This window comes from Squalius cephalus (assembly GCF_949319135.1).
Source record: "Squalius cephalus genome assembly, chromosome: 24".
NCBI lineage: Eukaryota > Metazoa > Chordata > Actinopteri > Cypriniformes > Leuciscidae > Squalius > Squalius cephalus.
In genome coordinates, this window is record NC_137145.1 from 2,696,563 (window position 1) to 2,768,651 (window position 72,089).

Consider the following 72,089-nt stretch of genomic DNA (forward strand, 5'->3'; position numbering starts at 1 on the left):
AAAAATAACTATATTGTGATTTATATCATTATCATGATGTAAGATTTTGGTCATATCACCCACCCCTAAAATCTATAGACATTAATCTAAGGCATCAAATAAATTAATAAAAAATAACAAATTACTTAAAAAACAATTGTTTATTGTACTTAATTCTAATTTGTCCGTTTAATATTATTTATATACTATTCTAGATTTGATTCATATTTTTCATTTTTTTTTTTTTTTTTTAAGTTTTAGTAATTTTGTTGTCATTTTAAAAATTCTCTTTAGCTTTAATTTACTTTTATTTAAGTTTTAGTACTTCAACTTATTTTATAATAAGGCAACATTTTTGTTTAACAAGTTTTTCAACTAATATTTTTATTTCAGCTTTATTTCAATTAACTGTGCAATAATCTACAGAGTGACGAAGTGACCAGCCTTAGTCTGTTTTTCAAAGCCTTCATGAATTTGAACCCTTTAAGTTCAGATCTATGCTGTGAGAGTTCGCAGGTTAAACTGAAAATACTTTACTAAGGCTACGTCCACATTAATCCGGATACATTTGAAAACGGTGTTTTCATTTAAAAACGCTCTCCGTCCACACTGGCATTTTCAAACGTTTTCCACAATTTTCTCATCCACACTGAAACGTTGTAAAACGCTAAATTCACCTTATTACGCATGCGTAAACCCTCTCAAAAGCTCACTGAGATGATACAGACCGAAAAAATAAAAATAAAGTTATCGCGCAAATCTTCTGGCAGGATGCGTCCAGGTCGCACTCACTCACCATGATATGTTTGGTCTAAAACGCTAAAACTGCTTTTATGTATTTCCGCAGGACAGCAAATGCGAGTTTATTTTCTGTCATATTTGCAGCACTGTGATATGAAGAGTGTGCAAAGTAACATCTTTTATAACACATTTGATTAGTGTTATCAATATAAGCAACTGTGTAAAAAACAGGCACAATACCGGTATAAACATGAATATCTATGGGTTCAATATGCGTCACATGACTAAACTTGCATCATCGTTTTTAAATACCTCCGTTTTCACAGTCCACACTACAACATGAAAACAGCGTTTTCACATTTATCCACTTTGGAGAGCGTTTTCATTTTCATTAATAAAAACACAAATCTCTGTGTGGACGAAAGGCCAAACCGGAGAGAAAAAGATGCGTTTTCAAACCAAAACGTATTAGTGTGGACAAGGCCTAGATTTAGCAACTATTACTGTAGAAATGAAAGTTAAATTGACCGTTGATTTGTTGCACCTGTCTCCAGGTGGGCTTCATCGACTACATCGTGCACCCGCTGTGGGAGACGTGGGCCGACCTCGTGCACCCCGACGCTCAGGACATCCTGGACACGCTAGAGGACAACCGAGAGTGGTACCAGAGCACCATTCCCCAAAGCCCATCGCCCGCTCCCGACCAGCCCGAGGACAGCAGCCGATCCGGGACGGAGAAGTTCCAGTTCGAGCTGACGCTGGAGGAGGACGGAGAGTCCGACACGGAGAAGGACAGCGGGAGCCAGGCCGAGGAAGAGGAGGAGGAGGAGGAGGAAGAGGAGGACGACAGCTGTAGTGACTCCAAAACTCTCATCACACAGGACTCAGAATCCACAGAGATTCAAGAGGCGGAGGAGGGGATTTCGGAGGAGGTTTCCACTGAACCCAGTATGGTGGAGGAAGAGGAGGACGAGGAAGATGAGGAGGAGGAGCCGACAGACACGTAGCTAATATTTAATAATTGACAATGAAATTGAGTTCCAAAGCGCACGTTGCACTCCGAGACCTCGACTCCTCTCCACGAGCTGCCTGGAGACCAGAGGACACTAAGACTTCGGTAGGTTGTCGTTTTATTTGCACTCAGGAATAACATTTTAGTCCTCTGTCTTTTTCGAGCTTGGTTTTGTTTACTTCGCCCCCTCCTCCTCCTCCTCCTCCTCCTCCTCCTCCTCCTCCTCCTCCGGGATTCGACACAAAGCAATCGGAGGAGACGCCAGCGGGGATCCACGCGGGAACACGTTTCCTTGGATTTCAAAGAGACCTTATTTTCTACGTTTTAAGTCTTCCTAAACTTTGACTGAGACAAAATTTCACAAACGACAAAAAAGAAAAAAAAAAGAAAAGAAAAAGCAGCTCAGCGCTGTCACGGCCTCTTCGATGATTTTGTACGGTATACATACAGATTTTTACATGGTTACTTTTAATATCAAAGCAGCAGCTGTTGCGTTTTCACTGAAACTTGACGCGAAGGGTAACTTGCAAGTACGCAACGTGGGTCGTGCGTTCGCCACCATACACACTCATATCACTGCTGTCACACACACTCCTCTCAGAAGCTCAAACACTTTACCTCCTGTCAATCACCTGCAGATGCTTCATGCTCATGAACTCTTTCTGATCGATTGCCGTCTTGTTCCCGAGTTCTTTCAGCACTTGAAGCCTGGATTATAAACATATTAACGCATTTATAATATTTATCTAAATTCACTGAAACACATCAGTATGTGTATATATAATATATATATATTAGTGTTATCAAATCGATTAATCACATCTAACATAAGTTTGTGTTTATATAATATGTGTGTGTGTGTATATATATATATACAGTATACTGTATATATATGTGTGTCTGTGTGTGTATGTATATATATATATATATATATATATGCTTACATATGTGCTTTATGTATGCATAAAGCATTTACACACATATACACACAACCACACCCACATATATATATGTGTGTGTGTGTGTGTGTGTTAATATTTCAATTTAAATCTATTTTTATGGATTATATATATATATATATAAATGTGTATAATACAGGCACACATTAACATATTTTTTTAAATTGTGCCTTTAAGTTTAATTACATATACACACACACACACACACACACACACACACACACACACATACATATATATATATATATATATATATATATATATATATATATATATATATATATATAAAATATTCATATACATCACAGGCACCGAGTAAAGTGTTACGAACCTTCGTTTAGGAACTTTATCGTTGTCTTCAGTCTTTAATCACCAAGCGAAGGCTTTTCTGGCTTTAATGCAGTTCGGTCTCATAACTCCAGCTCAAGATAAATGACAACATCCTGTATCAGACGTCAAACCTGAAACCTCTCAAGGCATTTATTTGAGGCACTTCTGCTGTAAGGACATCTGTGGTGTGTGTGTGTGTGTGTGTGTGTGTGTGTGTGTGTGTGTGACATTTCTTTTGCCTTTTCTTGCTTTTATTTGCAGGATCTCACATGCGTGAAGCTCAAACACCACGTCATGTACGTCACACGTGAATACTCCATCAGAGTATCTGTTGATGTTCGATGCCTTTCGCCGGGACTCGCCTCTCCACATCCTCTCATTAGATCGGAGATCTTCTCTTAGGGCTAGATGCAGTTTAGCGTCAAAATCCGCGTTTTCATTTCATGCCAAAACTTCCCTCTCCCGCACATGCGGACATGCACTATATATGCGGCACGTGGCTTTTAACAACGACTTATTTATATCAGTTTATGGTTTTTATTTATTGTTTGGCTTCTGTTTGAAAGCAGTACTGTAGACCATCAACTGTAGCAGAGAGCGTGTGGACTTGCAAGTTACAGGTCTTTGGTCGTGTACATAGAACAAGCCTTTTTAAAGTCTGTATGAAATATAATACGCTCACAGAAACTTGAAACCTGGCTCGAGTAGTACTGATTTTGTTATAAATATTTTTATTTAAGTTTTGTGCCATGATATTCTTTCCTCACCAGATGACCTTACCTGATTATGGATTTTTTTTGTGTTTTGTTATATTTTTTTCGCTGTTTACAACTATGTATTTATTTTGCTGTATATATTGTAATGTTTGTTGTAAATGATGACAGATTCTAAACTTCATCCCTGGATGGAGTTGCTGTATTTGGTAAACTCTTGTTGAGAGAATGTTTATTATTATAGATATTATCCAATGTAAAAAAAAAAAAAAACACAACAAAACAAAAAAACAAAAAAACATAATAATATTCTGTATAAAAATGAGCTGGTTTCTGGAGATCTGGGGAAAACCAAACCGTACGAGACGCGTCGCCACTGGCGTTTGGCCCCAGGGCTGTGCCTTAACTTAAAACATCTCTCTGTGTGTGTGTGTGTGTGTGTGTGTGTGTGTGTGCGTTTGGTCTCTTCACGTGTTTTAGAGTATCAGGGCATCTTATGTGCTGCATTTAGGACGCCTTGGGTTTCTTCTCTTCATTTGTAGGTCCGAAACAGTGGCACACAGCGAATGCAATAGACCCAGGACAGTTTGCTTTGCCCTTGTGATCTTCTACTTTCATGCTGTTCTTTAACTTCGTTCGGGTACCGTCTGCTACCATCATCTCATCCAGCCTTGTAGATGTGCTTGTGCACGAACTGAAAGAGTTTCAGATGTTAAATAAGCATACTTTCTGACACGCATACTGTAGATTTTAGCAGCCCTGGACCAAAGCCAATCGTGGCTATTATTATTATTATTATTACTATTATTGGTATTTTTTTTCAATGTCATTAAAGGGATACTTTAAGATTTGATTCCTAAGTTCTGCTGATTAAAAACCGAAACACTTTTGTCTCTTACAGTCTTTTGCCGGTACTGTAGATCCATCTCCACAAACGGTTTTAACTAAAAAAAAAAAAAAAAAGACAGAAAAAAACTCATTTTATATGCAACGAATGAAATAAAAGCATGGGTTGATTCCACACTTGTGTGTGTGTCGCATGTTTGTGTGTGTGTTGCGGATGTGAAGCTCTTTGGTTAGCTGAAGAACATGATTTGGTTTGGTTGCTCCTCCTAATGAGTCGAACTGAGAGTCTTCTGATGTGGTTCGTCATGTGGCGCGTCCTCTTCCTGCTGCCATCTAGTGGACGCTCTGCAAATGACAACCTCGTGCACCACTGTGATCTTGGCCATTTTAATTAAAGTCCCACTGAATGCGCTTTATTCAATTGTTGACGTCATTTCTACTGAAACAGGAAGAAAGGGGCGGGGCATTTTGAACAGCTCCTCCCCTTTTTTAAATGGCCAATAGCGTTTAGTTGATCGTTTAGAGTTCAGTAAAGCTGCAGTTTCCTCCTAATCTCCTCCATATCGCTTTAAAATATCATTCTGTGCAGAATTCAAATGAGTCCGATTCGAATATGATCTGCTCTGTGTATTGTGTCTCTGGACGATGCGGGTCACGTGACACTAACGTGAAACCCCAGACTTCGCAAACTACACTGTCTGAATCGTTCCCTATCCCCTATATAGTGCACTGTGTGCCGTTCACCATGTGGAAAATAGTAAATGTGCGGACAAGTGATTTCAGCTGGATAGTGTAGGGGGCGGAGCTTCAGATTCTAGCGAGCATTTGATTGGACAGGAAATCTGATGAGAAGCGTGCAGAGTGATGTCATCAAAATCACTGATCCATATTGGCAAAGTAATTTTTGAATGCTCATACCTTATAAATATGAATTTTGCCATTGTTTTGGAGCACACTAGCTTATAGATAACAGGCTCACTTATTCATACCATTTTGATTTCATGGGGACTTGAAAGGTTTCCTCTAATTTTATTGCCAAAAAAAGCTCTTGCATTAAATATACTAGGCATGTGCTATTTTATATAGTAGACGCATATATAATATATATATAAACATTTTAGAATAATAATTATCCTGATGGTAGGGCCAGTGCAGCGAATGCAGATAAATGCATAATATTAGCATATTAAATATCAATAAATAAAACTGACATCATAAGGTATTTTAGAATATTTAATATACATTGTTTTTAATGGTTCTGAAGTATTAAGTAAATAGAGTCTAAAGAAGGCACATTTATGTGTAAAAGAACAACAGCGCCCTGTCGAATATAACTGGAGACTGAGCTCCACCTAGTGGACACACAGAGTAACAGCTGCATATTAACAGCTGTTCATATTACACACTTTTCTAAGCCACTGATAAAAAGCAATGGAGAATATAATTGTGGGGGGATTTAGCTTCTTATGTTCCAGGTTATACCAACTTTTTGAATTTATCTAATAATCAACCCTAATAGGCTTTTAAATGTAGAATAACACGTCTGTACACGTGTCAAGGGGAATATAAAACTATGCCTTCCATTGTTCATGTTCATAACTTCAAAACCTAATACTTAAATATTTACCATTGTAATGGTTCTGCCAGAACACCACAGACGGGGTTAGTGTTACAAATAAAATGATAAAGAACAAGAGTCATCGAAGATATCTTTGTAGCGTATGCCACAACAAATGTGCGTTGAACATTTTCTTTGTAGCCTAAACCACATGTGTAAAAGCAGAAGTGAACATGTCCGTTTACCACGAATTAACTTCCGTCCGAGAACGCTGAAAACAACGATTGCCAAAGATTATGAGCGATTGCAGAGCTGACTGACAACTCGCGCGACTGACACTTTTCACACGCTCTCACGACACATCCATTTTCTCACGTACAGAAAAATCGACACTAGGTTACTTCATAAGGTTACTTATGATTTAAAAAAAAAATCTCAGCTCTCAGATTCTGTCAATTTTATTACGAAATTCAAACAATAAATATCGTTTTGGCGCTTGTAAATGTCACGTGACAGATCCCTAGCGGCACGTGAACCGATCATCTCTACTAATAGCTAATAGTAAATAAACACGAACAAACGCTGTTGAAAGATACAGTACAACTTACCGAAATGTATATCCTCATACATAATATCGACCAATCAATCAAACAAAGGGGTCAATAAAACTGGTGGAGACAATTATGTTACATAACATTTACCTCAGGAAAGCCAATTAATGAGCATAATAGGCGGCCAGAAAAAAGAGCTATAGAGTATTTTGCTAAATATGTGTACTTTATTACATATTTATTATATTTTTTACTTATATAATTAAATAAAGTTGTTGTTATTATAATAAAACCACATTTAATTTGAGTTATTTTTAATCATATTTTAAAATAATACTAACCAGCTGATAGGGCTCTCTGTATGTTTACAGCATTAGGTGAGATTTTTATTTATTTTTTCTTGAGAAAAATTAACGCCTATCTTGTGTACCAAATATTTATCCAATTGAGTCAATATTAAATCAAATCACAATTGAATTGAAATCGTGAAATTTGTGTCAAGCAATAAAAATTAAAAACCGTAGCTTACCAGACATTGTACCATGTAAACATTGCATTTTATTAGGTTTAGAGACAACATGTTAGTTTAGTTACTAAAATGTTTTGACAATCACAATACACTTATTGTGATGCAAGATTTATTTATTTATTTATTTTACACCCCCCCCCCCCCAACCCCACTCAAAAGTTGGCAGCTATGCTACAGACTGAAATGATGCTGTTGATGAAGTATTGTGATTAAACGTAAAACTCTTACCAAACAGATAAGAAAGATGGTGTTATTGGAGATAGGCCTACACAATCAACCAACCACCGTGTCGTCATTGAATTTCGCTCAGAGTTGTGCAACAGCATCATACCTATCCGTGACTTCTCGTATATATATATAAAACGGTGTAAACTCTAAAAATATATCAATCCAAAACGAATGTTTAAAAGCAAACATGTTGAAGATTAGCCGTTTCCCACAAAGGCAGTTTATTCAGCGGAGTGAAGCGTCTCCTCCATTGACATCCATTAAAACCGGTCTCTGGTCTACTTCTGCATACGGGGTTTTTGTTTGTCTTGTTTCTTTTTTTAACACTGCGTGCTTGCCTGTAAGTGACTTTGGATAAGATATTAGGAGATCAAAATTGATAAAATAAATGTGCTTTGTCATGCTTGTCGTAACCTCGTACTGCCGACAGGGGGCAGTGAAACCAAGTCAGCGACACTAACATTACTGACCTCTAGAGCGCTGATGAATCATTCATGACCATAGACTAAAAATAATAATAATACTTACGAATCAAATATTCCTTGATCTTCTGAGATGTGATAATTGTACAGTACAACCTGTACTCTTTGAAAACGCACATCATCGTTAATCTCATCAAACTTGACAGTCGTGAAGCATTTTGTGCAAGAAAACCTACACAAACGTACGTACAAACGTTAAGTTGAAGGGGAATATAGGATCAAATATATATTTACAATGTAATTTAAATCATTGTCCAGATCACTGCTCAAGCACAGATGCCGTTTCTCACATGGTACCTGTTACTTTTCTCAGCGATGATCCAGGTGAGCCAATCATATGCGTGATACATGTCAGCGATGATCCAGGTGAGCCAATCATATGCGTGATGCATGTCAGCGATGATCCAGGTGAGCCAATCATATGCGTGATGCATGTCAGCGATGATCCAGGTGAGCCAATCATATGCGTGATGCATGTCAGCGATGATCCAGATGAGCCAATCATATGCGTGATGCATGTCAGCGATGATCCAGATGAGCCAATCATATGCGTGATGCATGTCAGCGATGATCCAGGTGAGCCAATCATATGCGTGATGCATGTCAGCGATGATCCAGGTGAGCCAATCATATGCGTGATGCATGTCAGCGATGATCCAGGTGAGCCAATCATATGCGTGATGCATGTCAGCGATGATCCAGATGAGCCAATCATATGCGTGATGCATGTCAGCGATGATCCAGGTGAGCCAATCATATGCGTTTGCCCATATTAGAGCCTCTTAGGAAACAATTAATAGTCCTCTATATAACAATATAATAGTGTTGCCCAAAGAAACAATCAAAAGTTGTACTAATACAACAAAAGAGCACCGGAGTATCAACACAATAGGAATATTTATTGATATTTTCAACAGTAATGATGACACACGTTTGTCATACACACTCCACACACACAGAATAACCAGCTCTAGAGTGATTCAGTCATCTAAAATATAAGAAATCACTGCGGATATATCACAAGTTAGGTCCAACAGTTGTTTTTTTCACACAAACCAGCTTTAAAAACAAAAAATGTAACAACTGCATTTTGGGGACAGTACAGTACTAATATAAAATCTTTATATTAGTATTTACACATGTAGCTTACCGCCAAATAAACATTATTATGTTCCTACATGAGTTACTCTAGGAGGTGAATGCAAATATGTAGTGTTAATATGACAATAAATGATTTAAATGCAAACAAAGAGGTTTGCTTTTCTAAAGATTAAGTACCCATGTTTTTTTTTTGTGTGTTTTTTTGGACATGGTAGAAGAACAGGTATCGTTAGCATCTGAAACTGAACTGAACTATAGTACAAGTACTGTTTTTTATAGCCTGTTTAGATGTTTTTCACTCCTTTTTTTGAGCTTGTATTTAAAAAGCAGTTTTTAAGCATGCTGTACACCTGAAACGCAGCGATTATAAAACTACTGAATGCTCTTTTGCAGAAGAGTGCTTCCAGATATATAGCCCTATGCATGCTCTAACTGAATGAGATTCACACACAAACACAAAGAAAAACCACAGAGATGACTTGCAACAAGATACACGTTTACTTTTCTCCATACTAGTATATACACCGACACACACACACACACACACACACTCACACACCTATATGTAACTCCACAGTATTTTTGTGTTAATGTCAGCACAAAGATAGTTTAACACAGAAGGTGAGGCAGAGCGATCATCCGCACGAGGGATAAGATAGTGTGCAAAATCAGCATGGCACATCGAGACGCTCCACACACACACTCTCACACACACACACACACACACACACACACACACACACGCACAGTCATTCAACTATATACAAGAGATAGGGATTCGAAATATTGCACTTGCTGGCCCACTGCGCCCCACATACTGAGGGACGCATAAATGAACAAATAAATAAGATTATAGAGATACATGTATCTAAATAGAGATGTTGTACAGTTTCATGCAGGGACGATGCTAAACGTGGCTTGTGGTGGGGAGACGAAGTACTGATTTTCTATATTCTGAGGACACATCAATGAACTATTAGTAATATACGTACCGGCATATTCAGCCTACAGTACAGCTGTGACCATGATATATTTTTAATAACGCCGGATATGGTCGGCCTAATGTTTTATATGTACTACACTCACAAGACCACACATATAAACAGACCACACCATGTAGTTTTAGCATTTAAGGGCTATGTGTTTTCAGTTTTACCTTAATTCTACCTAGATTATTATTATTATTATTATTATTATTATACATCACAATGGAAGTTGGACAATCTCTAGGGATGAGAAACGAATAAAACCGTCTAGAAGTTGAATCGCATGAAACCCCTCAGGAACACGTCCAGGTCATATTTCAGCTCAAAATGAAATAAAATGGAGTGAGTGATTAGAATTATATTTTATATAAAGAGAATGATGCCTATTTTTAGGACAATTTTTTTTTTTTGATGGATAGATAGATAGAAATGGATGGATGGATGGATGGATGGATCGGGATGGATGGATGGATGGATGGATGGATAGATAGAAATGGATGGATGGATAGATAGATAGATAGATAGAAATGGATGGATGGATGGATGGATGGATAGATAGAAATGGATGGATGGATGGATGGATGGATCGGGATGGATGGATGGATGGATAGATAGATAGATAGAAATGGATGGATGGATGGATGGACAGATGGACAGACAGACAGACAGATAGATAGATAGATAGATAGATAGATAGATAGATAGATAGATAGATAGATAGATAGATAGATAGATAGATAGAAGAAATAGATAGATAGATAGATAGATAGATAGATAGATAGATAGATAGATAGATAGATAGATAGATAGAAATGGATGGATGGATGGATGGATAGACTGATAGTACTGTAAAAAATGTGACAATGTTTCTTTATGCAAAGAATACATTTAATTTTGAGATGAAATATGATCTGGGTATTGTCAGATTTGGAGACGTTCCCCCTAGATCCGCTCTTCCTCAGAAACACAGTAGGCTTGTTATATTTCTGAAATTTAAAAATAAGCGTCCACGGCCAAAGTCATGTAAGGTTCATCGGATGAAATATTGATGCACTTCTGAAAATAGCTGCACATTTCCTTGGCTATCACTGCATCATTTCACAAGACGAGCTCAGATTCCTTATAACGTCTAACATCAGTGAATCCACGAGCAGAAAACGAGATAACAGCCAATCACGTCGCTCTACAGCCAGCAGAGAAAAACACCCGACGACAGCGATAAAACACAAAAGAGGAATGTTGAAAAAAGGGCTTGGGGGGGGGGGACAAACTCCACTTCATCTAGAAGAACGTTTCGTTCTCAGACACACGCAGCTCATGAAGCACAGTTACTTTTCTGTTTCTCACTGTAAAGTCTCTGAATAAATAGATAAATAAATATCTCATTTCATCAAGTCAGAGTGAATTCATTTACAATGATCCAATTAAATGCGTAGAAACATTTAATGCACATCTCTCTCCCTGTAGTGAAAAGCTACTTGAATCCACAACATTATATTGATCTGACTGAGGTATATACAAACCTATGTACACTAGATATATCATCATAGAGGTGACTTTAATATTCTTTAATAATCTATAGCGTACACACACACACACACAGCTGATATCACAGCCGCTGCTAGATGGGAAATTCCAATTTCAACTCGATTAATATGGCATGAATTCCTGATCTACAAAAACAAGGAGTCGAGTGTGTGTGTGTGTGTGTGTGTGTAATGCAGCGCCTGACCATCTGCTAAGCCCCGCCTTTAAAAAGAATTCTGACCAATCCCACCTTAGCAAGGAAGTCCTGTGTGATGATGATGTAATTATATTTACATTTTTGAACATTTAAAATGTGTAAATTTAGTATCAACTCTTCACATTTATTTGTATAGCGCTTTTCACAATACACACTGTTTCAAAGCAGCTTTACAAAAAATCATGATGTTAATAATTACAATTAGGGATGCACGATATATCAGCCACCATATCGGTAACAGACGATATATGTTAATATATGTTAATTTGTAATGTTATTGTTATCGGCCCGATAAAAAATTCGACCGATATTTTAAAGCCAATAAATAATGTATTATTTCCTTCAGCTGAGACTCTTCAGATCAACATGACGGTTTTGAATTGCTTGAAATATGATTGAAATCACTTGGAAAATACAGTGTGTGAATTTTGGCGCAGGTATTGCGCATAATTTTACTCATTCTTGCAGGGTTCGCACTTATAAAGCGTGAAATTACCGCAAATGTTTATTAGCAAAACGAATCGACACAGATTATCAATCAAATCTGTCATTTGAAAAGTAATTTCAGTGAAACTGTGTCTCTCCTCTTAATCTTCTGGATTTAAAAGACGTCGCGCCTGCACTATAAGCGCTCTGCGCGACGGAAGTCGTCGTTTTAAATCTTGCGATTTGAACATTGCAAGCGATGTTAGATCATTCAGTAGTTCTGACCTCTTTGAGACTGATTTCTTTGTTCATACTAGCAACGCATGTAAAGAACTCGCGTCTTGGTGAGTACTCGCATAAAGACTTACGTGAAAATAAATTTTTCTAAATGTCGACAAAAAACAATTGCGAAATGACACCGTTTCCATTAACCGATGTTATGCGACTAAAACTTCATTTTTTCCTCTCGCGATAAGTCATTCCAAAAATCATGGCGACGGATGTTGGTAGGTTACGTATATCCCAGCCACTGCACTGGCCATTATTATTAATCAAAGGAGACGTATATGTGTTGTCCAAGCATTAATGGTAAGGAACGACCGTTATACTGTGAGTGGCACATATGAGGTGTTTCTGGGTGTTTCTCCCTCATTTCTGCTTCAAGGTCTTGATTGTGGCATTTATTTGAGGTTCAGAATCTATTTCTGTCATTATTTTGTCTTATATGAATATATAAATATCTAAATATCTAAGTCAGGTGACTGTAAATGCGCAAAAACTGTTTCCATTGCAGGTTTGCGAAATATTCCTTTTTCGAGTTGCCTGAAAAACCTCCTCATGCGAGCGGAAAAACTTTTTGGCGATAAATGGGAGTTTTTGCGAAAGTAGGCGCGTTTCCATTAAAGATTCGCGCAAAACTTTTGCGATTTTTTCTAAATATCGATAAAAAAAACTATTGCGAAATGACGGCGTTTCCATTAACCGATGTTATGCGACTAAAAGTCATTTTTTCCTCTCGCGATAAATCATTCCAAAAATCATGGCAACGGACGTTGGTACGTTTATATATATCACAGCCACGTACCGCACTAGACATTATTATTATTAATGGAAGGATATTTATGTGTGTTATCCAAGCATTAATGGCAAGGAAAGACCCTTATACTGTGAGCGGCACATATGAGGTGTTTCTGGGTGTTTCTCCCTCAGATCTGCTTCGAGGTCTTGATTGTGGCATTTCTTTGAGGTTTAGAATCCATTATTCCTGTCATTCTTCTGTCTTATATGAATTTAATAAAGAGCTCAGTCTCGTATTCTGTCCAAACACACCGCGTCGTCAACATCAGGTGACTGTAAATGCGCAAAAACTGTTTCCATTGCAGTTTTGTGAAATATTCCTTTTTCGAATTGCCTGAAAAAAACCCTCATGCGAGCGGAAAAATTTTTTTTGCGATAAATGGGAGTTTTTGCGAAATTGACGTGTTTCCATTGGGCGTATTTTCAATTCGCAATTTCAATTTGCGCAATTTGAAGGGTAATGGAAACGCGGCTAGTGAAGACTATCCAGTGTTAATTTACATTTGATTACTTTTTTTAATACTACCTCCCTAAACTTAAGCGCAAATATTATCAAAAGATCATTGATTCTAACGTGTCAAATGCACGCCTGAGCTTTTGTGTTATTTAAACTGTATGATCTTATGTGCGTCGATTAGTGTTAAAAGAAAAGAAATGTCTAAATTAGATCGTTTGAGTGATGCACTCACCTGTCGATCTCGTAATGTCGGCAAGTGACCGATGCTTGGCAAGGTTTGATGGTTCTTCATCAGCAAAGTAATTCTGAATTTCACTTCTACTGTCCTCTTTATTAATCCGTTTTGAGTGTTGAGTGAGATTCGACTGCTTTATCTATTTTGTATGTTGTCATATTTGCTGGTTTCGCATGAGTTTGGGTAGCACACTGCCACCTAGCGGTGAACTTCAGAACTGCAAACGGCGTATCAAGTACTGAAATGAGCAAAATCATGATATCGTACCGTTTGAAATCAAATATATACCTGTGTTTTCCCAGTACCGATATACAGCGCAACCCTAGTCTGTCAGTTGTAATGAGAATGGCTTTTAAATGGTGAGACTTTTGTTTTTGTAATCAGGCTTTAAAAAATTTCTATAAAAATTTGGATTCATTTTTATCGGCCAATATCGGTTTTCGATATGGGCCAAAATGTTCATCCCTAATTATAATGTCTTCATAATTGTCTAAATATCTGACAAAAAAATAAATAATAAATTCACACTGTTCGATTCACAGAAATCTCCAGTTTATTCCGTTCCGTTCGCGTTAAAAAGAGGGGCGGAGCTTAGAGTAAAGTCATCAACAGCCGATTCATGCTTGAAGGATGTTAAGACTTTGATTGACAGTTAAGAAAGCAGTGTGTCAGAATGAACTAGGCACCTTAAAGATAGACGTGACTCTAGTGCAAAGGTGCTGGAACATACACAAGCGTTCATACACAGCGTTCACATGCATCAGACAGACTGCATCGTATCATTTTAAAAAGAACGCCCTCTAGTGGCGCAACAGACCGTGACAAGAACTTACACTGTTACCCCACAAGCCACGTATACTGAAAAACCGATGACCAAAGAAATCATATTAATTTTTTTTTTTAATCTATCCTCCTTTCTAAAACACTGAAAAGCAGTTCGCCATTGTTTGAGACAGCTCTGTTCCCATTGGGTGTAGTTGTAAAGGGTCACATGACTCCTGACATGCACCAATCAGATTCAGCTGGCTGTTCCAGCACCTGCATTCTGTGACATTAAAGGATATATGCATCCATCTAAAGGTGTCTCTCACACACACACACACACACACACACACACACACACACACTTCTGCTACCATGTACACTGAGCACTAACAGGCACAGTTAGGCTGCTGTAGTGGAGGAGGGTTATCCGTTAGCCGGGCCGTTCCCTGGGCTCCTGAGGTAACGGCGGGGTCAGTCTCTGTACTCTCTGACATCTTGTCGCAGATTATGTCCACCAGACGCTCAAAGGTCTGCTTCACGTTGATGTTGTCCTTGGCGCTCGTCTCGAAAAACTCAAAACCTGGCGGACAGAAATGACACCAAACCACAGTAAAATATTAATAAATATATTTAATTAATAGAAATGTATTTTATAAATATATTAATAATTTAATTAGTAATTAAATATATTTATTAATCATAATTCATGATAATAGTTAATTATATTTAATAGTAAATAGTACAATTTTGCTTATTAATAATATATTACATATTTTTTTGTAATCTATTATATTAATAAATATATTTAATAAATAGCAATGTATTCTATATATATATATATATATATATATTAATTATATATTAATAATTTATAGCTTATTAATAATATATTGCATTATTTTTTATAATTTGAATATATGAATACATATTTTTAATAAATATAAATGTATTTTATAAATATATTAAACATTTAATTAGTAATTAAATATATTTATTCATCATAATTCATAACATCAGTTCATTATATTTAATAGTAAATAGAACAATATTGTTTAATAATATATTAAATTATTTTGTATAATTTTAATATATTAATACATATTGTTAATAAATATAAATGTATTTTATAAATATATAAAAAATTTAATTAGTAATTAAATATATTTATTAATCATAATTCATGATAATAGTTCATTATATTTAATAGTAAATAGTACAATATTGCCTATTAATAATATATTACATCGTTTTTTGTAATCTATTATATTAATAAATATATTTAATAAATAGCAATGTATTTTATAAATATATAAAAAAATTAATTAGTAATTAAATATATTTATTAATCATAATTCATGATAATAGTTAATTATATTTAATAGTAAATAGTACAATATTGCTTATTAATAATATATTACATCGTTTTTGTAATCTATTATATTAATAAATATATTTAATAAATAGCAATGTATTTTATAAATATATTAAAAAAATAATTAGTAATTAAATATATTTATTAATCATAATTCATGATAATAGTTAATTATATTTAATAGTAAATAGTACAATATTTCTTATTAATAATACATTTCATAGTTTTTTGTAATTTATTATATTAATAAATATATTTAATAAATAGCAATGTATTTAATAAATATATTAATAATTTAATTAGTAATTAAATATATGTATTCATCATAATAATAGTTAACTATATTTAATTATATTATATTTAAACTAAATATTTTTTAGAGCATTGCATTGTTATTAGCATGTAACCATCAAACTCTGTTCAATTGTATGTCGAATCTCGTGTGCAACTTCACTCTATTTTTGCACAAAGTTGCTGACTATGTAGTGTCTCAATTCTGCGACTCAAAGAGGTTCTGTATGGATGATGCCTATGTAGGCAGAATGTGCTCTTTTACACATCGTGACAATCCTGAGATGTAATTGCTTTGACAGTGTGTAAGCGGAGAGGGAATGTCCTCTCTCACAACACACATGCAGTAAGAGTGTCTATCTTCACCGCTCAGCGTTACTCTGAGATGTTTGCACATTCTGGTGTCATCCAATTATATGCGTTTAATTATCGCCTGAGTTCAAAAGCTGCAATTCACTCCATATGCTCTAATTTATGCACCGTGAACATATGCTAATACGTGAGCCATCTAAGGTATATATTATATTACAGTGCTTATGTAGGGGCAAAAGTGGGGCATGTTATGAATGGTGAGATTAATTTCCAGTCTGGTACATATTGGAGTTTTGTAGCATTTTGTAGTAGTTCTTAAGCAGTGGGTTGATAGCAAAGGGTACAAATAGCAAAGGAAAATAAAAGTCTAAATGTGAAAAGTTGAAATGCAATCAACCACATAATGGTGCATAGTTTAGAAAAGCACAATAAATAGACTTTCAACTTTCAAAAAATGGAGAACACACTTCTCATCCTTTGTTGCTGACGTCAAAGGTTGTATCCGATCAAAATCAATATTTTGGTGCAGATTTATTGTCAAGCTGGTAAGCAGCACAACATGCTCTCATCCTCATGTTGTTCCAACCCCGTAAGACATCTTCAGAACACAAATTAAAATATTTTTGATGAAATCTGAGAGCTGTCTCGCTCCTTCATAGGCTTGCTAGGTAATTGAATCCCAGAAAAGTTAGTAAAGACATTGTTAAAATAGTCCAAGTGACTACAGTGACTCAACCTTAAGTTTATCAAGCGACGAGAATACTTTTTGTGTGCAAACCCCCCCCCCAAAAATAACAACTTTATTCACCTATTCATGTTCTTCTGAGTGAGTTCACGTGGTGTAACAGCGCAGCGCTTCTGGGTTGTACGTCAGAATGGAGGCTCACTATTGGCCAGCATCACACACATGACCAGCGTCGGCCAATAGTGAGCCTCCGTTCTGACGTACAACCCAGAAGCGCTGCGCTGTTACACCACGTGAACTCACTCAGAGAATCACACAGAAGAACATGAATAGGTGAATAAAGTTGTTATTTTTTGGGGGGGGTTTGCACACAAAAAGTATTCTCGTCGCTTGATAAACTTAAGGTTGAGTCACTGTAGTCACTTGGACTATTTTAACGATGTCTTTACTAACTTTCTGGGCCGGCAAGTTTCAATAACATAGAAGCCTATGGAGGAGTGAGACAGCTCTCAGATTTAATCAAAAATATCTTAATTTGTGTTTTGAAGATGAACGAAAGTCTTACGGGGTTGGAACAACATGAGGGAGAGTAATTACTGACAGAATTTTCACTTTTGGGTGAACTAACCCTTTAAGAAGTAAGTTATGCTGACCCACCTGACTGGCTCCACCGGTCCAGAAGTTTCCCTGGAGGAATCAAACTTTTATAGTTTTGGGATGAGGTTAGGAAGAGTGAACTCACCCAACTGCTCTGCCAGCATCCTGCCGTTCTCCACAGACACCACTCTCTCCTCATCCATGTCACACTTATTTCCCGCCAGGATGACCTGCGCGTTGTCCCAGGAGTACGTCTTTATCTGGGTCGACCTAGATAAGAAAGACCAAGGATGTTACGTTTCACTCTCACAATGCAATTATGCTCCACATACAGTATAAACAACATTTCTGCATCGCACATGCATTATTTCAACACTGCGTGATGATGCATTTCTGTACTGTATATGCAGGGCTCCGTCTGCAAACATACACTGTTAAAAGTTATACAGTATATTCCAGGTGCATTACTTTCACAGTAGGACTTATACATGCTTCATTTCTTGTCAAATCTACAGTACTTCACTGGCAATTTTAGTCAAGGTTTTACAGTTGTACTGTGAAAAAGCTTGCTTTTACTCTGACTTTACAGTATTGGAAAAATTACTGTAAACAAACTAAATCTGTACTGTACTGCTATAATGCATATGTACAGCAAACAGTCTTTTCAACCACACACTATCATTATTTCTGTCTTACAATAATTCAAATGATCACAGAAGTACTGGGATAAAAGTTTATAACAGAAGCATCAAAATAGAGCAAATCACATTTTGAAAGTAACTTGACGCTTAAAATAAGGATTGTATCAATTACATCGTTACACCAGTAGGTGGCGACAAGTGACTGTTAAAAAATGCATTTGCCATTGAATCATTCATTCAAGAGATTCGTTCAAAAACGCTGAATCATCAAGTAATGAAACGAAGATTTAATGGGCCCTATCTCACACCCAGCGCAATTGACTTTGTACACCGACGCATGTTTCATTCCTATTTTGCATCCGCGCACAGCGGACTCTTCCCTCCACAGACGCACGTCGGTAAATTAGGGAATGAACTTGCGCTCCCGGGGGCGGTTCAGCGCAAAGAGGCGTGTTCTGGCGCAAACGTTCCCTGGTGCTATTTTGCAGTTTCAGAAAACAATTCCTCCACTGACCAGGAAAAACCTCGTCTAAAGTCAGTGGCGCGTTATTCATATGCTATTTTGAGGGCGCATGCTTGGTCATAATGTAGCTTGTGCACAACGCATATGCACTTTAATTCTCTCATCTACACAGAAGCAGCAGTTTTCATTTTTAGAAAACCATACATTATTACAAGGAAAAATATTAACACACGAGGGAAATCATTGTGGTGTCCATGAAGATGTGAAAAAATAGGCATAAATCTAGCTTACACATTTACCCAAATTATTATACGCCTGTTTAACCGAAGCTAATCTGGGTGTGTTTCTCCATCCCCAATGTCACTTCTCTGTGTTTTACGGCCCTGACGAGAACGTCGGTCTCCTCGGCTGTGAACCGCTCCTGCAAATCCACTGTTACTGTATAATAGCAATCCGCCATGGAACAAGCGCGCCTGCTCTTAAAGGGAATGTGAGATGTCGCTCTGATTGGTTTATTTCACGTTACGCCCAAACCACACCTATGAGTAATGAAGCTACTTCAGACCAACACATTTTAGATTTGCGTTGAGATCTGCCCACATGTTACTTCCGTTTTGCGTTTGATACTTGCGTTTCAGATCGTTCAAATAGGGCCCAATGAGTGAGTCATTGAATCATTCACTCAGTTTTTTAAATTTAAATAATTTATTCAGATTAAACTATTTAAATAAACTCCAGCAATTGACATTTTCTCAGAACCTCTAGTAAATTACATCTTACTTTGTTTAGTTGTCTGTTCAGAATTGTGGGAGAATCATGATCTGTTTGAAACTACAAAAATGCGATTCTCCATTTATCCATAATCGTGCAGCTCTACTTGATGTGCTGTATTAGATTACTTTTCATATTTTGTTATTTAATTTAATTTTTTTATTAGGTGTGATATTGTTTGATTATGTAAGGCTGTATTTTATGTGTGAAAGGTGCTATATAAATATATTTAAATTCCTTGCAATTTTTTCCAGTGTGCCGCCCAATTAAAGCTAATGTTTTATAGCCGTCTCAGTTTTTAAAGGCTTGTTTCGGTGCCATGGCAACAGCAGACAGCTGGAGCAGATTCACTAAAGCCCACGACACATCACAGCGTCTGCTCATGTATGTCGCAGCGATAATGCCGAGACTCTAGTAAGTTGCTTTTGTGTTTCCCCAGCGCTTTCACATCCGTCTGGTTTAATTAGGTGTCAGTTCACTGACCGCAGCTGGAGTCTCTTGAGTTTCACCAGACATCATTTCAAGGAGTTAAACTATAGTCAAGCTACCCTTCTGAAAAACCACATGACAAATTACTAAGAAAAAGCAGCTTTTTAAAGAGGTAAAATCTTTGCGGTTTTTACAATTACACTGTAAAAGTGGCAACCTGCAATTGTTAGCTTAAAGAGCTATTTCTACCTGATTTAACCTATAAAAATGTATTTTGTTGGCATTATTAAAATATATATGTATTTAGCTTGATTCAGTGATGTTAAATAATATTTTTGACTTGAATAAAACTAGTTAATTTAGATGTAACCATTTTTAAGTTCATGAAATACATTTACATTCATGCATTTAGCAGATGCTTTTATATTATGTATATTTATATTATGTATCGAGAGCCAACAATATACAATATTCATAATATACAATGCCAGGTTTATTAGACAACTAGATTAGGAAACAAGCAAGCTAAATACAACAAAAACTGAAAAATACAAACAAATAATTGAAACTAAAACACTCAAATTTATAGTACATAATAAAAAAATATATATAGTGATAAACCGTAGTATTTCACTAAATATTTATTTACAAAATATTTAAATAATTAATATATATTTTAAAAATGACTGGAAACCTAATTACTCAAATGGGTAAGAATTTTAATTTTATTTCTATTATTAAATTATTATTATTATTATTATTAACATTATATTATAATTAAATGATTAGTATTCATTTTTTGTTTTTATTTTTACCAGTTCACTGAATTGAAGCAACTTGACAGGAGATTCTCTACAACATTTATTCATATCTGACTCTATAATTATTTAATTTTTTTGTCATTTACTTTTATTTTAGCATCAACTTCAGCATCAACATGGTGAAAGAATTACATTTCTGAGTGAACTAATACTTCAGGAAGATAACATCTGCTGATGAAGCAGTATAATTGCAAATTCCTCTCCAGCTCTGTCCTTTCAGTAAATTCAGGTCTCATTTCTGCCTAATAAAGTAATAAAGCTCGGACATCAAGCCGTTTTGCGGTTGTAATGACTCAGCATCTGACCCGAGTCGCCTTTCCCTCCGCTCTACTCTTTCTGTTCCAGTTCCTCAGCCTCTTATCCGGATGTTCATTAGTCTCTCGTCTCACGCTAATTACATCAACCACTGACCACAGCCAGCGGAGCGGATCGATAGGGCGGCATCCGTAAAGCCCTGAACGAGCCCTACTGCCCTTTAACACTGAGAGAAATTTAAATGACTCTTGTTAAATATTAACCGGATGGATTCCTGAAGACTCAGTGATGCTACTTTTCCTCTAAGGCCTCTTTAACTGCTCACAGAGGACTGTTCAGGTTACATAATTCAAAACAGACCCTGTTTACTCTCTTAACCTCTTAAGTGTCACCGGCTCACCGGTGGGCCCAAAATCATTACATATTTAAAACAGTAATATCCTATAATAAACATAAACTAATCTTGACAAACTATATATCATTTGAAAGCTTACAAACTCTAGTTTTCATATTTGGTTTGATTTTGGTTCATATTTGATTTCCAAAATAAATTAGAGAGGAGCTGTAATTTATCAATTTGCAACAAGAATATTTTCATATTTATAAGGCGTGTTCAGACCTTTATTTTGAAATAGCAATGAACATGAAAAATCATGAAAGAATGGATGAAACCTCAGTTTGTTTTCATGCCAAGAGTTCAAAAGATATCATCCATTCAATTATTTTAGAAAAAAATATATTAATATGTTTTTAATAACACATATGGAAATGAAGGCGCCCTTATATGGGCAGTAATGGAGTCTGGTTGTCACCTAGTGAAAATGTTTGGTACTGCGCCCAAACAAAATCTCACTGAAAGCTCATTTTTTGAGATATCAACCTAAAATTTGAAACACAACTTATTCAGATTTTTGGCTTTGATTTTCTAGCAGTTTTAGAGTCGGCCAGGTTTTAAAAATATATATTTTATATAAAATATGAATAATTAAATTTTTTAAATTGTACATTTTCATAAACACAAACTTATATAACTTTTTTTTTGTTTCACTTTCTTAATTTATTTCACTTCAACAAAAATCTGCCAAATGTCTTCTTTAAAACAAGACCAATTTTACGTCTATACTCCAAAGCATTCTTTAATTACAACCATTTAAAGTCGAAATGTGCATTTTCATGTATATTTAAAAAAAGGGGGGTGACACTTAAAGGGTTAATAAACATCTTATCATCAATGGATCAGTGTAAGCTTGCATTCATAATATCCCATTAAAATATAATAACTTTCTCCACCACATAATACTATTGCTAATTTTGTGTTGCATTAATGTTGCATTCTTTATCATTAAAACATTAAAAAAATATAAAGGATCCATTTGCGATCCATTCCATTCTGAATAAACAAACAACGCAGTTCACATGGTTCGTCGTTGTTGCATTATTCATTAAGATAATAATTAATAAATGCATGCACAATTATCCGTGAACTTGATAAATGTTGATAAATGTTTTACTATGAACAAACAAATGCCTTTCAACTTATGTGTGCAAAATTCTGAATTAAATGAATGTGCAGCAATTTGTACAAATAGAGAGTCTGTAGGCCTACTACACGTGTTGTAGCCATTAAATAAGCGTATTTAGTTTCATATTTGTTAAAATATTATAATGTTATTTTTTTCCATCTATGTTGATTATGAAAAGTGAACAGCACGAGTAAGATAGGATGCGCAATATATCGAGAGACATGGAGCGGGTCAGACATGATTTTGACCACTTCATTAAGTTTTGTTTTGTAGAAAGCCTTTCTTTAAAGTGAATTTCGTTTTGTATAAATTGTATCTTAATTTTTATCATTTTTTATCAACCAATTGCCTGGATTTAATAAATAAATATAGCAGACAATATAATCATGGAGTCGCCGGTGCGGTCACTTGCATTGCTCGTGAACTGGAGCGCATCTCATCATAAATTAACCTGAAACTCAGTGTATGCCTCACAGACATGAAAAATATATCTAAAGAAAGCTTGAAATGTCTTTAAATGAAACAATTCAAAACAAAAAGAAATAGGCTACTCTCTGATTATGTAATCCATGATGTGCATTTCTCTCTATAGCCGCGTTCACGGAGATGGCGATCGTCAACTTCATCTTTGCAGCCGACACTGACACAGAAAACACAAGTTTATTAATAAAAAATGCACATCTTGCTTGTTGCACGCACACATATTATGTCGAAATAACGAGACATTATGTTGAAATAACATTATTAATAATAATAAATCTTTAAGAATATTTGATTGAATGCTGAATGTTGCACTTGTTCAATTTAATACAATTAATACTTTAATTGTGACAATTAAAATAATTGAATATTAAATATTAAGTGGCCAATTTTTTTAATAGTATTTATATAGGCTATAATATATCCAGCACCCCCTCAGCACCTGCGTTAAAAAATTCCCTGGCGCCACCCCTGGTTATAACGGCCCACGTATTATAAAATGGTCAGGTTTAAATCGGGCTCGGGCTCATAATTACAGTTAATGTGTCGGGCCGGGCCGGGCTCGGACACAACGTGCACGGGCTCGGGTAGGGTCGGGCTTGATTTTTTGGGCCCGATCTAAGCTCTAACTCAAAGTACCGGTAGGTTCAAAGTCTCTGTGCATGTGTATGTGCGTGCGTGCATGTCTGTCTCATGGCAATGCATATCCCATGTTGACTGCTTTACAATGCAATGTTTGAGAAATGCTTCTGGTGTTACATCTAATATGTTGTATAGTCAAGTGTTTTATGGATATTCATAACATTGCTTCTATGTAATGTGGAAGCAATAGGCTATAGGCTCCCTGGTCATATTGCTGTTGGTTATGTTTACGTTTATGATGATTACGTGCTGCGCGAATAGAGTATATGATTATTATAAATACCGGTATACGTACTGTAGGCTAATAATAATTGTGCCCTCCCATGCATTTCATATGCCACCCTTAAGACTGAGGTCTGGCGACGGCACTGCATACCCATACCCCAAATTTTGCAATATAAATTAATCTAAATAATAAATATGAATAAAATATTTTTTTTTAAATTAACTAATATTATCATGACCTACTTTTCATGATTTACTCACTTAATTAATACCAGGTGTAAACAGGGCCTTGATGAAAATCCCTGTTTACACATTCCCGTTTACACCTGGTGTTTTAATCCGTCTTGTTTGTCCACTTTCAGCCACTTCTGTCCTGATTTCTTCGAGCGGAGGGTCTATGGACGGGTAAATGTATGGGCTTTTTCAGATCTTTTGATCTAATGGATAAAACAAGCTCACGCAATTTACATATGAACGCGACCGGAGACGACGGAAAAACAGCCAAACGAAATCAGGAATGGTGAGAGAACATTGTGCTTGATACGTTTTCATCTTCAAATCAAGCTTGTGTCTTCAACTGATAAAGTTTAAATGCCGTCTGGCTAGAGCGTTTCCCATAATGTTCACTCATTAGGTCAGTAGACGGAGAGAAGACGGTCTTTTGTGGCGGTTTGAACACATTCGAGCTCATCAGAGTTTACACTACGAAAACAATCCGATCGAATGCGTTTTCCACTACCTCTGGAAGTGGAGGAAAGTGGACAAGCTCAAAACGTTTTACACCTGTATTTCACCTGTATTGTCCACTTGTGATCCGATTGAATAAAACGCGTCTTTATACCAGGTGTAAACAGGGCCTTAGATATTAAAACCTCTGGCCTCGTCACTACTGTTTTTACACCGAACAATGAATCAGTAAAGACCCTGTGATGATGATGTGTAAACTAGAAATATTCATGCTTCCTTCAGAGCCGTCTCACTCACGGCATTTGTGTTGATGGAACAATAACTTGCTTATAGTTCTCTTAAACACTGCAGATTTTTTCTGCAAATACACACACACACACACACACACACACACACACACACACACACACACACACACACACACAACACAAGTTATGCTGAAATACTGCCTTCTGCTTCAAATACTGCAAAAGTGTCTCTGCAAACCTGTATGCACTGAATGACTGTGATATTAACGATGTAAACTGTGAGTGAATGAGTGATAGATTCCTGAAGTGGAGAGTGTTTTTATGATGTGAGTGAAGTAATGCTTCCATGTATTATTCTGTATATATTTTATGAACTTTTGTAAGTAAAACATCAACCTGTCCAGGGACTGCGGGTGGAAATTTGCATTTTTTGCAATAACCTGGCACATGACATCTCTTCTTTTTTAGACTAATGTTTTTTGTGCATTGTCCCTGATCAAATAAAAATAAATTCAAATTCAAATTCAAATGCATGATCAGTGCAAACGCAGGCGTCACGTCCGGTGATGTTGTCTCCGATCGCATCTACACTGCTCGTGGGGTCAGAGGTCACTCACCAGTCCTGGACGGCTCCGAACGACTCCTCGTTGGTGATGTCGTACATGAGGATGAACCCCATGGCTCCACGATAATACGCCGTAGTGATGGTGCGGTACCTCTCCTGTCCCGCAGTATCCTTAAAAACACAAACCAAACAGCTTCGTTAGTTCAGACACTCATTTCAATTCTTAAACACTTATTCAATTCAATTCACGTTTATTTGTATAGCGCTTTTAACAATACACATCATTTAAAAGCAGCTTTACAGAAAGTGCATGAGTCCACATTACAATTTAGAGTGATCTGTTATTAGAGGTAACGGTCTAAGTTATGTATTTCAGAAATGTACATATACAAAATCACAGTTAGCTAAAAATTAATTAATTCAAACAATGTAGTAATTTAATGCAGATACAATGAGTAATGAATACTTGTTTGTTAACAAATAATTATGACATTTAGAAAATATAGCATTGGTGCATGTTTTTTTTTTCCACAGTTTAAACCCAAAATACTATAGTAACTAGAGACGCACTGATGTATCGACCAATATTCGGTATCGGCCGATGATCGGTGCCGATTATATCCTGTCAATCAAAAGGGTGCAGAAAAACATGTCAGACTGCAACTCATACTCTGTGTCAAATAGTGATGTAGAATAAAGCTGAAGTTGTAAATAGGGGTGTGACGGTTAGCATATAACCGTGAGACCGACGGTTATAGTTGAACACCGTCATTATAACTGCCATTATAATATATAACCGTGTTATTAAAATATTTTTTACAAACATTTTTTATCATAGAGAATGTTTAAATACTAATTAAAAACAATTGTTAACAGTCTGTGTTATTAATGGTCTACGTCGTTTCCAACTGTATTTGATTCTTTGCCAAGCGACCGCCAATCATTTGAGATAGAAATAAAAGCTATGATATAGTGATGTGCCATCATTATGAGATTTATTAAACAAATGAAAAACATTTGCAATAATAAACATTAGCAATGAACATTTGCAATCGGGAGACATGGTTTTTACCACTTAATGAAGTTTTGTTTTGTAAATCGTCAGACATGATTTTTACCACTTCATTAAGTTTTGCTTTGTAGAAAGCATTTCTTTAAAGCGAATTTCGTTTTGTATAAATTGTATCTTAATTTTAATAAATGTTTCATCAACCAATTGCATGTATTTAATAAATAAAATATATTTAAATATATTCAAATATAGGAGACAATATAACCGTCACATGGAGGCTCCGATGCGCCGCGTTCACTTGCATTGCATGAAGTTGAACTAGAGCGCATCTCATCGTAAATGAATGAAACTCAGTGTAGGCCTCTGCCTCATACATTAGCATTAAATATCTTTGCTGCATCTTTCTAGAACAGACAAGGGCTTTCTTGCGGCCCGCATCAGCAGAGCATTGCATCGTCCATCGCAAAACAATCAGCGGATGGCGGGCGGGTGAGGCTTTGAAATCTGGTAAAAAAACGTTGGTGCGGATGATGAGTTTTGTGATGCGGTTGCGGATGAAATAATACCCCATCCGCGTATCTCTATTGATAACAACATTGAACACTACACAAATATTAATTTTATTCAAACTAAGTTGTCCTGTAACAGACGAACGTCACGAACGTCGCAAATGTCACGCTTCATTCAATGAGTGCAGTGTGTCATTTTAGTTGCGAATTGCGAATTGCACCCAACAGACGTTACGATGGCCGACAGGAAGTGATGTCGTCGTCTGAGAGTAGCCAGTTAAGCAATGAGGTTTCTTTACAAAGATAAATTACGAAATTAGGTTTACTTAATTATTCAGTAAAATGATGTTATTGCGAATATTATTGTAACTTGTTCATCATTGTGTCAGTGTTTTATTCGCTGACTTTAGCTATAGCTTCTTTACACTAAGAACAACAAAGTGACAAAACGCATTTGTCCGTTTAAGGCCACTGTAGAAACATGTCGATGTAAGCGGACCCGCGGTGTGTGTAGAGAGAAATGCTCATTATAAGCTAATAAAAACATAACGGTTCATTATACACCACTGAAAACATAGTTATGTATATGATATTGCATTTCTGTCAACAGATTAGATTAGATCCAGATTAATATTACACAATGCACCTTTAATACTTTTTTATAGGGAACCACAACTGCAAACCTAACATTGGATTCATCTTATCCCATATCATTTAAATAATATTCATATAATATTTCAGAAGGCTTGATGGATGAGAGCAGGAAGTCGTTTAACTTCTTATACCAGATTGTTCCCAAATTTAGCAGGGAAAAGTGGAGACCTGCCAGGGGTTACCATGGTGATGGAGCAGTACAGCAGGGAGTAGCAATGGCGCGGGTTGGGTGGGTGGATGCAATACAGCAAATTATGGACCCTAAAGGGTAATATTTGACACTTTTGTAGCATGCAATCTCTCCCAGCTGACCAGTTATAATATTAGTCAAGGATTCTCGCACCAAAAACATCAAAATGTAGTTTACACGACCATTTCCACTTTCTCTCTAGCCTTTGTTATGGATTATTATTAATATGGCTGTTGATATGTAAATGTGGGCGGTCATATGCTAATGATCTCATAATGAGCTCGGTTTCAAACCCTCTACATAAAAAAGCGTACAAAATGAGCAGAAGGAAAGTTAAATCTTGTTTTGACACAAATGAAAGCGGTGATATATTTGTATATTATTTATAAAGGCTTTTTGATGATTGCTTCGCACAAAAGGTCACAGAAAGAGCGTCAAAATATTTACACAGAAATAAGCCACTTTAAATGTTTTACTGCAAGTGTTGTTCATACATTGTAAAAAAATTAATAAAAAAAGTTGCTGTTTTAAATTTATAAGTACAATCAACTTGTACTTTAAGTCATTTCAACCTAAATTAAATTGACTTGAAAAAAAAATAGTTGAATCTTGTATAACATTAAAAGCTTCTTGACTTATTTTGATGATTTAAAGCAAAGTAAAAACATATGTTGTCATAACTTAATTTTTACAATAATTTTTCGTTCTGCATTCAACATTTTTATCTTTAGATTAATGTGCATTACAGCTGCACAATTAATCATTAAAAGATCGGGATCTTATTCCTAAATGACAACATTTTGCCTGTGTCTCTTAAACCTTTGACAAAATCACACCATGAACATTAAAATTTGTGTTGCCGCTGCCACTGATCCAGAGACAGCCGTTGTCATGTACACTGTACATATGAAACAGCTTTGCAACCACACAGTTTCGTTATTTCTGTCTTACAATAATTCAAATGATCAAATTAGTTTATAGGTCAGATATAAACACTGATGGCTATGGAAGCAATTAAAATAAAGCTAATTAACTTAGCTACAAATAAAGATTGTATTGATTACATCGTTACACCAGTAGGTGGCGACAAGTGACTGTTAAAAATGTATTTGTCATTGAATCATTCATTCAAGAGATTTGTTCAAAAACGCTGATTCATCCAGTAATTAAACAAGTGAAGTGTCACTGAATCATTCACTGAACCTGATTTTTAAAAAATATTTATTGTAAATTATTAAACAATTAATTTAATTAAAAAGACTGCAGCAATTAATATTTTGTCAGAACCTCTGGTAAATTTCATGTTATTTTGTTTAGTTGTCTGTTCAGAATCGTGATTTACAATGCAATATAATAAGACTGCCTAGTAGATTTATCATCTGTGCGGCGCAGTGCTTTTCACTTGATTGTTTTTACAGCTTTACTCGCAAACTATAATTCTTGTTCATCAATAAGGTAAGAACCAGACCAGACAGATATACTCAAATTAATTGAAAAGTGTACTGTCCGAGTAGTAATAAACGATGTTTGCAGTCGTAATGATGACAGTCGTGCACACAAAAGTGGTACTAGTAGATGTTCTGTGCTACGGCATGGTAACACTGTGTCCTACTGTAACTACACGTGACGCGACGCGCGATAAAAGGTCCTTCTCCATGTTAATCAGAGTGTTTGTCCTAACGAGCCGCGACAGCGACACTCGACGATTCTATTTTAGAAACGGTTTCTATTTTTCTGTGACGTCGCGCTGGAACAACAAACACAAAGTGTGGCTATGATAATCTCAGGTGCTGTTTATGTGCTTTATTTAATGTTAAAAGCGTGTAATGTGACTCTGAATATCATTTAGTGCTCCAGCTTTGAGGCTGTAAAAGCAACAATGGATAATTCACCTCAGATCTTGAAATTAAACAAATGGAAACAAGAACGTTCAAACTGTGAACAAACAAGTGTATTATTTGTCAAAGATTGTTTTAGTAACTCAGTAACCTATGTGTTTTTAATAATGTTTAAAGGGGCTATATGTAGTTTTCAGCGGCCTCTAGCGGTGATGTTTCAGAATGCAACCAATAAGTTTACAAGCGAGTGCTCGTGCGCGTGCTCGAACTCATGAGCGAGCTCTCTGGGTACCTTCCAGACTGAGACGCAACACAGCGGAGAAAGCATCACACAACATGCTGGAAACTCAGGTAAACTCCCACTGCAACATTACAATAATAGGCTACTTTTATCAGCTTGACGTTGAACTAATGCTCCATGCTCGTACCATGATGAGTATGGAACCCTAGCAACCGTGCCGAATTTTGCCTCTGCAAGCACCACTTCACATTTTCTTCAGGAAATGTACATTCTAGGTTTGTAGATAAGGTGTCTCCATGATTCAAATGCCCTGCCGATGTTGATCCGTGTTTTCACCCGAAGTTCATCCGATTCACGTCTGGCCTTACGAGCTTCAGCGAAAAAAAAAAACGTTTTTTGTTTTTTATGAATATGTGGAGTTTGTGTTGGAGTCTGTTGTGCTGGGAGCAGGTCGTTTCTTAGTGTTATCAGACATGTCATAAGTTGAATAAGTCATAAGTCCATGTCATAAGCTGCAGTGTCGTCGCTGTTGAGTGCAAAGTCAGTAGACGAGGCGAGAGGCTCGGGAGCGCGCATGCAGGTCTCAGTCACGTCACTGGATTTCGCGGTAAATCCGACCCGGAGCTTCACATAGAAATAAGAATACTTGCTTTCCGAGGTAATAGCAAAACCCGCAAAGTGGATCATTTTAATGTGAGATTACAACCCCTTCACACACAGGCAATAAAAAAGGATTCATTTTAGTAGAAAAACTACATATAGCACCTTTAAATGCTGTAATATTTGTGAATTTGATTATGTAGCTACTTCTCCATTTTCTGGCGAGTGTCGTCAAGATTACTCTCTGGTGCCGCGAGACTCCGCCCACACGCTGTTTCTGATTGGCTGTGGGTTTTGATTGATTTTGACGCATCTCGTAGTCGCGTCACTTCTGGTGTGGACAGACACATTATTAGTCGCTGGAATCTTATCGCATCGCGTCTGGTTAGTACAAGCCATTAGCGATCACACTACATGCATACCAAGCCTAAGCCCAACTGAACAGTGCTCAGGCCCACCTCTTCCAAGCGGGACAGGGACAGGCATGGTTTAACTCACCTGGTGTGAGTACACCTTAACTGGTCTTCCCATGCATGTGCCAATAACACTGCCCTCTAAGTGTGTAGTGGACCATGACAAACAGGCAAATCCCGAATCCTGCTCTTATCTGCCACAGACAGATCCAATGAGCGACCACACACCTTATTCACACACACACACACACACACACACACACACACACACACACACACAATACAAAAGAGAAGCACACACACATACATACACACATACATACATACACACACAAAATACAAAAAGAGAAGCGCACACACACACACACACACACACACACACACACACACAGAGTGGCCAAAAAAATAAAGCATCAGGCTCCATTAGGAGGCTTTATGATGATCTAGAACCGCAAGCAATTATAAAATGGGCTCTGAGTATCTCTTTATGGCTCTGTGAAAGGCTTATGTTTGGACACACACAGACTGAAGTAAAGGCTCTAATTACTGCAAACAGAGCCGCTGATAAGAGCAAACAACACGCGGTCGCTCCCTTAGCAGGTGCTGGTCAATCTCGGCCACGGCCCGAGAGAGAGAGAGAGAGAGAGCAAAACACACCATTCACTGCATACACACACATACACACACAACTCGTTCAGTCTGCGAGAGCTTACATTAGGCCAGTCGATCAATTAAAAATGGAATCAAATGAATAATGATACACTGATTAATCAAACTATATATAATATCAAATTACATCATTGTTGCAGACCAGCAAATCATCAAATATACATTAGAAATAGTAGATTTTAAAGTCAATAAATCAAATTATAAAAATACATTAAAAATAAATGAAAAATATTTTAAAAAGTCTACATGTTAAATTGACAGCCCTAGCTTTATTTAAACTTTATTCTCTAAAAAAATTAAAACTTATCATTGGATGTCAATTAATAAGTAATAATCAAATTATACAAATATATTAAAAATGAATAAAACACAGGAAAAAAATAATAGTTTATAAATAAATTATTATTACAAAAAAACTATAAAATTAACAAATAAGCCAATTCAATTGACAGCCCTATTTTTAATAGTACTTTCTTCTTTAAAATAAATAAATAAATAATTAAAATAATTAAATTGAGTTCTACTTTTAATATACTATATTCTCAAAAAAATCAGGGATGAAATAACATACCTTTATAAGTCGATCAATACAAAAATGATTTAATAAAAAAAAATTCGGAATAAAAACTAAAATAAATAATTAAATCGTCAGTCCTACTTTTAATATACTATATTCTCTAAAACAATCAGGGATGAAAAAACTTAGCATTAGAAGTCAATAAAAAAAAAGATTGAATAATAAAAAAATATATTTTAGAATAAATAATAAAATAAAAATAAATACAAAATTACTATAATAATTAAATCAGCATTGTAAATTGATTTAAAGAGAGAAAGAGAGAGATAGAGAGAAAGAGAGAGATAGAGAGAGAAAGAGAGAGATAGAGAGAGAGAGAGAGAGATAGAGAGACAGACAGAGAGAGAGAGAGAGAGAGAGAGAGAGAGAGAGAGATAGAGAGAGAGATAGAGAGACAGAGAGAGAGAGAGAGACAGAGAGAGAGAGAGAGAGAGATAGAGAGACAGAGACAGAGAGAGACAGAGACTTTTACAACCCCTTTGTTCTACATAGTTAAAAAATGTAGATATACATTATTCCTTCACATTCACATTAAACACACATTTCTTTAAATAAATAAATAAACATGTATTCCATGTTCTTAACACATTCAATTATAAATCACCCATTAAATATCTATTTATTTTTTATGTATGTATATGTATGATGATTGGAAATGCTTTGGCAATACATTTGTCATGCCAATAAAGCACATTTGAAATAGAGAGAGAGAGAGAGAGAGAGAGAGAGAGAGAGAGAGAGAGAGAGAGAGAGAGAGAGAGAGAGAGAGAGAGAGAGAGAGAGAGAGAGAGAGAGAGAGAGAGAGAGAGAGAGAGAGAGAGATGATTCATGTGAGTCACTTCTGAGATCTTATGCAAGTGGAAGAGCTTGATATCTGACAGATGAAATGCTAGTGAGCGTGTGACGCTAATGTGAGTCAGCGTGAGCGGCCCATGGTCGGACTGCAGACGGCAATGTTAAAACACTTCAGCTGCTGTAAGGGGATAACTAAAGATGACTGTGCAAGCAACACAACATCAAGACAAAACACTAATACGGAAACTAAAATGTAACTCACAATGACAATATATGAAGTAGTGCGCATGACGGGGAAACGGGCTTGCTTTAAGATCATTACATGCTGTGCATTATATCCTTTATTTCACTGCTTCTAAAACACCCACCAGATGCTTCTAATAAACGATTTGGTTTAAGCACAGCCTTTTCTGACTCGCTGGGTCACAAACCAAAGGCTGAAATGATGTTCTCTAAAAGGCACCTGAAGATGAAGGAGTCATTACTGTTGCAGACTCAGATGTGGAAAGGTCAAGCTGTGACTTATAATGGAGAGGACACAAACACATCATGTGACACAGATGGGGTCAATTAGTTAATAAGTTTAATGCTTCTGTCTCTTCTGCTCACCAAGGCTGCATTTATTTAATCAACTAATAAGGTAATATTGTGAAAAATGTATGCAATTTAAAATAACTGTGAATATATTACGATATGTAATTTATTCCTGTGATCAAAGCTGGATTTTCAGCATCATTACTCCAGTCTTCAGTGTCACATGATCCTTCAGAAATCACTCTAATATGATGATTTGATGATCAAGAAACATTTCTCATTATTATCAGTGTTGAAAACAGTTGAGCTGCTTCATATTTGTCTGGAAACCGACAAAGGATTATTTTGTTTAAAAAAAATAAATGAACGCTTTTATTCATCAAGGACGCATTAAAGTGATCAAAAGTGACATTAAAGACATTTATAATGTTACAAAAGATTCCATTTGAAATAAATGCTGTTCTTTAGAACTTTATATTCATCAAAGAATCCTAAAAGAATTTTAATGTATCACAGTTTCCACAAAAATATGAACTGTTTTCAACATTGATAATAATTATCAATAACTGAGGACTAATAATAATTAAGCAGCAAATCAATTAGTGTGTGTAAATATTTCTATTTAGCTTTATTTTTATTTTAGTTTTTAGTGCTACATTTTTTTTTTTCATTTTCAGGAATTTACTTATTTTAAAAAACAATATTTTTATATTTATATATATATTGGGGTCATAAAGATAATATAAGATGAAGATAAAAATATTGTTTTTTAAAATAAGTAAATTCCGGAAAATGGAAAAAAAATAGTTTATATATACGTTTTCATTTCCTATGAAAGTGACAAAGTGGCACTGCCGTCATTAAGGTAACGAAGAACATGTTAGTTAAAGCGTCGGCCTGGTTCAGACGGGACCGGTCCGTTCGCACGCCGTCTGAGAGATTCATGTGTCTGGAGACGCTCCAAATCCCATGTTGAGTTTTATTGATCTGTGACTTATGTGAACCTTCATTGGGCCAATAAATTAACATTAGACAACGTGAGCGAGTCATTTAGGAGATGGGCTTCCTCTGGGAAGCAGGGATTTGATTTAGACGGATGAATGCTGGGAGTGAGCGCAAATACTTCCGATCAGCAGCTGAGCAAATGAGGACGGGTAAAAAAGAAACGCTGACACTTTCACAGACGCTCGGCGAGCGAAGAGCAGAGAAAATCAATTCACGCTTGCACAAAGAAACTCACAGACAGCAGAGACGGAGGAGCACGGCAGGTGATAGAGATATATCACGCCTACAGTATCACTACAGTTAATGATGGCTCAAACTTACACCGCTTATACCGCAGTACATCTGTGACATTTAATAAAAGCGTTTCAAGAGCAAACAGCTTCATTGATTATAATGAAAGGGATTTACAGTAGCTTTGATGTGTAGACTGTCATTTTAGTCCAAACCAAGCGATGAGCGTTATGGCATTATGATGCTCCACATAACGGATATGTTTTGATTTTTGCTTTCAGTGTGAACAGAGAAATGACTTATTTACTTAGGACAAAGTTTTGAAAATGCAAATTCAACTGGATGAAAAAGTGTGCTGAATAAGCCATATTCTGTATTCTTTGCACCTTTTATTCAAATGTTATCAAAAATGTGTTAAAGTCCCCCTGAAAATCAAGCTTTTAATGTTGTTTATGTGTCTATGTGGTGTTTTTAATGTGCTTTAAGACAACATGTGTAAATTCATAAATCGACACCATTGCTGAGTATTTTCTGCTTAAAACTGCTTGAACCAAAGACTCAGTTTTGAAATCGCTGGTGTTTCTGACGTCACAAACTACCTTGTAACCAATCAGATCAACATGTGATCGTCAACCAGTGGATCTCTGAGCTGTGTGAGTGAGTGGAGGCGGGGCTCATTTGCATATTCATAGAGCCACGCATACTAAATTAGGCAAGGGTGTCGAGTTACATTCAAGATATTTTAAGGCATGAAAAATATTTTATTCAAGGAAAAAACATTTAAATATGTGATTTTGGTGATCAAAGATGAGTTAGAGATGAGACAATTATTGACTACAGGGGGTCTTTAAAGATGCTGTGAGCTTTTTGTTTTTCAATGCATTTTTTATTTTTTTTGCATAGTAAAATAAAACCTGTAGCTGTAGTTTAGTATGAATAAATATTATTTCATTTCCGAATGAAGTAATGTAGTTTTAATGATGAATTAGGTTACAAATGTCTGTTTTCTTTCAGCTGAAAGGCCTTTAGTTTTCCTTTGACTCTTCAGATTTTTCATCATATTAACAGGCACCATTCAAGTGAACAAATTTAGGTCGTTTTTAGTACTTTTGATTTCTGGGAACAAAAAAGAAAAAGCATTGAAATAAAATCGCTTTGAATGAAAGGAGACATATGCCGTGGGGAAAAGGACACACACACACACACACACATGAACTCACTCACCTCCTCATTCTACCTCTACGATTTCTCCCGAGAGGCTTCGTGGTTGAACGAGTGAGAGTAAAAATAGCTCGAGATGAACAGTCATGCCATCGGTGGTGGCGTCTCCTCGGACCACAAAGCACACGGCCGACGAACGTACAGATTTATTTGGAAATGAAGCATTTTAAGCGAAAAACTGCTTTAAATTCGACACTTAACTGATAATAATTACACCATCATCATTTTCATCCCATGACTGCAAAGACAAGTTAATCTTAAAAGCAACTAAGTAGGCTTTAAATGATAAAATACAAGACGGAAAGCAAAAATCTGCTCTATTATTGATTTGCAAGCAGTGATAATATGATATTTGACTATTTTAAAGGAGAACTCCGGTCAATTTTAACATTAAGCTCATTTTTTTTGTACATTTGGAGTGCTGTCAATACAGAGAACAACGACAAAAATCGGTGTTGCCTACATCGTGTTATCCTCTTTTTAAAATTTGCACCCTGTTGACTTCAATGGGGCAAGTTTTAAACCTGCTTTTAGCCTCTTAACATCCTTGATGTGTCATTACAAGTGCACAGCCATGTGAGTGATTCCTTCAGAGTCAACACGCGGTGAATCTGACTGCAGTAGATGTGCAAGATATGTATAAAAATGATGTTATTTCAGCCAGCGCACATACCTGTATTTACATCCTGTTTTCGGCTGAAGTCCACAGTAGTCGATTGTCGAGTTCACGCGCATAGGTTTAGTACGTACGATCATGCGCCCGAAAACAGGATGTAAATACAGGTATGTGCGCTGGCTGAAATAACATCATTTTTATTCATATCTTGCACATCTACTGCAGTCAGATTCACCGTGTTCACTCTGAAGGAAACACTCACATGACCTGTGCACTTGTAATGACACATCAAGGATGTTAAGAGGCTAAAAGCAGGTTTAAAACTTGCCCCATTGAAGTCAACAGGGTGCAAATTTTAAAAAGAGGATAACACGGTGTAGGCAACACCGATTTCTGTCGTTGTTCTCTGTATTGACAGCACTCCAAATGTACAAAAAAATGTCCTTTAAAGTCCCCCTGTGGTGAAAATCAAGCTTTTAATGTTGTTTATGTGTGGTGTTTTTAATATGCTTTAAGACAAGCCATGTGTAAATTCATAAGTCGACAGCATTGCTGAGTATTTCCTCCTTAAAACTGCAGTGAACCAAAGACAGTCTCAAAAACACGCTTTGAAATCGCTGGTGTTTCTGACGTCACAAACTACCTTGTAACCAATCAGATCAACGTGTGATCGTCAACCAGTGGATCTCTGAGCTGAGTGAGTGAGTGGAGGCGGGGCTCATTTGCATATTCATAGAACCGCGAATACTAAATGAGGCAAGGGTGTCGAGTTACATTCAAGATATTTTAAGGCATAAATAATTTTTTTTCAAGGAAAAAACTTTTAAATATGTGATTTTGGTGATCAAAGATGAGTTTTAAGGGATACAATTATTGACAGATAATTCCCATACCTTCTTGACAAACTTGTAAATTATATATTAATATTTATTTATGTGTGTGTGTGTGTGTGTGTGTGTGTATATATATATATATATATATATATATATATATATATATATATATATATATATATGTATATACACAGTATAAATTGTGAATTAAATGAACTCTGCATACTGGAGGTTGTGCAATTAGAGCCGGTTCAGAGGTGTCAAGTGATCACAGAGTGATCTTAATAATAAATGTAAGGTACGTAGCAACACTTCCTATTAGATTTCTTCTCAGAAACCAGTCATTAGTTTATTGCAACATCTCCAAAACGAGCATGAGGTGAAGAGAGTCTAGTTTCTTGACACACTTCTTGTCGACCCTCTACAGTGAGAGCAATGGACGAGACGCGACACTACTAAAATCACGCACTTGGCAGTGTACACAGATACATTGATTATAAAGGATGCATTTTAGCAGAAGCCAAAGTTTAGCCTTTCAGCTTCAACAAGTTAGTTTTCACTTTTTGGCCTCATGAAGTAATTATCAGAAATTTTCAGTCTGCATTAAATGCGCATTGTCACTTTAAATGGCATGTCGGGGCAAATTCAAAAGCTTTTCACTGGATTGATTGACTGGCATTCTTTAAACTCTTTAAAGCTGCTCAGATCTATAATGCTAAATGAGCTATTCTCACGGCGCTGAATGAGACATGATTCATAGATGCGGCGGCGCTTCCTGGAACAAAAACGTTCGGCCCAGCTGTTCCTGTCCTATACGTCTGTTTAATATAATAGAGGAACGACAGGGGCTATAAAGACCCTTGAGAATGTTTCAGGACATTTATTCTGCGATAAACTCATGTCCTACATATTGAAATGTCCTAGGATGTGTTTTGTGGAATAATGTAAATAGTGCAATGACACAAAATGTTTGGCTTTAAAGGGGTGGTATAATGCCCTTTTCAAAAGATGTAAAATAAATCTCTGATGTCCCCAGAGTGTGTGTGTGAAGTTTTAGCTCAAAATACCCCACAGATATTTTTATACAGCATGTTAAAATTGTCACTTTTTGAGGGTGAGCAAAAACGCACCGTTTTGTGTCTGTTCCTTTAAATGCAAATGAGCTGCTGCTCCCGGCACAGGGGGCGGAGCTTCAACAGCTTGCACTCACACACACATGCTCTGAAAATTTCAAAACTTTTAGCCTTTTATGTTCAAACCGGAGTCAGACAATGATGGAGAGACTCAAGAAGAAGTGACAACATGTAGAAGCAACAGGACATTTCTGTATACGACTCTCTAAAAGTGGACATTGCGTCTGAAATGAAATTAAATTCCATTGCATTAAAATTAAAATATGTAATGTCATAATTATAATGTTTTGAGAGTTTACTCAATGTAATTGTTGCATTAGGCTCTGAATTAATAAACATTTATTGAAAAGAACTATTTAATGTCTTTTAATTTACAGTAGCATGAACCACGAGTAGTCGAGTAACTCGAGTATTGTTTTGATAAGAAATCGACTAGCAGAAATCAGTAGTCGTGCAACCCCTATGTCCACCAGTATTGTTTCCACTTGTAAAGTATTTTCTCTGGCTCTTGTTTTGAATTATTTTGATCCGTTATTATGCTTGTTGTTGTCGTCTGTCAGCAGAATGTGGCGGTTGGTCGGTGTGGTTTTAGACCCGCCCCTTCTCCACTGTGATTGGACGCCTGGGTAAAAAGTGACAGTGACGAGCGCTGCGTTTTACCCAAAGTTGAACTTTCTTCAGCTCTAGGCGACCAATAAAAACACTTTTTTGCAATGCCATAGATCTCCCAGAAATCATTATGTCAGAGTACCCATAAGAGTACCAGCACAAACCACAACTAAAAGGATTATCAACAAACAATATATTTGAGCATAATAAAAGCTGTGCTTGTGTAAAAATGAGTGATTCATCATAAAATCAATGACTATGGATTGCAGGTTGATGCAAAACTCTCTGAATGTGCAATCAATCAGCGTTTACTCTCCACACATGACATTAAAGTAATGACGTTATCCGCCACCTCTTCCAATCAACGACGTGAATGTGAATCAGTTCGGAAAACACACGCACAATTTTAAACACAGGCATTTGCTTTAGGCTAGTTTCCATGCAGCTTGTGCATCATCTAGATAAAATGGTCCGGTATCTGTATTAAATCTGTATTGAAGACAAAATAAAGGCACAATGATATCTAGTGTCATGAATAGATGATTGTCCAAGGGTTGATTCACTACAGCAAAACCAAATCCCTCATTGTGCATGAATGAAATGTGTTTATTTTAAAAACATAAAAAAATTCCTGCATCCGTTTCTGAAATCATTCATACCAGACGTCAGTGCCACTGAAAACATCATTCCCCTAAGCCACTTGTATGCTTGTTCACCACCTGCTCATCCATTTTGAGTCACACTGACTCATATGTTTGTGCCAATCTAAATAAATAATCTGTCTAGAGAACTATGACGCAACAATGGCTTTGATTTACGGTGTTCTCATGTGCAGTTTGATTCTCATGGTTCTTTTGGTCCGGACCCAAAAACAAAATGATAGGACTTGTTCACACTTAGCATGATTGCTCTGTTAGTGTGTTTTATTTGAATAAGTGTGAACGCTGTTATCCGAACCCAAACAAGCGGGCCGAGATCCACCTTTCCAAACAAACTCTGGTGCGGTTCGACTGAAATATGGAACCAAAAACATCTAAACGGACCACAAACAGGACGTGATGTCACAAGATGCGACCCTACAAAGCACAGAATGCTCCAGCAAACCTGTTTTATCTCGTCATAGGAGCTACGATGGCCATTACAGTTCGCTACAGGCGTCGGAAACGTTGCAGCTGATCTCCGTGTGTGTGACGGACGGATTCCTGTCACTGTTTTGACTCCTTTACACACTTCATAAGCTCTTCATTAGTTCTCATCTGATCAAAATACCATCATATGTCGGCTGTGCACGTACAGCGAGCGCATTTAGTCCAGCACACAGCATTGTTTGGGATGTTTAGGTTCGGTGTTAAAAATGACAGTAGCTACGTTTCCAATCATCCACCTATTTTTATGCGCATTTTGAGATATCGCATAAAAAACGCTGTATGGAAAGGCCAAGATGCGCATAAGTTGTAAAAATGTAATTTTGTAAAAAACGTTTGTGCTCAATTGAGTCGGATAAACCATGATGGAAACACATTTCCTGAATAACTTCCTCGATGTGCATCAAAAAAGACTAGGGATGCACTGATATGAACATTTTGGCCGATACCGATAACCGATAATTTTTTATTTTTTTTAAAGCCGATAACCGATTTTATATAATTTTTGAGAGCCTGATTACAAAAACAAAAGTCTCCCCATTAAAAGCCATGTCACAAGCACACAATTATGATGTTCTCATTATAATTTTATGTAGCCGATATGACAGACTTGCGCTGCACATGTTGCACTGAAATGTATTTACCTTTTTTGAAATGATTCCAATCATATTTCAAGCAATTTAAAACCATAATGTCGAACAGTGCGCATCTAAATTGTCTCAGCTTAGGGAAATAATACATTATTTATCTGCTTTAAATATATCGGCCAAATTTACTTATCAGGCCGATAACGATAACATTAAAAATGAACATATATCGGCCGATACCGATCTGGTGGCCGATATATCGTGCATCCCTAAAAAAGACGTGACTTTGCGATGGGACGACATAACTGGACTAACCAGTGGACCAATCTCATTTAACTTCCAGAACTGTCTTAGACGACTGAGTTCTATTGCATTTCGTCTGCGTGCAATTTATTATATACGACATTATTATATACAGTGGGATCTCATACTGCAGCAACTTCCATTTTTCTCAGTGATGTTTTCCCAGACAGGAACATAGTGTCGGCCCAGATCCGGGCCACATCTGGTACATGTGGATTCAATGCGTACCAGATGTGGGCCGGATCTGGGCCGACACTATGTTGCCGTCTGGGACCAGTTTATCAATAAGTGACGAGTTTGTTCTCTTTGTCTCGCCGGATGGAAACGTTGCTTTATTTGCAAATGTTTTATGCAATATTCCCATTTAGCTAAATTCGCAACTTTGGATAGAAACAGCTAGTGAGAATGCTAAGCGAACCAGGACTAAATGTCTGTTTTTTTTTGGGGGGGGGGGGGGTCCGAACCAAGAGAACCAAACTACAAGTGTGAACACACCTTTTAAGTCCTGGTACATGTGGCGTTCACACTGTCATTTTTAACACCGAACCTAAATATCCCAAACAATGCTGTGTGCTGGACTAAATGCGCTCGCTGTACGTGCACAGCCTACATATGATGGTATTTTGATCAGATGAGAACTAATGAAGAGCTTATGAAGTGTGTAAAGGAGTCAAAACAGCGACAGGAATCCGTCCGTCACACACACGGAGATCAGCTGCAACGTTTCCGACGCCTGTACCGAACTGTAATGGCCATCGTAGCTCCTATGACGAGATAAAACAGGTTTGCTGGAGCATTCTGTGCTTTGTAGGGTCGCATCTTGTGACATCACGTCCTGTTTGTGGTCCGTTTAGATGTTTTTGGTTAATATTTTAGCCGAACCTCACCAGAGTTCGTTTTGGAAAGGTGGGTCTCGGTCCGCTTGTTCGCACCAGGGTTCGGTTCGCGCTTATTTAAATTGCACCAGGGTTGTTTTAATTAGTGCTGGGCAATGATTAAAAGCAAATCACATCCAAAATAAAAGTTTGTGTTTGCATAATACATCCGTCTATAAATACACACACATGCATGTATATATTTAAGATAAAAATGTTATTTATATCTAAAAATGAAGAGTTCAGATGCAAAAGCCTCTAAGTACCATCTGAAATTTTCTTCTAGAATGATCCTTTTTATCAAGATTGTATATGTAAGTTCAGTAATTTCACTTAAATGGCAATGCAAATTACCTATTAATTGTCATTTAAGTGAAATTATTGAACTTAAATAAACAAGCTTGATAAAAATGATCATTCTAGAAGAAAATTTCAGATGGCACTTAGAGGCTTTTGCACCTGAACTCTTCAGAACATTTATATTTATAATGTAAATTACATATAAAAATATAGTATATACATATTTCTTAAATATATACATGCATATGTGTGTATTTATATATAAAAAATTATTATACACAGTTTACACACATATATTATGTAAACACAAACTTTTATTTTGGATGCGATTAATCGTTGCCCAGCACAAGTTTTAATCAAACCAAGCATGCCAAATGTACATTAGATAGTGAGTATCTTGTCATAGGTTAGTTTACCAATTAATTATATTAAATACCTCGTTGTTAGGGGGTGGTGTGGCGCAATGGATAAGACACATGCCTTTGGTGTGAGAGACCCGGGTTCGAATCCACTGTGAGACACCAATGTGTCCCTGAGCAAGACACTTAACCCCTAGTTGCTCCAGAGGCGTGCGACCTCTGACATATATAGCAATTGTAAGTCGCTTTGGATAAAAGCGTCAGCTAAATGAATAAATGTAAATGTAAATGTAAATACTGTGCCATCTCACAACATTGAAGTCCATCCACGATAATTTCAGAACAGTCTGATACAGTATTCATTCATGCAACTAAAAGCTAGAGTATTTACTTTTAAGGAGGAGCGTGCATCGAACAACATGTTGGTGGATAGACCCGAGGCATCAATTTAACCGGCCTCGTTTCAAACTACAAGGCTAGTCTAATGAAACCTGCGGTCTAAAGTAGGCCAACTCACCCATATCTGCAGTTTGATTCTCTTGTCGTTCTTGTAGACGGTTTTGACTTTGAAATCGATGCCCACCGTACTCACAAACGCTGACGTGAAGGAGTCGTCAGCGTACCGGAAGAGAAACGACGTCTTTCCTACACTGCTGTTGCCGATGATCAGCAGTTTGAACATGTAATCGAAGTTCTGGTCAGATCCTTCTTTCTGAGCCGCAGCCATCTGGAACGAGAAGACACGCTCTGAACAAACAGCTGCAGCTACACAAACATGCATTTTATCTGCACTCATAAATCTTCAAAATGCATTTATTATTATTCATGTTTATATTGTTGTAGTCTAATGGATATTATTGAGGTAAAAACAGAATGCATTCAAAAAGTCACAAAACAATAAACATATCAGTTTATTTATATAGCTCTATTTTATAATGGTAAGTGGATACAAATAAAAAAATATATATCAAAAATAATGGGCAGATTTTGAAACTTTTGAAATATTTATTAACAATAAAATTTGGATTAATTAAAAATGGAGTTGTTTGATAAAACTGATATGGTTATTGTTTTATTACTTGTTGTTTGCATTCAGTTTTTACCACAATAATATTCATTAGACTACAAAAAAATAAACATGGATAATAATAATAATAATAATATACAGTAAGTATTTTTGTTTATTTGCAATCGAAAATTAAAAGTTTATCTTAAAATGTTCTGCATTTTTCACGTAAATAAATGGATGTTATATAATTACGTGAACAGTACATTAAATAAGCAAGTTAGTTTCCCTGTGAACATTTTAGTGTTTGGAAATATTCTTGAAAATGTATCGGTAGATCCGATATTACGGTATACATTATTTATTTCCCCCCCATTTAAAAAAAAAAAAAATGTCTAAAAGGAATATAATAAAAGACTGCTTTGATGTATGGTTTAAAATCAGTACAGAGGAAACTGGCTTTGAAAAGTAAAGGCCTAGTGAGATTATTTCTCTAAATGATTGTACATGCAAACCAAACTGCATGTTTTGACACTAATACAGTAAAACATAATAAATATCACATGTTATAAGTTGTCATTTATCAAATTTGGAGCTTGTCATTGGCCGAAAGAACCCCTGGAAAGCCATCCATATAAAACCAATCCTCAAACACCATCTCAAAAATAAATACAGTCAAGCTGACAATCATTTAATTATGATAATGATGAATGTACAGAGAGGAAGAGCTATAAAACGCTTTAGTACAGGAATATTCCCCCAACCCCCACATTACAGAGGGTTAGGGTGTGTTTCCATCAATAACCATATCCATTTTATTCACCCTTATGTTCATAACGACTGATTTAATCATATTGAGAATAAGGCTAATACATTACAACAATCAATTGTGACATATTTCGCCTTAACGTCATTTACACAATTCGGAAATGATCAGCAGAACTGTAATTATAACGAAATAACTTAATATTATAAAGCCACGTATGACAATAAAAGCTTATGAACGCAAGCACACACCTGCATGGATCCGTCCTGACGCATCCTACCGAAGATTTGGCACGATAATTCAGTCGGTTCCCGGTGATGCTCGAATCTCTCCGTGTCCTCTGAGCATCAGCATCAGCTGCCAGAGAGAGAACGCGCGCTGACTCGCTGCTGTGCGCGCTCCCGGCCGTTCCAGCGTCACTCAAACGCGCTCACTGCTGGGAGTTGGAGTTTTCTCCAAAGAATAGTTTGTAGTCCTAAAACCCGGAAGAGACTAGAATAATTGATTATCTCCTTTTTTTTTTTTTTTTTTTACAGTGTGTTTCGGTGTATCAGAAAAATAATATCCGTTTATAGCAGCATGTTAGCAAATTATTTATTTTTCCTCCATACATTTTTTTGATGAAAACTGATGTTGTAGAATAACAACAAACCTCCGGACCTCGCTTGACTCATTCCAAAACGTTTGAATCAAACATATTAATTCGTGTATAAATCAACAATTATTTATATATAATAACTTATTTATAAAGAACAACTTAGGAAATAAAATCTTTTAAAATAACCCCCCCACATTCAAATCTAATAATATCATCCCGCTGGATGGAAAATAAAACTGCATTTCAGTTTAGTAAGTTTTTATTTAATTTTTTGTATTCTTGTAGAAATTATAGGGTAATAGCCTAGGTTTCATTACACATTTTAACAGGTCTGTATGATAATGTTCCCTATGAAGAAATATTTACCAGAGATTTGCAGAAGTCTGTAAAATGCAGATCGAAATCTCATTGGCTCCTGTCAATCATTTTAATCTCGGAGGCCCTGAAAACCCAAGAAGGAAGTTGGTAAGACAGTACTCGTATTAAAAAGATTTAAACAGACTTTTAAGATAAAATGCCCATTTGAGTGTTTTAGACAGATTGATATTTAGATGTAGCTCAATATATTGCAGTGGCTTTCAGAGTCTGTCAATCGTAGCGATTAAAACTGAGGCGTGTATCAGACTGACAGTGACAGGACATGATGTTTCAGTTTGTTTTCATCTTCACTGTGGTATTTACAGGCGTTTAAAACGCGGTTCGCTCACCCTGTCGAACACATGTCACGTTTCTTTGGTTGGTTCAGGGCTCGAGTCAGACAGGCGCGTGCACGAGCCTCGGGTTGTTGCGGCAGCGCGACCTCTACCGACCTCTGTTAAATATCATCCCAATAATTACACTGAAATAGTGTTGTTTTTGTATTATGTACTATTATAGTATTTATTAATATTCTAAATTAGCTTTTATTTTTATATTTTTATTTTTGGTGTTTTTTAATTGTAGCCTATTTGCAGTAGCTTTAGTCATTTTAGTCGGCTACTTTAGCTTAAAATTATATTATTTCAGACTAGTTGAAACATTTCTCATTTTATATATTTTTTATTATGATGGATATTTTATTTATGATGGATAGATGCACGTTTATGATGGACAGATGCACGTTTATGATGGACAGATGCACGTTTATGATGGACAGATGCACGTTTATGATGGATAGATGCACGTTTATGATGGATAGATGCACGTTTATGATGGATAGATGCACGTTTATGATGGATAGATGCACGTTTATGATGGATAGATGCACTTTTATGATGGATAGATGCACGTTTATGATGGATAGATGCACTTTTATGATGGATAGATGCACGTTTATGATGGATAGATGCACGTTTATGATGGATAGATGCACTTTTATGATGGATAGATGCACGTTTATGATGGATAGATGCACGTTTATGATGGATAGATGCACTTTTATGATGGATAGATGCACGTTTATGATGATAGATGCACTTTTATGATGTATAGATGCACTTTTATGATGGATAGATGCACTTTTATGATGGATAGATGCACAGATGCACTTTTATGATGGATAGATACACGTTTATGATGGATATATGCACGTTTATGATGGATAGATGCACGTTTATGATGGATAGATGCACGTTTATGATGGATAGATGCACGTTTATGATGGATAGATGCACTTTTATGATGGACAGATGCACGCTTATGATGGATATATGCACTTTTATGATGGATAGATGGACGTTTATGATGGATAGATGCACGTTTACGATGGATAGGTGCACGTTTATGATGGATAGATGCACGTTTATGATGGATAGATGCACTTTTATGATGGATAGATGGACGTTTATGATGGATAGATGCACGTTTATGATGGATAGATGCACGTTTATGATGGATAGATGCACGTTTACGATGGATAGATGCACGTTTATGATGGATAGATGCACTTTTATGATGGATAGATGCACGTTTATGATGGATAGATGCACAGATGCACTTTTATGATGGATAGATGCACGTTTATGATGGATAGATGCACGTTTATGATGGATAGATGCACGTTTATGATGGTCAGATGCACGCTTATGATGGATATATGCACTTTTATGATGGATAGATGGACGTTTATGATGGATATGTGCACGTTTATGATGGATAGATGCACGTTTATGATGGATAGATGCACGTTTATGATGGATAGATGCACGTTTATGATGGACAGATGCACGCTTATGATGGATATATGCACGTTTATGATGGATAGATGCACGTTTATGATGGATATATGCACGTTTATGATGTATAGATGCGCTTTTATGATGGATATATGCACGTTTATGATGGATAGATGCACGTTTATGATGGATAGATGCACTTTTATGATGGATAGATGCACTTTTATGATGGATAGATGGACGTTTATGATGGATAGATGCACGTTTACGATGGATAGGTGCACGTTTATGATGATAGATGCACTTTTATGATGGATAGATGCACGTTTATGATGGATAGGTGCACGTTTATGATGGATAGATGCACGTTTATGATGGATATATGCACGTTTATGATGGATAGATGCACTTTTATGATGGATATATGCACGTTTATGATGATAGATGCACTTTTATGATGGATAGATGCACGTTTATGATGGATAGGTGCACGTTTATGATGGATAGATGCACGTTTATGATGCACAGATGCACTTTTATGATGGATAGATACACGTTTATGATGGATATATGCACGTTTATGATGGATAGATGCACTTTCATGATGGATAGATGCACGTTTATGATGGATAGATGCACATTTATGATGGACAGATGCACGCTTATGATGGATATATGCACGTTTATGATGTATAGATGCACTTTTATGATGGATAGATGCACGTTTATGATGGATAGATGCACATTTATGATGGATAGATGCACTTTTATGATGGATAGATGCACTTTTATGATGGATAGATGCACGTTTATGATGGATAGATGCACATTTATGATGGATAGATGCACTTTTATGATGGATAGATGCACTTTTATGATGGATAGATGCACTTTTATGATGGATAGATGCACTTTTATGGACTTCAAAACAGTAACAGCAATTCACTGCCATTATCAAGCTTGGAAGAGTCAGGACATTTTTTAATATAACTCTGATTGTATTCATCCGAAAGAAGAAAGTCATACACACCTAGGATGGCTTCAGGCTGAGTAAATCATGGGCTAATTTTCATTTTAAAGTGAACTACTCCTTTAACAGAGAGAAGCTGAAAAGCTCTGGTTCTGGTGGGATATTCTCCCAGTTGCCGTTTTTACCTTCAACACAAGAACAAACTGTAAATGTTATCAAGGGCCGTCTGGCTGACCTGGGATCAGGCAATGGACGTTTGGTAAGTTTTTCTGACCTTTAAGTGAAGATAAAATGTCAACTCATACTATCAGCTTATGTATTAACTGTCCTGTGCAGGTTTTTGCAGTGGGACTGGGATTAGACCACACAATGATATTCATTTGATCAAACAGGACTTCTGGAAGGTAATTAATATATATAAATAAGGTATAAGGTAAAGAAGGTATATAAATATATATAAATAAATATTTCAAGTATTTTGCATTGTTATATGTCTAGCTTTCCTTACTGTAGCTGTTGTATGTTGCAGACGGATCCGGGATCTGTCCGAGTACAGAAACGTGTCGTGTTCCTGCATGGCTCCTGCAGTGTTATGTTGCTGGATTGCCATGTGGGGGCGCTATAGGATCATTCCATGCATTTTCTGGCTATTAGTAGTGGCCAGACGGGAAATAAGCTTTTATATACCCTACAAGTTTGATGAAACCATATTTTATATTTTATAAACTACAGTACAGCTACAGTTTTTATTTTACTATGCAAAAAATTTTTTTTAAATAAATAAATAAATAAATGCATGAAAAATAATAAGCTCACATTGACGACAATTAGATTTTGACCCCAATATTTTGTTGGTTCTCTTGTTTTTGCATGTGTTCATTATTTCTTTGTGTCAAAAATTATGTCTGCACAATTTGTCATGTTTTATTGCGTTATTATCACAAATAAAACAATCGACTCCAAGCACAACTACGCAATATGCTTACAGAATCTTTAACAAATTATTAATATTATTTGAATAAAGGGTGAAGATATAAAGGGTTACACTTTATTTTAAGGTGTCATTGTTACAGTGTAATTATACATTTAAGTACTGAGTAATAATAATTAACAACATGTACTTACTATAGGGTTAGGGTAGGATTAGGTTTTGGTTTAGGATTAATTGCATGTAATTATGAATGAATGAATGAATGAATGCTTTATTTCGAACATAAACATAAAACAAGTAACAAAAGAAAGTAAACTGAAAAAAAAGACAAACAAACCAAACAATTAATAATAATAATATGAAACTAACATGTCCGAAAAGGAGTAGCCTATGCATAATTATGCAGCATAATTTACTCTTATTACTACGGTAAGTACATATGTAACAAGGACACTGTAAAATAAAGTGTTACCGATATAAATTTTCTTTTGGCCAATACTACTGTGCAAATCCCTCATGCATCTCATGAAGTTTAAATATTTTTAGTTTTACTCAAATATTTTGTATCTTCCCTGATGATAAAATGTGCAAGTATGTTAACATTAGTTAATGCGTAATATATATTACAGCATTTTTTAATTTTAGGTTATTGTTCATTCTTCATGCATTAATTATGTAAACATATGAAAACAGATCTGACATTAACCAAAATTAATAAATGCTCAAACTATTGCATTAATGTTAATGCTGTAATGTAAAGTGTTTCCAAAACATCTTAGCACGACCTTCCATAAAGAATAAAATGAGGGTTTAAGAGGTTTAATGGTGATTTATGCTTGTTAATGTGTCAGATGGGTGTTCTGGAAGAGAAGCTGTTGAAGGAGTTTCCTGAGGATGCCGGAGTCATTGTGTGTCGTTTCCCTTTCCCTCAGCGGCCTCACATCTGCACTGCTGGATCGGGACTGACCCAGGTCTGGGCTTATGATGAATCATCCAGAACATCTGAACACATGTGCTGATGTGACGAGTAAGCCACGTGTCAGTCTTATGATCAATGCTCCTGTGTGACTGCAAAACAAGTCATTCCCAAACCAAGATAAAGTTTTCGATGTTTGACGTTAAATAAATTGTTGCAAAGTTTTCAGTCATTTATTGGACATACACTGTCTAAAAGTCTGAAAATAAATAGTATATATATATATACTTCTTACTATCATATATATATATATATATATATATATATATATATATATATATATATATAGTGAGAAGTAATATATATATATACACACACACACACACACACACACTATATATAGTAATAGAAATAGTGTATATATATATACCTCTCACTATATATATATATATATATATATATATATATATATATACATTTCTGCATTTATTTCAGACAGTTGCCAAGTTACTTTACCTTGAAAATAACTAAAACTGAAATAAAAATTAATAAAACTATATAGACATAAAAATGACACAAAAAACTATTCCTCATAAAAATGACAAAATTTTATTTCAGCTTTTTCAAAATATGTAATTTTCATTTAGTTTACTTTGAAAATAACTAAAACTGAAATAAAAAAATAAAAAAATATCAAAAAATCCTAATAAAAATGACAAAATTGTATTTCAGCTATTTCAAATGTTTTCATTTTCATTTAGTTTAACTTGAAAATAACTAAAACTTAAATAAAAATGAATAAAAAATATACAGACATATTAAAAAATCCTAATATAAATTGCGAGACTCAAATTTTAGCTATTTCAAAATTGCTCATTTTCATTTAGTTTAACTAAAAATGTATTTAAAAAAAATACTGACATAAAAAAATACTAATAAAAAGGACGACATTTTATTTCAGCTATTTCAAACTTTATCATTTTCGTTTAGTTTAACGTGAAAATAGCTAAACTGAAATAAAAATAAAAATAAATATATAGACATGTAAATTGACAAAACCCAATTTTATTTAGCTATTTCAACATTCAACATTTTCATTTAGTTTCACTTTAAATTTTGTCATTCAAATCCTAAAGCTTAGTTTGTTTCCAGGTTTAAATGAAAAACGATCCCAAAATTGTCTCTGACTTTTGCATCTGTCTGTCGCATTAAAATTCAGGAAAGGAGCATGTTTTGCAAAGTCATCTTGCCTTCCGGATGGTTATTATTGATGGTTATTGGTTATTATATCATATAAATATCTTCATGTGTTTGGTAATCTCCCTCAGTCGCCCTGGACTCTTTCATCACTGTAAGGTCTGTGATTACAAGTTATTCACTATATTACCCTCAATTCCCAGAGAAAGCGAGAACTGATAAGAATGTAAATTTGTACCTTGAAATGCAAAGTAAGTCGCTTTGGATAAAAGCGTCTGCCAAATGCATAAATGTCAATTGTGCAAAGTTAATGCTGGTGGTGGTAAAGTACAAAGCTTAAAGTCCCCCTGTAGTCAGTCATAGGTTACACTTTATTTTAAGGTGTCATTGTTACAGAGTAATTATATATTTAAGTATTGAGTAATATTAAGCAACTACATGTACTTATAGGGTTAGTGTGGGATTAGGATTTGGTTGAGGGTTAGTTGCATCTAATTATGTATAATTTACTGTTATTACTATGGTAACATGTAACATATGTAACAAGGACACAGTACCAGTAAACAGTGTTACCCAATCATTTTATCCATTAAAACTCATCTTTGATCACCAAAATGACATATTTAAGCGTTTTTTCCTTGAAAATAAATTCTTCATGCCTTAAAATATTGAATGTAAATCTACACCCTTGCCTCATTTTCTCTGATGAGTGAAACAATGGTCTCTTAACAAAGGAAGGGTCTATTGTTTACATTACACAACAGGCATATGCTTTCAATTTTACACTGTTTTGTGTTACATAAAGCACTCTGCGCTGTGAATATTCGTTGTTTGCATGCAATAAATATAAATGTTTACCTGTTGAATTTAAGTATAAATAACTGAGTTCAGCATGTAAACACTTTATATTGAAAACAAGCCTTCACAGAGCAGCATCAACACACTCCCACTCTCTCTGAAGACCTTGAGAAAACCAGCAGTGCTCTGGAAATGTTACCCTGTTTTCTTCAATAAAGTAGAGCAGTGTTCACTTCATCTCACAAGAAGATGACTTCTTATAAAGACCAATACACAACACATACTGTTTTCATTAGCGGTGCTACTAGATATATGCCAAAAAAGAAAAAAAAACCTATATAGGCTATATATATATATATACACTCACCTAAAGGATTATTAGGAACACCATACTAATACTGTGTTTGACCCCCTTTCGCCTTCAGAACTGCCTTAATTCTACGTGGCATTGATTCAACAAGGTGCTGAAAGCATTCTTTAGAAATGTTGGCCCATATTGATAGGATAGCATCTTGCAGTTGATGGAGATTTGTGGGATGCACATCCAGGGCACGAAGCTCCCGTTCCACCACATCCCAAAGATGCTCTATTGGGTTAAGATCTGGTACAGTGAACTCATTGTCATGTTCAAGAAACCAATTTGAAATGATTCGAGCTTTGTGACATGGTGCATTATCCTGCTGGAAGTAGCCATCAGAGGATGGGTACATGGTGGTCATAAAGGGATGGACATGGTCAGAAACAATGCTCAGGTAGGCCGAGGCATTTAAACGATGCCCAATTGGCACTAAGGGGCCTAAAGTGTGCCAAGAAAACATCCCCCACACCATTACACCACCACCACCAGCCTGCACAGTGGTAACAAGGCATGATGGATCCATGTTCTCATTCTGTTTACGCCAAATTCTGACTCTACCATCTGAATGTCTCAACAGAAATCGAGACTCATCAGACCAGGCAACATTTTTCCAGTCTTAAACTGTCCAATTTTGGGTAGCTCGTGCAAATTGTAGCCTCTTTTTCCTATTTGTAGTGGAGATGAGTGGTACCCGGTGGGGTCTTCTGCTGTTGTAGCCCATCCGCCTCAAGGTTGTGCGTGTTGTGGCTTCATAAATGCTTTGCTGCATACCTCGGTTGTAACGAGTGGTTATTTCAGTCAAAGTTGCTCTTCTATCAGCTTGAATCAGTCGGCCCATTCTCCTCTGACCTCTAGCATCAACAAGGCATTTTCGCCCACAGGACTGCCGCATACTGGATGTTTTTCCCTTTTCACACCATTCTTTGTAAACCCTAGAAATGGTTGTGCGTGAAAATCCCAGTAACTGAGCAGATTGTGAAATACTCAGACCGGCCCGTCTGGCACCAACAACCATGCCACGCTCAAAATTGCTTAAATCACCTTTCTTTCCCATTCTGACATTCAGTTTGGAGTTCAGGAGATTGTCTTGACCAGGACCACACCCCTAAATGCATTGAAGCAACTGCCATGTGATTGGTTGATTAGATAATTGCATTAATGAGAAATTGAACAGGTGTTCCTAATAATTCTTTAGGTGAGTGTATATATATTTTATTATTATTATTTTTTTTTTTAATTATTATTATTATTATTATTATATATATATTTTTTGCATATATCTAGTGGCAACAAAAAAAAATGCAACAAATATATTTGTTGCAATATATGCAACAAAAATAATAATAAAAAATATATAATATATATATATATATATATATATATATATATATATATATATATATATATATATAAATGAGTAGGCCTTTGATATAAACCCATAATTTATTGGTAAAACTTACCCTATGCCTATACCCTATTACATAAATGCTTTTTTTTATCAATCTGCACCCATACAATTATGATAAATCATTTTTGTCGATGTCAGGCTGATTTTTATTAGTTCCCAGGATATTTGTGATATTAAATGAATTCTTTATGGCAGCTATTTAATTTGCACTAGTTAAAATGCTAATTCTTGATATCAGGAATTAGATTTAGGAGAAATGGTATTTTTTTGATATCAAGAATTACATTTCCAATAGTAAAAATGTGAATTCTGGATATCAACAATCACTCGCAGAAACACAAAAAATTTCAACTGGTAAAAACTATAATTCTTGATATCCGTAATTGAATTTCCACTATAGGTTGCCATTCAAATTCTATTGTTGATATCAAGAATGTTTTTTTTTTTTTTTTTTTACTATTTCACATGTTAGAAATACAATTCTTAGTAAAAAAAAAAAAATTTTACATTTTTTTTTAAAATATAAACTCAATTGTCACTAGCTGAAATATTAGGCCTAAATCTTGATTTCTGTTATATTAACGTTACATTTGTAATTTCTGACATCTGTGAAAATGTATTTATGATATCAATAATTAGGAGAGTAATTTCAGATCTAAAATGGCTTTACTTACAAAAACATCACATTCATGATATCAGAAATTAACATTGTCACTAGTGGTAAATTATTGATTTCAAAAATGAACATTTTATCTAGTAGCAATTCAATAGTTGATATCAAGAACAGATATTTGCAGTAGTAACCACACAATTACTAATATCAAAAATGATGATTTTTACTATTAAGAATTTAATTGATATGTGAATTCAACTATTAAAAACTATAATTCTTGATATCAAAAAATTGAATTTAAGTGGCAGCCTATGGTGACATTTAACTAGTGGAAATTAAATTACAGATATCAATAATTATAGTTTTTACTGGTTGAAATTTATATCAAGAATTTGTATTTCTGCGAGTAATGACGTCATTGTTGATATCAAGAATTTGCATTTCTGCGAGTGATGACGTCATTGTTGATATCAAGAATTTGCATTTTAACTAGTGAAAATGGAGTTGCTGGTATCAAGAATTCATATCCTGCAATGCATAAGTCAAAACGGCTTGACATAGTGTGTGTGTGTGTGTGTGTGTGTGTGTGTGTGTGTGTGTGTGTGTGTGTGTGTGTGTGTGTGTGTGTGTGTGTGTGTGTCATTATGAGTCATACATGCACCACACATCTAAACCCGTAGTAAAACTAGTGTAAAGCATCACATGGTGGCGCTAGAGATCTTTACTCTAACTATCCCATAGTCTCTGAAACATGTCCATGCATGTCCTGATCAAACTAAATATTATAACATTCAGAATACATGGATAGATTGAATGTTGTAATGATGAAGTAAATAAAATACATAAAAAACTACGAAAATAAAACATATTGTAGGATACACAGAAAACAGAAAAATAAAAGGCGTGTTTTGACTACTTAAAAATTTTAACAAAATAATAATAATAATAATAATAATAATAAATAAAAATTCTAGATTTAGTTTAATTATATTTTAGATTTTATTTCAATTTAAAGTTATAGGCTACATTTAATTTAAATGAAATAAAAGTTAATATCGTGGTTTAAAGATCTATCTAATCTCAGGAGTAAAATATTCCATCATTGAGACGCGCGTCTTCATTCCAGCGCTCAGTGAACGCGCGTGACGCGCCTGTGAAAATCAAATAAGTGGGCGGGGCCTCCGCGCGCGCGTGTATAAGACCGAAGCTCTGTGATGATTTCTCGCAGTCGGACTCGAGCATGGACATACTCAGGACTATAACACACCACCACCATCATCATCACCATCATCAGCCTGTGAACAACGGCAAGATGTGTGAACACACACACCACAGACCCACCGAGAGCAGACGAGGGAAAGCTGAGGATAATAATAATGCTCATGCCACGCAAGAAATGTCACGCATCATCACGGATTCAACCACTGGGAAATGTTACTGTAGAGGAAAAGTTTTGGGCAAGGTAAATATTTGACATTTGACTCATGAAAAAGTACTACAATGGAGCACCATGTAAATACCATAGTACTAAAAACATGGTATCAGTACCAACATATAATAAATATTTAAAAGTGCATCAGCTGTTTTATTTTGGTTTAATTTTATTAATTAGTAATGCATAGAGGTAAATAATAGATTTGAATATACAATTGAATATACTGATATGTAATGCTCTTATATTGCATCCTCTCTCTCTCTCTCTCTCTCTCTCTCTCTGTTTCAGGGCGGTTTTGCAAAATGCTATGAATTTACAGATCTAAGCACTGGGAAAATGTATGCAGCCAAAATCATTCCACACACGCGCGTCTCCAAACCTCACCAAAGGGAAAAGGTATAACTTGCTGTCCTGTCGTCACGTATGTGCTGCTGGCTGCATTGCTTAAATCGCTAATCAAGTTTTTTGCAACCGTTTGATTGACAGATCGACCGAGAAATCGAATTGCACAGAGCCCTGCATCACAAACACATCGTTCACTTCTACCAGCACTTCGAGGACAAAGATAACATCTACATCCTGCTCGAATACTGCAGCAGACGGGTGAGTGCTGTTGACGTCTCTCTATAATAATAGGTCTAGGAGGAAATATTGTTGCGCTGACGTATTTTGTTGTTCTTCAGTCTCTAGCACATATTCTCAAGGCCCGAAAGGTGCTTACAGAACCAGAGGTTCGGTACTACCTGAGACAGATCGTCTCGGGGTTAAAGTATCTCCACGAGCAAGAAATTCTGCACAGAGACCTTAAACTAGGTAAGCATCTAGAGCATTCATTCATTCCCTGAATAATACAGAAATCCCCTTCGTAACCTGATTCTGTTGCTCTTCCCAGGTAACTTTTTCATCAATGAATCCATGGAGCTCAAGGTTGGAGACTTCGGTCTGGCTGCGAAGCTCGAGCCGGTTGAGAACCGCAGGAGAACGATATGCGGGACGCCAAACTACCTGTCGCCTGAAGTCCTCAACAAGCAAGGGCACGGCTGTGAATCTGACGTCTGGGCCCTCGGCTGTGTGATGTAAGTGCTAAAACATTGCTATGTTTCACTTCGCAACCTCCGTTTGCCCTCGAAAAAGAGCTAAGATCGGAAATTAACGGGGGGTTGGGGGGCAAAAATGCCTCCAAAATGAATAAAAATGCCCACAAAACTCAAGATATAGAGCAAAAAAGTCACTGTATGAGTTCTTCTTTTAATATTTATAATAGCCACCAAAAATGCCATCAAAATGAATAAAAATGCCCCTAAAACTCAAAATATGGAGCAAAAAAGTCACTGTATGAGTTCTTCTTTTAATATTTATAATAGCCACCAAAAATGCCTCCAAAATTAATAAAAATGCCCACATAACTCAAGATATGGGGCAAAAAAGTCACTATATGAGTTCTTGTTTTAATATATTTATAATAGGATGTAGTTAAGCAATACTGAATGAGCGAGAGTGCTGTTTTCCCGAATACCAGCACAACTGTTAATGTGAAACTGATTTCATGCAACAGTTCAAAAACAAGAAATTAATATTATTTGAATTACATTTTAGACTACATAAATCCACAGTGGTGTCTCGTTACTGAATGAATCTGCGTTTATTGAATGATTCAACGACTCACTAATAAAGAGATTCACTTCATCCAGCTGTTTTGAATGAATCATTTGACTGAATCATTTGACTCAATGACTCACTCATTAAAAGTCGTAATTTGCTGCCATCTACTAAGAAAATAATTGCAGTCGCATTGCATACAATGTTTTTATCTGGCGTTTTTTATTATTATCTGGCTCTGAATTGCAAAGTCCGCCTCTAACAAGGAGGATGTTACTCTTGTGAATGTCATGGAGATGTTTATTTATGACGGATCATTCATGTCCCAACAGGTATACCATGCTTTTGGGAAGACCTCCTTTTGAAACCACAAACCTTAAAGAAACGTACCGGTGCATTCGGGAAGCGCGATACTCCATGCCGTCGTCTTTGTCGCCTCAAGCCAAGCATCTCATCAGCAGTATGCTGGCCAGAAACCCCGTGGAAAGGCCACAACTCGATGATATTCTACGCCACGACTTCTTCTGCCAGGTGTGTGTCCGTTTGTGCGAACAAAACATGTCACCAGTGAAGTATTCAGTGGTTTGAGCTTGTTTTTCCCCTCTTATATCAGGGTTTCACACCAGACAGACTGTCCTCAAACTGCTGCCACGCGGCCCCAGATCTCCACCACACCAGTCCTGCCAAGAGCTTCTTCAAGAAAGCGGCTGCCGCCCTGTTCGGTGGAAAGAAGGACAAAGCCAAGTACTTGGAGACTCACAGTAAGCGCTTGTGTACAGTAAACCATTCGTGACCCTGGACCACAAAACCAGTCACATGTCGCACGGGTATATCTGTGGCAATAGCCAACAATACATTGTATGGGTCAAAATTATTGATTTTTCTTTTATGCCAAAAATCATTAGGATATTAAGTAGGACTGGGCAACGATTAATCGCGATTAATCGCATCCAAAATAAAAGTTTGTGTTTACATAATATATAATATAATTATTTTGTATATATATAAATGCACACACTTGCATGTATATATTTAAGATTTATAAAAAAAAATTATATATAAATACACATGAATATGTGTGTATTTATATACAAATTAATTATACACATTACACACACATATTATGTAAACACAAACATTTATTTTGGATGTGATTAATCGCGATTAATCGTTGCCCAGCCCTAAATTAAGTAAAGATCATGTTCCATGAAGATATTTAGAAAATTTCCTACCGTAAATGTATATAAAAAATATTTTTGTGAGTGAATGCAGCACAATCGCCAACATAAATGCACAACTTTAAAGGAGATTTTCTCAATATTTTGATTTATTTTTTTTGCACCCTCAGATTCCAGATTTTCAATAGTCGTATCTCGGCCAAATATTGTCCTATCCTAATAAAACCATACATCAATGGAAAGCTTATATATTCAGCTCATTAATCTCAATTTCAAAAAATTGACTGGTTTTGTGGTCCAGGGTCACATTTGTGGATCATCCAAATTACATCATTATACTCATGCACATCTTGCTTCTTGTAGATAAACCAACCAAGGAAGAGGATGACATAAACAAACTATGCCTTGACCTCCGGAAAACTTCCGTCAGTCCTCAGCCCTGCAGAAAAACCCTTGAGGTGAGATCCTTTGTCCTCGTCCTTCTCATAGTTGTGCAGAAAGTTTAAGATTGTAACCTAACCTCATGCACATTCCTTCCTATATTTCCCACAGGACACTAAGCCCACTATCACAACTGCTGGAAAAGCAGCTGTTCCCGCAGTGAAGGACACTAGCAGCAAACAGCACATTAGAGACAGCATCCGGATGATAGTGCGGGGAACGCTGGGGAGCTGCAGTAGCAGCAGCGAATGTAAGAGACTTGCACATTTTTATCAACGTGAGGATGTTAATGGATGTTTCAGTGCGATATCTAATGGGTTTTGGTGCTATTTGTGTTCACAGGTCTTGAGGACAGCACAATGGGAAGCGTTGTGGACACTGTTGCACGAGTATTGCGAGGCTGTCTGGAGAACATGCCGGAAGGTGCGTATCTGACATGATCGATTTACAAATGCAAAGTCACTTTTAATAACCCATTCTTAATAATAAAGTAAAATGCAATTAAAAATAAAACGTATTGTAAGATTAAAAAAGCATCAAAAGGGTTTTAAAAACGTAAAAAAAAAAAAAAAGTGTATATATATATATATATATAAAACATTTTTTTAAATAACAATAATATATATATTAATTAAAATCAGTTTTGTTTAGATTTTTTTTTATTCCATGTTAAATTTAATAATAATATTAGGCACATTAATAATAATATTTATAATATTTATTAATAATAAAGTTGAAAAAAAATCCATAAAAAAATCTGAAAATAAACATATTTATAAAACATATTGTAAGATATAAATAAATAAAAATAAAAAGCATTAAAAAGTATTTTGAACATTTAAAAAAGTTTAAAATCTGAAAATAAAATAATAATAATAAAATTTTTGTTTTAGTTTTTTTCCATGTCATACATGCCTAAATAAAATACACTAAAAAAATATCTGAAAATAAAATATTTATAGAACATTGAAAAACACACAGGGTTTTGTTGTAAGTATAAATAAAAATAAAAAGCATTAAAATAATTTTTTCAGATTTTAAAAAGTTTAAAATCTGAAAAAATTATAATAGTATTAAATTAAAATTTTATTATTTTTTATTATTCCATGTCAAAGTTATACCTTTCACTTTTAATAATGCATTCTTAATCCCTTGTTTACAGTTAATAACATTCCCAAAGAAAGCATGAACGGCAGCTTCCAGTGGGTGACGAAGTGGGTGGACTATTCCAACAAGTACGGCTTCGGATACCAGCTGTCGGATCACACAGTTGGCGTTCTCTTCAACAACGGCACTCACATGAGCCTTCTGTCGGACAAGAAGTACGTTGACCACCTCAAGTGTCAGTGTAGCTCTTTTGCTGATAAAGATCATGAAGACTAACGTGTCTTTAACCCTTCAGGACGGTGCATTACTATGCAGAGCTGGGACAATGCTCGGTCTTCCCCACGACTGAAGCCCCGGAGCAGTTCGCCGGTCAGGTCACCATCTTAAAATACTTCGCCCACTACATGGAGGAGAACTTGATGGATGTAAGTGTCCTCGCTTGGTGGAAACGTGTTAAGTCTATCAATAATTCACAGGTTTTCTGATTATAACTTGCTGCTCTTCAACAGGGAGGTGATTTACCCAACGTAACCGATGCAGGGAAACCCAGACTGTACCTTCTCCAGTGGCTCAAATCTGATCGAGCGCTCATGATGCTCTTCAACGACGGCACTTTCCAGGTAAAACTTCATATTTGCTCTGCTAGAATGAAATTTCAAATTTGCTGTGCTATAAATTTGGTATTACACACATAATAGGGGTGTAACGATACCCTCACGTCATGATTCGATACATATCACGATACGATATTATTGCGATACTCCAAGACATATGATAAAAGGTTAACAAAAAATGCACTGTTGCTTAAAACGCTAAATGTGGTATTACATTGTGGGTGTAAATGAAATGTTGACAACAAAATAACAATATTCATGATTCTGAAGCTAAAAATATTATTTTAGACGAATATTCTTGCACTCTTTCACTGACTAGATATATTTAAGATAATTTAGGCCACTTTTTACTGGTAATATCATCATTTGGCCACAAATATTCCCCCATTGCATTATTATACATTTATATTCAACATTATATATAGTAGTTTAATGTAGTACCGACACTAAAACTCTGAAAACTTGCATTTTTTCCTATACACAATACATATTGTTGCAGTTTTGTATATATTGTTACACCTCTACTACATAATGTTGACTTGATTGCTAAACACGTGCTATTCCCACAGGTCAACTTCTACCACGATCACACCAAGATCATCCTGTGCAATCAGAGCGAAGAATACCTCTTGACGTACATCAACGAGGACCGCGTTTCCACCACGCTGCGTCTCAGCACGCTCCTCGTGTCGGGATGCTCACCGGACCTTCGCACACGTATGGACTACGCGCTTGACATGCTGTTGCAGAGATGCAACTGAGCCATACGAGCGCACAAAGACTGGGATACTTCGAAAAGACGAGAATGTGGACTACTTACGGCTGGACGGGAGAGTGTTGCAGATGGGAGGAGATGAAATGGATTATGAGTTTTACAGAAAGGACTGAACTGAGCTGGGCTGGAACCAGAGACGATGATGAAATCAAGATGATAATATCTCATTTTAGGTGTTTTAAAATGCAGAAATCTTGCTTTGTTGAAGCCAAAACGGAGTTATTAACTCTTTCCCCGCCAGCGTCGACTACAAAAGTTGGCTGAATTTTTGAGCACGTTCACAAAACTTTCACGGCCTCCAGAATATTTTGTTGTACGAATAAACATTCAATATATTGAAAGAAAGAACAGAGCCTATGCTTTTAAACTAACGAAAATATATCCACACTTGGATGTGGATAAGAAACAAAAAGCGGAGAAAAGACTTTGTCGGGATCGATAATCAAAACACAGATCGAGTCCATCAACATCCCCAAAGCTTCACAGTCGTTTCGTTCGGTAACAATATTCAGTTTTGATTGATATTTTGTTTATGTTTGATGCTCATGTAAATGACTTGTGCGTCAGCAATGCAATTCTGGTTTACACAGATCACATTCTTCGCTTGTTTTTGGATTTGGAGATGCCGTGCTATTTCAGAAGTTGCTCAACGGCGCCCCCTACCAAACCCAGATTCCCGGGGAAAACTTGTCAACGGCGGGGAAAGAGTTCAAGTTGAGGAAAGAAGGCTTTAGCAAGGCAGGGTGGTTTGATGTAGCTCTCTTGAGAGCAGATTTCGTTTAACTGTGAAAACATTCCTGCTTAAGGACACGGGCTTCAGAGTGAAATGATCCGATGCTGTAGTTCAACATTTCACTGTGTGCACGCTCTGCAATGCCATGGACATAACTTATTATCAGACAGAAGCCACTATTTATTTATTTAATAAAGATGACCTTAGAATAATGTCAGTGTTCAGGAGTGACGTTTCAAGAACACACGTTATTTAATTGTTCAGTACAATAATCGTGTCTAGCGCTTTGTCCTTTTGCGTCAATCTCCCAGGGCATCATGGGAGTTGAGGCAAACTCATTATGCAAGGCCGGTGGCAAAACCGCAATCGGCGTTTGTCTTGTCTTGATGTTTGTATAAAGATTAAAGATGAATAATATTGTGGAGGTGTTGTATTTTGTTTCTTTGTTAAAGCGTAATTACCCCCATTGTCCCTGCGTCTGAGTGCTAAAGCAGTCTATTATGCAAACCTCCAGGGGCCCGATGAAGCCATTACAAAAACACACATTATGCTTGTAAAAGGGAAGAAAACAAAAAGAGTGGTTTTCACCACCTACTCTCAGCCCAGTACAAACTCCCTACGCTATGTTGTCAAGCCCTTCATGCACTATAGTAAAAACAGTACTTGAATTATGTACTGTATTTATAATGCAATGCTTAAAACTACTTGATCTCATTGATGGACTGCTTTACTTTATTATTTGCTTTAGTTTTCTTCCTGCTTTTCTGCAACCAGAAGTGTTATAACCAGAGTCACAGCCCAAAGAAATATTTAAGCTTTACACCTTTACTGTGACAAATGCCAACACTTTTCATCATGCAACTAATTAACTCACTTGCTATAATTAGTCATCATTTAAAGATAACTAGGGTGCATGAATAAATAGCTCATATTTCCAGAATGAAACCAAATGCATCTGAATACCTGCAGCTTAGACACAGTTAATGAAATTAAATTAAATATGAAAGTGCCATGGTAAGGCCAAGTATGGTAACCCCATACGCGGTCCTCTGGATTTAACCCATCCATCCAAGGAGCAGTGAGTAGTGAACACACACACTTCTAACCGTGGACACACACACCTGGAGAAGTGGGCAGCCATTTTTACTGTGGCGCCCAGGGAGCGATTGGGGTTTTGCTCAGTTTTCCTACCGATGTTGAGATTCAAATCTGCAACCTTCGGGTTGCCATTCTGACTCTCTAACCATTAGGCCACATCTGCCCCCGTCACAGCTTTTTTATATACTTTTGTTCTTTAATAGGCCATGAGTTGCACTAAATCTTTTCCCTAGAAATAGTACGATGGAAAACCATTGTTGCATCCCAATTCTCATCGGCACCGGCAGGATCAGTCGCCATTTCCCTTTCATTGAATCTTTTCACCGAACAGCAAAACTAAATGGTGACTGAAGCTGTCATTCAGAGAAACTGCTTTTGCTTCAATGCATTTCATTGGTTTTTAAACAACTTGAGGCTAGTAAATAATAATGTAATCATTTTTCGATGAACATGCAATCCCTTTGAATACCATGGTATGAACATGGTAATCAGTATGGTATACAAATATGGCTTTTTCAAAGTTAAAGTCCCCCTGTAGTCAATAATGTCATCTCTTTAAACTCATCTTTGATCACCAAAATCACATATTTAAATGTTTCTTCCTTTTTTCCGCGCTTAAAAAAACCTTGAATGTAACTCGACACCCTTGCCTCATTTAGTATGTGCGGTTCTATGAATATGCAAATGAGCCCCGCCTCCACTCACTCACTCAGCTCAGAGATCCACTGGTTGACGATCACACGTTGATCTGATTGGTTACAAGGTAGTTTGTGACGTCAGAAACACCAGCGATTTCAAAGTGTGTTTTTGAGACTGTCTTTGGTTCACTGCAGTTTTAAGGAGGAAATACTCAGCAATGCTGTCGACTTATGAATTTACACATGGTTTGTCTTAAAGCATATTAAAAACACGACATAGACATATAAACAACATTAAAAGCTTAATTTCACCACAGGGGGACTTTAAACATATATCTTGGAATGAGACATTACCATGTCAAGATTCAGTTTTCATTTTTATCATCTTTGTATTGAGCCAGCTGGTTTCTCTCTCTCTTGGCCTTGACGAGGAAAGATTCAAGGAACAGAGACGCGTTTGTTGTCCAAGATCAGTATAGGCCCGGCACAGTTGGCCGCCTGGAGTGAAGTCTCTTTCTAGCATCATCTGTCACTTCTGTGAAATGTAGGCCATTTTCTCTTCTCAGAGTCAATGCCAGGTTACTTAATAGGCTGAATTCACAAAATAACACTTTTACAGTTACATAACACGTACATAGCCACTGATACTGACTATAACAATTATCTTTTTAGCTTTTACGGGCCTTCAGTGCACATGATCCAATGACTGGATCTCTGAGTAATGAAGTAATAAGATAAAAGCAAAGTCATAATATAATATTAAATAGATAAATAAATCAGAATTAATATTTTAAAATATAATTAAAAAATAACAACAATAATAATGTTTATACATTATTTGAATAATAACAATTGTTGTTAATATATTATAATTAATAGAATAGAATAGAATAGAATAGAATTAATATAATATAATATAATATAATATAATATAATATAATATAATATAATATAATATATGACAGATGCTTTAATATTGTAAAGCAAGGGACACAATGGACTTATTTTGGCATTTTTAAGACAAAAATGTTTACTAGACTATAATATACTAGAAAAAATATATATCCCGCACACTACATGAGTTTGCAAAAATAACAAGTTTTTTTTTAAAAGGGGTGGTATAATGCCCTTTTCACAAGATGTAAAATAAGTCTCTGATGTCCCCAGAGTGTGTGTATGTGAAGTTTTAGCTCAAAATACCCCAGAGATATTTTTATATAGCATGTTAAAATTGTCACTTTTTGAGGGTGAGCAAAAAACGCACCATTTTGTGTCTGTTCCTTTAAATGCAAATGAGTTGCTGCTCCCAGCACAGGGGGCGGAGCTTCAACAGCTTGCACTCACACAGACATGCTCTGAAAATTTCAAAAACTTTTAGCCTTTTATGTTCAAACCGGATTCAGACAAACCGGACTCAAGAAGAAGTGAAAACATGTAGAAGCAACAGGACATTTCTGAATGGTTAGTTGATGAATTTATGAAGCTTATGTGTAGTTATCTTCTAGTCATTGATTAGCATATTCTGTCTTGATAATCTATAAATCGTGTTCAGGGGGCGGTGTTTATGTAAATTCTAGGGTTGGTGATGTCACTAACCCGGGAAGAATGTCCTGTAGTCTCTACCAGTCGTTTGTTGTAGTCCTTAAAAAGTGATTTCTTTAAAAGCAAATATCTCCCTTTGCTTTGAACTTTGAGCGTCGTAACTTTGCAGATGTTGTTTATGCTCAAACAGCAACATTACACACTAACTAAAGTTAGAAAAGTCAAATCATAATCAACCACCCCTTTAATGAGCAACGATTTGGCCAATCTCTCTTCCTCAGTCTTACTAAACACAAACAAAACACCAAAACTGGAACACTGTAAATGTGTTGGCCTCAAAACTCTGAGTTTAGCTGGCATAGTATTAGACAGCATTCTTGCAATAAAAAGGTCCTAATTATCTTAATGAAACTCCTCTTAAGTGCCGCTGATATAATTAGATCTAATCTTCTCTGGAATTGTTTGCAGAATTGCATCCTTAGGTGTGGACAAAAGAAGCAAAAATGATAGATTACAATTAACGATTAATTTTCATATTTTCCACAATGTCATTACAGACCTTAAATACCTCCAGACATATTATAGTGTTGATGTGGTTCATGACTTTCATTTCATCATGACACCTATTTCACTAAGCCACAACTTTACATTGTAAACATGAAATGCATTAATATGTGTATGCATAAACATAATAATCCATTCAGCTAAACCAGTTCATAATGCATGTCACAGGAAACACATCCTGATCTAAATATGTGAATTGTGTTGTAAATGAGGATACAGCTTGTCCATGATATTTCTCAAGAGATGGCAAACAACATGTGAAGATAATGAATCACGCCCGGTTACTTAACACCCATCTGCTGGCAACCCAGTGTGTCCGAGTGCCCCACATTACGGACACACTCTTGCCCCAGTTTCCTTGTACTGTGATTGTCCATGTCTGAATCAGTTGACGACACGAATGCCGATTTATCCGTCTGGAATGAAACCACATGCAGAGCAATCTGAGAAGCTTTCAGGTCTATATGCATTGAGTCATCGACGTGTCTAACCAACAGGTTTTATTTCAGAGAAATCTGATTTAGTATAGATAACATCTATAATGAAAGGAGTCAGAGGGTTTCATCATGAGATCTCATATCACATGAACAATCACATTACCTCAAAATCTCATAAAAATGTTCCAATGACAGTCCTCTGTTTTTCACTGAAGTATGGGTGAAGTTTTACACTGTAAACCCTAACGCTCAAAATTGGTTTGAGTTGGACAAACTTAAATTAAACTAATTAGTTCAGTCAAATTAACTTTTATGAGTATTTAGCACTGTCTTTTTTGTTCAAGTTCACAGAACTGATTTATTTACTGAACTGTTTCATTGTTTTGAGTTTTATGAAATTATTTCTTTTGATTTAGACGAACTTAAGTTTAACTGAAACGGCTGGGATGTCTATTTCCCAGCATGCTTTGCCGATGGCACACGAAAGGGAGAGTAAATGCTAAAATTAATTGTAATATAATGTGTGTGTGTGTGTGTGTGTGTGGGGGGGGGGGTTCTGCAAGAGAGAAGATTTAGTAGTGATTAATGTTTTGTTATGCTAATTTAAAAGAATTTCTGTTAATGTTGGCTTTAGGATAGTTACCATCATGATGACAATGATTTGAGAGCAAATAAAACCTTTATTTTGCTGCACTCATACAGCAAGTGCTACTGTATAACATATTATTGTTAACATGTTAACAATTTAGTATGTTAACAAAATAGCTTGTTAAGATAAGTTTATACTAATAAAAGTGTTCACATTAAGATTACATGAAAGTTTTAAGTTAAATATATGAATTAGTGTACTCAAACATTTCAAGTTAAGAACAATTAAAATGTATAATTACAAAATAAAAATCTGCCAGTTCTGCTTACTTAAACTTTGAGTTTTTTAACTTAAAGAATTTAAGTTAAGCCTTACATTTTACATATTTACAGTGTCAGTCACATTTCAACACAAAAATCAAAAGAATTAATATTTTGCATAAAAAACAGGGAATGTTCGTTTGGCTAATGTTCTGAACAAACTTACTTCCTGTAACATTCATGGAATGTTTGTTTAAAAATGATCTGGGCTGCGTTTCCCAAAAGCATCGTAAGCCTAAGTTGATCGTAAAAACGATCGTACGACTGATCTTAATATTACGGTCTGTTTCCCAAAAGCATCGTAGCTTAAGTAGCACTTGAAAATCTTCGTAGATCTACGAGTGCTCTGGAGTAATCGTACATCCTCAAGTTCATCGTAAGAAGACAGATTTATGAGGACACCTGCAGGACAACCGGCAGATTACACCTTTAACTTTATTCAAATGTATGTGATTATAATATAAGGTTTTGATTGTACTTTATTGTACAATTTATTACTCTTTTTTGTTGTTGGTTAAATTAATGTATAAATTAAATAATTAAAAAGGTCAGAAAACAAAACAAAAAAATTGAAATAATTTAATTTAATAATTTTAATCAAAATTTAATGAATGAACAAAAAATAAATAAAACAAATCCTTTAAATCTGTTAAAAATTACATCTTTTTTTTTTTTTTTTACGTTTTTTTTTTTAGCCATTTTGTCAGTGCCTCCACCTGTAGGTGCTTTATATAGACTTGTCTTGATTGCTAATCCATAACAGATGACAATTATTAGGTTAAACGTTCAGAATACGATTCCATATAAGGTTATGTTTCAGAACTTCACGAATGGACAGCGACTCTTAAGTAGCACGTAGAGCACGTTCTCGCGCGTTCATGTTAAGTTCATTTTTGGGAAACGCTCGTGGAATTGCTGCGAGCGTTCGTAATCTTGCACGTAGAAAGCGCTCTTAAGAGCTAAGATACATCGTTATCGGGAAACCCGGCCCTGGGGCCTCATTTATAAACGTTGCGTACGCACAAAAGAAGGCGTACGCCGCTCTCTACGCAATAATTGGTATTTATAAAAAGCAAACTTGACGGGAAAATGTGCGGTCTTTCACGCACACTCTGACCCAGGCGTACGCACAAAAACGGGTGAAATGAGAAATGGCGACACCGTCGGCAGAATGAAGAAACACGTGAAAGTGTGTGAAACTGTAGACCGTTGTGTAAAATAAATGGCAATACTGCCTCTCATAAATAACATGAAGACTTCACAAAGCAAGTCTTACAATTAACAGCCTACACGAACACCCGTTTGATCAATCTGCAGTGTAAAACAAACAAAATCAAACGAAGATTAGAACAGAAATGCAAATTAACACATATTTGCTAAAAGAAAAGTGAAATATGTTCTGCAATAATATTTGCATGTTATGCAATTCATTCTCATAACACATCTGTAGCTTGTCAGATGCAATCAAATGGATGGTAATAAAATGCCATGATGCCATCACAATGCGTAATGACGTGAGTGAAGTTACGTTTCTTGGTTTTCCTCTGTGTTTGCCATGATTTCGCAATCGATGAATATTAACTTGTGGGCGTTTCACGGACTATTTATGGGCAACTATGGGCGTGACATGAAGCCGCAAAAGCTGCGCTACATTTAGAATTGATTGTGATTTATTAAGGGAAAACTGCGTAGGATGTGCGTGCGCACGGTTTTATAAATCCGAATATTTCTGTGCGTACGCACGTCCTATGTTTCATCCGTACGCCACTTCTGACGCAAATCATACGCAAAGTTTTATAAATGAGGCCCCTGGTCTTTAATAAAGTTTTTCAAATGTTAGCACAAAAATGTTATTCATGCATTGTTCATGGAATGTTTTTTTCCTGAAACGTTTTAGTTGGAAATTCATCTAACATTTTTTAAATGTTACTTGTTTCGGAATGTTCAGAGAACATTCAAAAGTATCATTCACATGTTCGATGAATGATAAAATGGAATTTTAAAAATGGAAAAAATTGGAAAATGGAGTTTCCTTAGTGTTCGCGTAACCAAGGAAAAACGTTTTAAAAACATTTTAAAATCTGGATGTTTCAGAGAACATTCAGAAATGTTTTCATAACTCCTTATAGAGCATATTTGTGTTAGGATTGAGATTTGTTTTGCAGTGTGACATAATTTTCACCCCAATTTGCATTATTGTAATGCAAAAGACTGTGCAGACATCCAGACATCATTTATTTTTAATCAGCATAAATTAAATTTACACTGTAGTATGTCAAATATGATGCATCACAGTAATAATGTAATCAGTGACAACTTCTTAATCATCATAAATAATGTCACATTGCAAATAATAATAACAATATTGTATATGAAAATATGGAAATTTCTTTGTGAGATTCACCCATGTTCAAAATGCATCATCTTTTGCCGTCTAGAGAGAGAATGAACATAGGAAACCTTCAGAGAAGAGCTATTTACTGCATATTTGTGGCTTTGCAGCGAGTTCATTCATGCCGTTTGGCACAGTGGGAAATGAACACATATCTTTGTGCCGCCCGGTTTCCTCAACACGACCACGCCTGACATTCCTCAACACACCTGACGGCTTTTTCTCACACATTCCCTGTTCAATTACCCACATACAACAAGATTTACTGCAAATAACCGCTCCGAGTTCCAAGAGGAAATAAAAGTCACAAATAATCGAAGAAAATCTCAACTGTTTCAGAATAAGATCAAACCGAGAGGTTTCTCAGATGTTTCTCCTGAGAAAGAGACAGTTTCAGAAGAGATTTAATTTCAGGAAAGAAATAAATCACTCACAATCAGAAACTAAACCAGGAAGCTAAACAGGGTTTATTTTGAGTTCACGTTGACTTGTTCATTTCTAAGATCAGTGGGGAAGTCAGAAGCTGACAAATAAATTAAAGCAGAATAAAAACTTGTGCATGTTTTCTATGAGGTAAATTGCATGCCTTTATTTCTGAGGTAAACTCTACTAATGCAGACAGTATGTACAGTATGCTCAGTGTTGCCTACACTGTTCTCTGTCTAAGACAAGCAAACACAATGCAGACGATTGTTGCAACACAACTGCTACTGTATGCAATGTACATTGCCACACAATGGGGCTTGTGAAGCGGCTGGTGACCGCAGAATAGTGGAGGAGTGAGGATTTCACCAACACAAAAGAGCTTTCAGAGAAGCATTTGAACATTTTCTTACTCATTGCACAGTTATGAAAATATAATATCTTTATAGTTGACCTAACAATGCATCAGAGAGATGAACAAGAAGGAAGCAATGGCAGACTGAGATCTCAATTCAATCTTAAATGAATAATGAAAAACAGCAAAAACAAAGTATCTGTCATGATCGCAGTGAATAAGGTCCACAGAAGAAGATTCATTAAAAAATAAAAGTATTTAATCAAACAAACTCAGATAATCCACAGTGTGTGATACACAAACAATATCTGACGATCAGAGAAACGAGGAACTTAAATACACTCTGATAACAAACTAAAAGACTGACAGGTGTGATGATTAGATGAGTTCCCATAATAACTAATGATGACGGGAAACATGAACAAAGACAACAGGCAATAGGGAATGAGAAGCAAACTAAAAGTCCATGACAATTAAACTAAACAAGCTAAAATCGTTTATTTACAAGCTAAAACTATCTCAATTGTTCCGAAATTAAATGTAAAATTAACGGACACCTTTGCATAAACTCAACATGAAATCAAAATAGATTTTCTCAATGCAGATTTTCCTGGAAATCTGATTTCACTTGGAAATATGCCACATTGCGAAAGTAAAAAAAAAAAAAAAAAAAAAGTGTTTTGGTGAATGCAGTTTCTTGCTTCTTTGCCCTATTCATTTCCATCATACTGTGGAAGTCAATGGGGCTTACTAATCCATATTCTTCAAAACATCTTCTTTTGTGTTCAGCAGAAGAAAGAAACTCGTACAGGTTTGGAACTTCTTGAGGATGAGTAAATGATGACAGAATTTAGATTTTTGGGTGAACATTCCCTTTAAGTTTAAGCCTCTTAGATGTTACTCCTAAAACAAGACCCCTGTAATTTCACTAATTTCTCCTCGAGGGTTTCAGTAGAGATCTCAACATGTCTTAAACTGTGCTCAAGTTTGCCAAGATACTAAATTTCACAATCCAAAGTCAGAGATCACAATATGCATCTAAAATGTTTCATCTAATGATCCAAGACGAAACCATTTGAGCTGCAATCCATGTTGATTTTAGGCCCTGTTTACACCTGGTATCAAGACACGTTTTGGTCGATCGGATCACAAGTGGACGA

The 72,089-nt window shown here is 35.9% G+C and overlaps 3 protein-coding genes across 13 annotated transcripts in view; 2 read left to right on the top strand and 1 right to left on the bottom strand.

The window, feature by feature from the left end:
- Positions 1-2,543, top strand: part of LOC307152273 (3',5'-cyclic-AMP phosphodiesterase 4D-like) — a 296,084-nt gene extending 293,541 nt beyond the window's left edge. For 4 of the 11 annotated variants that reach the window (XM_079860776.1, XM_079860773.1, XM_079860777.1 and 1 more), the window contains one exon: positions 1,275-2,541. In XM_079860776.1, coding sequence (XP_079716902.1) covers positions 1,275-1,727 — 453 coding nt within the window. In that variant the 3' untranslated portion in view covers positions 1,728-2,541. Of the gene's footprint in view, positions 1-1,274 lie in introns of all 11 variants that reach the window. The other 7 variants (XM_079860772.1, XM_079860774.1, XM_079860775.1 and 4 more) reach the window with 4 other exon arrangements.
- Positions 2,544-13,606: 11,063 nt separating this feature from the next.
- On the bottom strand, positions 13,607-45,217 carry LOC307152275 (ras-related protein Rab-3C-like). Its single transcript, XM_079860780.1, has 5 exons — positions 44,999-45,217; positions 43,493-43,702; positions 25,779-25,897; positions 18,122-18,246; positions 13,607-15,299 (listed from the first exon to the last, which is right to left on the bottom strand). The coding sequence occupies exons 1-5, from the start codon at positions 45,020-45,022 to the stop codon at positions 15,106-15,108; spliced, it is 672 nt and encodes a 223-aa protein (XP_079716906.1). The 5' UTR covers positions 45,023-45,217; the 3' UTR covers positions 13,607-15,105.
- Positions 45,218-55,891: 10,674 nt separating this feature from the next.
- plk2a (polo-like kinase 2a) lies at positions 55,892-63,284 on the top strand. The gene is made up of 14 exons (XM_079860919.1): positions 55,892-56,151; positions 56,413-56,520; positions 56,611-56,727; positions 56,808-56,937; positions 57,017-57,200; positions 58,056-58,254; positions 58,337-58,484; positions 59,265-59,359; positions 59,454-59,592; positions 59,685-59,765; positions 60,505-60,664; positions 60,745-60,874; positions 60,959-61,069; positions 61,633-63,284. Exons 1-14 carry the CDS (start codon positions 55,930-55,932, stop codon positions 61,822-61,824), a joined length of 2,016 nt encoding a protein of 671 aa, XP_079717045.1. The 5' UTR covers positions 55,892-55,929; the 3' UTR covers positions 61,825-63,284.
- The last annotated feature ends 8,805 nt before the right edge of the window (positions 63,285-72,089 follow it).

Coding starts and splice junctions, on each gene's coding strand:
- plk2a (XM_079860919.1), top strand. CDS start 55,930: ATGGACATACTCAGGACTATAACACACCACCACCATCATCATCACCAT. Junction 56,521..56,610: donor AACCTCACCAAAGGGAAAAG/GTATAACTTGCT, acceptor TTTGATTGACAG/ATCGACCGAGAAATCGAATT. Junction 60,665..60,744: donor AGCCTTCTGTCGGACAAGAA/GTACGTTGACCA, acceptor TTAACCCTTCAG/GACGGTGCATTACTATGCAG.
- LOC307152275 (XM_079860780.1), bottom strand. CDS start 45,022: ATGCGTCAGGACGGATCCATGCAG. Junction 25,898..43,492: donor GAATCAAACTGCAGATATGG/GTGAGTTGGCCT, acceptor TGTGTTTTTAAG/GATACTGCGGGACAGGAGAG. Junction 18,247..25,778: donor TTCGGAGCCGTCCAGGACTG/GTGAGTGACCTC, acceptor TTTCTTATCTAG/GTCGACCCAGATAAAGACGT.